The sequence below is a fragment of the Poecilia reticulata genome, linkage group LG19 (assembly GCF_000633615.1).
Source record: "Poecilia reticulata strain Guanapo linkage group LG19, Guppy_female_1.0+MT, whole genome shotgun sequence".
NCBI classification, from domain to species: Eukaryota; Metazoa; Chordata; class Actinopteri; order Cyprinodontiformes; family Poeciliidae; genus Poecilia; species Poecilia reticulata.
In genome coordinates this window covers 16655189-16725522 of record NC_024349.1, presented here as the reverse complement: position 1 = coordinate 16725522, position 70334 = coordinate 16655189, and the positions used below count along the sequence as shown (strand labels likewise).

At 39.3% G+C, this 70334-nt stretch overlaps 6 protein-coding genes across 11 annotated transcripts in view; 2 read left to right on the top strand and 4 right to left on the bottom strand.

Annotated features, from left to right (window-relative positions):
• Positions 1–21741: 21741 nt before the first annotated feature.
• arl4d (ADP-ribosylation factor-like 4D) lies at positions 21742–25341 on the bottom strand. Its single transcript, XM_008437388.2, has 2 exons — positions 25161–25341; positions 21742–23671 (listed from the first exon to the last, which is right to left on the bottom strand). The coding sequence occupies exon 2, from the start codon at positions 23558–23560 to the stop codon at positions 22955–22957; it is 606 nt and encodes a 201-aa protein (XP_008435610.1). The 5' UTR covers positions 23561–23671; positions 25161–25341; the 3' UTR covers positions 21742–22954.
• Positions 25342–26638: 1297 nt separating this feature from the next.
• tmem106a (transmembrane protein 106A) lies at positions 26639–32791 on the bottom strand. 2 transcript variants are annotated; one of them, XM_008437387.2, is made up of 8 exons: positions 32588–32791; positions 30739–30958; positions 30455–30518; positions 30214–30367; positions 29175–29315; positions 28735–28778; positions 28551–28604; positions 26639–27030 (listed from the first exon to the last, which is right to left on the bottom strand). In XM_008437387.2, the coding sequence occupies exons 2-8, from the start codon at positions 30902–30904 to the stop codon at positions 26919–26921; spliced, it is 735 nt and encodes a 244-aa protein (XP_008435609.1). In that variant the 5' UTR covers positions 30905–30958; positions 32588–32791; the 3' UTR covers positions 26639–26918. The 2 variants fall into 2 exon arrangements, with proteins under 2 accessions (XP_008435609.1, XP_008435608.1); XM_008437386.2 differs by having other exon boundaries at positions 30739–30913; positions 32588–32790.
• Positions 32792–33804: 1013 nt separating this feature from the next.
• On the bottom strand, positions 33805–54079 carry nbr1a (NBR1 autophagy cargo receptor a). Of its 5 annotated transcripts, XM_008437380.2 has the most exons (22): positions 53867–53968; positions 53472–53534; positions 49815–49833; positions 49708–49730; positions 48148–48330; positions 47905–47982; positions 47584–47807; positions 47021–47140; positions 46501–46800; positions 45961–46120; positions 43785–44033; positions 41509–41628; positions 40883–40958; positions 40684–40794; positions 40170–40346; positions 39900–40070; positions 39627–39772; positions 38896–39326; positions 38703–38788; positions 38259–38346; positions 37998–38097; positions 33805–35415 (listed from the first exon to the last, which is right to left on the bottom strand). In XM_008437380.2, exons 1-22 carry the CDS (start codon positions 53966–53968, stop codon positions 35230–35232), a joined length of 3213 nt encoding a protein of 1070 aa, XP_008435602.1. In that variant the 3' UTR covers positions 33805–35229. The 5 variants fall into 5 exon arrangements, with proteins under 5 accessions (XP_008435602.1, XP_008435604.1, XP_008435605.1 ...); XM_008437382.2 differs by lacking the exon at positions 43785–44033 and having other exon boundaries at positions 53867–54079; XM_008437383.2 differs by lacking the exon at positions 46501–46800 and having other exon boundaries at positions 53867–54079.
• Positions 54080–54821: 742 nt separating this feature from the next.
• On the top strand, positions 54822–60090 carry psme3 (proteasome activator subunit 3). The gene is made up of 10 exons (XM_008437379.2): positions 54822–54998; positions 55900–55932; positions 56004–56066; positions 57317–57421; positions 57507–57555; positions 57637–57755; positions 58762–58898; positions 58986–59040; positions 59209–59295; positions 59401–60090. The coding sequence occupies exons 1-10, from the start codon at positions 54957–54959 to the stop codon at positions 59479–59481; spliced, it is 771 nt and encodes a 256-aa protein (XP_008435601.1). The 5' UTR covers positions 54822–54956; the 3' UTR covers positions 59482–60090.
• A 3853-nt stretch (positions 60091–63943) lies between these two features.
• LOC103481694 (glucose-6-phosphatase-like) lies at positions 63944–67860 on the bottom strand. Its single transcript, XM_008437378.2, has 5 exons — positions 67372–67860; positions 67154–67263; positions 66364–66469; positions 66154–66269; positions 63944–66012 (listed from the first exon to the last, which is right to left on the bottom strand). Exons 1-5 carry the CDS (start codon positions 67722–67724, stop codon positions 65507–65509), a joined length of 1191 nt encoding a protein of 396 aa, XP_008435600.2. The 5' UTR covers positions 67725–67860; the 3' UTR covers positions 63944–65506.
• A 1190-nt stretch (positions 67861–69050) lies between these two features.
• g6pc1a.2 (glucose-6-phosphatase catalytic subunit 1a, tandem duplicate 2) overlaps positions 69051–70334 on the top strand; it is a 2879-nt gene continuing 1595 nt past the window's right edge. Inside the window, exons 1-3 of the mRNA XM_008437377.2 lie at positions 69051–69369; positions 69466–69575; positions 70305–70334. The exon at positions 70305–70334 is cut by the window's right edge and continues 73 nt beyond it. Of these exons, the coding sequence (XP_008435599.1) occupies positions 69137–69369; positions 69466–69575; positions 70305–70334 (373 nt within the window). The 5' untranslated portion in view covers positions 69051–69136. The remainder of the gene's footprint in view (positions 69370–69465; positions 69576–70304) is intronic.

Genomic DNA, 70334 nt, shown 5'->3' with positions numbered 1-70334 from the left:
ATGTTCAAAGTAACCTTATGATGTCGTTCTCAGTATAAATTCAACCATTTACAGTGGTTGAACTTTTTTTTTAAAATTTCATATTAATAAATTGCAAGTCTTTTTTAAAAACTTGAATGCCCTTCTCCATGGCCCTCCATCAGAACCAGGAAAGATCACCCTTTGTGGGCTGTTTGCTTTGTAACCTTTGCTATGGTAAGTTATTCCTTTGTCTTAGCAAAGCAAGACACTGTTTCTGTTTTTCATGCTATTAGTTTTTGATAACTTCAATTACTTTTCATGATTATTAGCACTGGAGTAATGAACAGTCTGTAGATTAGTTTTGTTTTATTTTCACGTTTTAACTTTATATTACTATGTAGTCAATAGATTTTTTTTTTTTTATTATTAGCTTGTTTTTTCCCCTCTGTAGTCTTTACTAGTTATGACTCTCATATGAATGGTGCCTCTGCACAAATCTTTATTCTGCCAGGCTGCCCTCCTTCGAAACCAGATCCACGTATTAAATTGATACATGTTGGTTTAAACTGCTGCGCGCTAAAATTAACCTTGACCATGCTTTTTATATGCTGCATAAGTATTACATGTCATTATAATTCTAGCTCACCAGTATCTCTGCCTCATGCTCTTGAATCTGCAGGTACCGCCCCAACCAGCTTGCAAAGTTTTTTTTGTTTTTTTTTTCAGCACAGCTGTTCCTTACCCAGACCAGTTTCAGCAGCTTGATGCCATTATTAAGATTCCCTTTGACGTACGTATCTGTCAAAAAGGGGAGTGTTTTCTTGAGGTTAATTGCTTGTTGCGCAATGAAAATACCAGCGCTGTAATTGTTTGCCACCCTGAACTCCGGCAAGATACTTTCACCTCATTGCATTACGGAAATAAAATGTCTCCTTGTATGCTGCTGCTGAATGAAATATGGGAAATGAAATTTGGGGAAAAACCTTTTTTTTTCTTCTTTCTTTTCCCTTTTGCAGATGATACTCAGACATGCATACTTATTTATTATGCCTGTCGAAATTAGCGAAGTAGTTGCAATTTAAGCATGTTAAATACTTAAAAGTTTCTCAGGTTTTAACAAAACGGAGGTTTTACATTTGGACACGAATACCTGGGAAAACGTTTATTTACTGCCTTGGATTTCATCATAGCTTTGGCTGATCGATGCACATAGAGCAAGCTTCTGGAATCTCTTCTTTTTCAGTTGTGTAACATCGCCACTAAGGGAACACTATGCCTCAGAGTAATGTAGAAAAACTAGTTTGTGGTTTTGTTAAGTCTGGGTTAAACCATTGTAAGGATTATTCCCACGTCTTAATGTTGTCTTTGCGCTTATACCAATCTCTTAGCACTTAACTGTAAGATATAGAACATCATTGTTGAAACATTCGTCACTGAACATAGATGCTCCCTGAAGAAGAATGTACATTAATTAATAGTAAATTCCTAATAGGTGAAGTGTTGAGTCAGCATGCCCCAGATGTGTGCTGTAACTAATTACTAAACTTACAACTAGTAGCACTTATTGTTCTGGAAGTGGAATAGATCAAATGACACATTACAGCATTTTTTTTTTTTTTTAGTTATGTTGTCGTGACAGTTAAATATTTGCCTAATAAATCACAATGACGTTTTCTTGTTTGCCCAGTTTTTTTTTTTTTTTTTGTTTTGTTAGAAAACATTGCAAATGCAATGATGTGCACACTATGTAAATCTAAAAGTTGCCACTGAGAATCGGCTGTTTTCCCACAATGTTTTATGTTTTACTAGAATATTTACCGGTTATACCAAACGGAATATTTTAGAAAACCAACTACTAGACTTTAGATCATTTTTGGACCAACAGAAATATTTTTAATGGATAAAATGCCTACACTTTTGAATGTATATGTAAAGGCAGCTCATAGCCACTCTTAAGGATACTCAAAATGCAACAGAGCAAACTTCATATTTTTGCAGAGTTCTAATCCCAGATATTTCTAGGACTGCAAACCAAACCAAAAACTTAAATGAGCACAGACAAGTTTCCTCTGAACTTTAGAAAAATCTTAGCAGGAGACTTACTCAAAATCTGAAAAGAAATGGGGGTAAATGGTAAATCTTTTCAGCAGGGGTTTCATAATAGAATGTGTAAAACCTTAGAGCAGCCAACAAAACTATCAACATTAGCAAGAACAGAAGGATCTAAGGTAGCAAAGACCTTATTCAGACACCTGATCCTGAGGACTTGGTATTGGAAACTGCTTCAAAAAAAAAATATGGCGAGATTCAAAATAAAAGACAGCTAAACAGCAGATTTCACTTTCCGTTGAATCTTACAGATTCTACGCTTTCCAATTTTCAAACGTTTTTCTACAGTTTCTAAAAACAGAATGAGAGGCACCGGGTTTGTTCGTTTATTCTTCGTTTTGTTTTTGTTTTCTGTTTTTTCTACAGTAGATATTTCTGTCCTGCTGCCTTTTGTTTGTTTGCATCCCCTTCCTATCCTCCCGACCTCGGGCAGACAGCCGCCCTTCCTGAGTCTGGTTCTACTGGAGGTCTCATCTTTGTAGCAGGAAATTGTTCTTTTGGTTGTCTCCTGAGGCTTGGGATGGGGGAAAATTAGATTGTTGTTAAATTTTATCTATTTAATTATATAAAAAGGGATTGAAAAGAAATGCATTGAAAAGTACACATTTTAAGTTATTTGATGTACTATATATATATATATATATATATATATATATATATATATATATATATAGAACAAATATAGACAATAAAAGATGATTTCTAGTACATCTTAAAAAAAAAATCAAGCTACAAAACTCGGTTGCCATAAGTATACATAGTGTTCAACTGATAGGTTATTGATCATTGTTGTTGATCATTTTTTATTTAGTTGTATCTCTGGTAGAAGTCTACAAGTATGCAACGTCTTGACTTGGCGATAGTGGCCCACTTTAACTTGCATGTGTTCTCTGATGCTCTTAAAGGGGCAGTATCATCTATTTTCCAGCCACATAGTGCCATTTTATAGCACAATCAAGTAACGTTACCTTCAGTTGTTATAAAAAATTATGTATGTATCAAATAACACTTAAAAGGAATTTAACATAGCAATTTAACACCTTAGAATTGTAAATTTAATTAAAAAAAAATACTACAACTAATTAACTCTAACGGTGGGGAATATTCATCCAACCAAGTTAATGAAGGTTTTTTATTTTTTAAATATTGTCTTTGAGTAGATGTATTTGTTATTGAATGAATTCCACAGTAAGGGTGGAAAAAGTTTCTAATTGATTTATCTTCCTCTCGTCCTTTTACACCACAAAAGACTTTTTCATATTTTATCAAATACAATGTTTAAAAACCAGCTCCCATATACTAATGAGACCTTTCAACATGGATGCATTAGACTTTTTATGCACATATTTGACTTGATAGTGAAATAAATTTTGAATTCAGTCATTTTGTCTGTGTTGCTTTAATCCGGAATGAGGTGGACCGCATTTTGATTAGCTTGATATTTTTACATAATGTGACCTAAATGACTCAGTCCAGGGAGTATAGTAATGGACGAGAAGCCACAAATTTCATGTCCGTTAAATGAATGTCTCCCTTTATGTTCTTGTACAATTTGACGAAAGTCAATTTGTCCTAAACACAGACTGTAAAGATTTCTTCAAAAAAAAAAAGAAAGTATTTTTATTTAAACCTCACAATCGACCCTAGTGAAACAATACCAGTTAAAGAGCTTGATAAAGGCTTTGAATAAATAAATAACTGGCATCATGATCAAGATTTGCAGTCTCACATACTGTGATTATTCTTCCAGATCTATCTTTACCCCTATCTAGTGTTGAGGCTACATGTTGACCTGATTTTAACATGAGTCAATGGTACATTTGACTTGTATGTTTGGTCTACGTTTTGACCACAGTTTGAACAAGCGATTTTGTCTTTGTGGTTGTCTTTGAACAGTTATAGTTTGCAAGAACCACAAGCAGTCTCTAGAACAATCAAAACTAAAGAAATCACAAATCAGCTTGGTTTTATTCCAACGCTTGTTCTCCCTTCTCAATTTTGCCGTTGCAATTCTTACATGCAGTTGCACTTATAAAATCATTTAACTCTCACTGCAAAATTGACAAACTAGTAGCTGTTTACAACAAATAAATCAAAGTAGAATGATCTGCTCAAATCAACTTTTCCAAATTGAACAGAAAATGTTATTTACTGGAGTCTCAAAATTATTCAACCCCTTTATAAGGAGCATGTTTTGTTCTTAGAGCAGCCTTTTGCTGTTGTGACCCGATGCAAAAGCGATCTGAGGGATTTTAGCTCACTCCCCCAGGGAAAATGACATCCAGTTCAATAATATTTCTAGATTTTGTGCAAATCTAGCAGCCCATCTTAAATCCCACCAGGGATTTTTAAGAGTTCGAGTCAGGTAACTGGGGTGGTCACTTCAGTATCCGTTTCCCTGGCTTTACTGATATTTGATTGAATGCATCTTGCACTCAATACACTGCAAATTTCCAGTGTATTGGAAGCAAGGCTTTCCCTGAGGATTACTGAGCCACTGCCATGCTTCCCCTGTCAGATACTCTGTTCCAAAGTACAAAAACCCAAGACCTCATTGGCTCATTTCTTTAGTTTCCAACTAAATGCGTTCAAGCATGGAGCTCCTCAGGACTCAGTAAGATGTGGTACTACTAGAACTGAAATCTTAAAGACTACTGCTACCAAGTCTTCCTGCGGACAGTTTTCGGCTAACTGTCCTCTCAGGACTCTGGTTGCAGTGGTTCAAAGCTTCCTCTTTCCTTGGTGCCGTCCTACTTCAACCATTCCTGAGATCAGGGTCCCAAAGACCCGTGTTGAGGTAACGTCTCACTGATGTTACCTCAACAAAATAGGGTAACACTAGCTTCAAGAAGTCGCTTTCTACTTTTTTTCTCAAGTAGAAACATTCACGTTTTACTGACGGGAAGCAGATCAGTCACTTCTTCCGGGTGATGATGTGGTTTTTCATTTAAAAGGTAGGCGTTGAAGATGCTTCCAGAAAACAAAATGGTTTTTTTTTAGAAATGACAACAGCTTCTGGCAGGGCACCACTTTATCTCCTGATGTAAGCACGCCATTCCCCGCAGTGACTTACTGTTTGCCAAAAACAAAAAAATCATTTAAATGCTTCTCCTTCGTCCAGGCAAGCATGTAATGGAACAAATGTAGCGTCGTCTGTCTGTGAAACCAGTCTTTGAAGGCTGGCAGCATGACGAGTCTGGCCCCAAGCAGAGGGGAGGAACAAACTGTTTTCAATGTGAGCCTGGAGACATTTACACTGTTGTTTCCCAAGGAATCCCCAATTGGAATGTAATTAGGACCATGGATGGAATCCATGAAAGGATTTAACCTAAACCTAACCACAAAGCAGCTGAAAAAAAAATAAAAATCATAGAAACTGAATGAAAATAAAAACAACATGGTGGAGAAGAGAAGTTGAAAGGACACAGAATATTGGTTGGTGATTCAGGTTTGAAGTCTTTGTGCTCAACATGGGAAAATCCTGTTGTGCAATTGTCACGTCCCGTAAAAAAAATGTTTATTCTCCCACTTCTTCAGTACTCTGGGAGCTCCTTCGTGTCAACATGCAGTTTCCACAGCGAATGTGTCACCGCTCAATGCGTGTCGAAATTTGTTCGTTTTTGTGTGGGCAAACTTTTATAGGGTTAGGCTGTCATGTCCAAGATGAATCAGTTTGGAAACATTTTCAGTCTCTTTTTGGTTTCTTTTCTGCTGGAAAAACTGGCTAAAATTAATTACTTGACGTGATACTTTCAGGCTTTTCCTTTTTCAAAATTCTCTTACAATCTTAAAACAGTGAGGGCGTAACGCGTCAAGATTTCTCTAGGTTTTAGTTCTGTTTATGCTCTTGCATTTTTGTTTTAAGTTTTGTTGAAATGTGCCCGTTTTGATAGCCTCATCGTTGGATTTCTGCTTTTTGAAGATAATGTGGTGAAGATGTGGCTGTGTTCACTTCATCAGACCACAAGCTCCAGGGTTCAATGGGGCAGTTCTGAGCTGTTTACATAAAGTTCACTTATATACAGATTAATTACACACAAACTGATATTTCCTAAGCCGTTATTTCCACTAATTAGGCTGATTTCCCACAGCTGATGAAAACATTAAAATTTAGATAAAAATATTACATCAGACCACAAAACATATTTGTACACAGAAATGTGGGCCTGATGAGAAGTGGATTTAAAACCTTTTTTAAGGTTATTTTCAAAAACAGAAGTTTTAATATGACAAGCAAGCCTCTTCGACATTTCATAATACGACTGTGAACTGAAATCAGAATCTTTTGTTTGTTCCTCTTTTCCAAACAGTTCAACCTTCATCAAACTGGATGGAGAACATCAGTTGATACGAATACATTAAAGTTTGAGGCTCTAACAGGACAAAACATCCAGAAAACCAGTGGGTTTGTGGAAAAGGACATTTCTGAAGACAGGATTAGTTTCTTGTTACTTTTGCAGACTAAATGGGGGAAAAAATAAATAAATAAAAAAATTAAGAACATTTGCCTTTTACGGGACGTGACAATTGCACTTTTTTTTTTTTTTTTTGCAAACATAAAGTCACTGCGGGGAATGGCGTGCTTACATCAGGAGATAAAGTGGTGCCCTGCCAGAAGCTGTTGTCATTTCTACAAAAAACATTTTTGTTTTCTGGAAGCATCTTCAACGCCTACCTTTTAAATGAAAAATCACATCATCACCCGGAAGAAGTGACTGATCTGCTTCCCGTCAGTAAAACGTGAATGTTTCTACCTGAGAAAAAAAGTAGAAAGCGACTTCTTGAAGCTAGTGTTACCCTATTTTGTTGAGGTAACATCAGTGAGACGTTACCTCAACACGGGTCTTTGGGACCCTGATCTCAGGAAAGGTTGAAGTAGGACGGCACCAAGGAAAGAGGAAGCTTTGAACCACTGCAACCAGAGTCCTGAGAGGACAGTTAGCCGAAAACTGTCTGCGGGAAGACTTGGTAGCAGTAGTCTTTAAGATTTCTGTTCTAGTAGTACCACATCTTACTGAGTCCTGTGGAGCTTCGTGCCTGAACGTATTCAGTTGGAAAAGTACCAATAAAAGTTCACGGCTCTCCTCTGGGAGGGTGCCATATTACTACATTTTGTGTGTAGTAGGTTTTCCTCCTCTCTATTGTATCTGAGTGTGTGGCTCCAAATCTCCTGTCGGATGAGGTTAAACAGGTCATCTTTATTCTGATAATTTACATTTATTTATTTATGTAGAATTTTATTTTAAAAAATGGAATCTAAGCAAATACTTTATTGTTTTAGCTCCTTAAATGAAATACTGGGACTTCAAAAACATCATAGCTAGGGTCCCACTAATATATTTTGCCCCATAAAAATCAGCAACATCAGGATTTTTTATAATACAGCAGTCAGTAGTGTTAGTTTAATATTTCCAGTAGATCCACTCTGTGCATTTCTGCAATTCAAAGTAGATAAGGGCACTCATTATGATTCTCCTGTAGTGTTTTTCTGTTGCACAGGAGCTTCTGGAATAGTCTGAAGCCCCGGTGCTGCTGTCCTCCTGCATGTGTATGTGCGTGTGAATAACCTTGACAGAGCAATGCTAGGCTTCACTGAGTGCCTGCAAGCACTGTGCTATCTTTAGATTTTGTTGTAGCTTTTACCACTGGCCTCCTCCTACTCCTCCTCCTCCTCCTGTTTCTCCTCCACAGCCTACTCACTGTTGGCTGCACATGTAAACATGCACTCTTATGCACGCTTGCACACGACCATCAAACTTGTGCACACTCAACTCACAAAATTTGCACGGAGCCCGTGGCTGTTACCGGGCAGATTAGAGGAAAGCAACCTAGTTCTGGGATTAAAAAAAAAAAAAACATGAAAGTGATGTTTATTTTTGAGCGTGGAAGGAAAGAGCGACTCCTGCTCTCTGAGCTGCCCTGATTTCTGCCCGGAGGCAAGTTATGAGCATCGAGATTCACAAGATTCTCCCTCTAACTCCTGCTGGCCTGGAAAGTGCAAAACCCAGGCAGCAGAGAGATCTAAAATCAAATCTGAATAAATGAATTATAATTACTACTCACCAGAGTGTAACACTTTAGCAAATCATTTTTCTGACAGTCTATTTTTATTGCTCATTATGCATATGGGCTATTCTCTCTTATGATGTGAAGTGGAAATAATGCGGCATGACTCTTGATGTTCATATCAGCTAGTGGCTTGAATTCTGAGGGTTCATCAATAGTTTATAAGCACTCTGCACAGCTTCTCTGATTGGTCAGCTAAATATCTGACAATGCCGCCTTCCGTTTTTATTTTTTTATTTTTTTCACAGTGTAAACGTGAAGATGTTAACTTTGGGTATGTTGAGACCAATAGCACGTATCATCTTCAGGTGAATCGATCAAAAAGAATCCAATCCGATGAGTTTGTCCTGATGAACCAGTTTCCCACGAAGCTTTAGTGCCTGTAAACAAGTAAACATGGTGGTTTATTTTCGTGACAGAGAATGAACTCAGAAACCCCAAATATTTCTTTCTCGAGTGTTTTTTCTTCTTCTTCTTCTTTTAATCAGGCCTCCAGGTAAACCATCCATGTTGTTCTGCAGACTCAAGCTAACACGAAATAAAACTTCATTTTCAGGCTCATTAAGGCACGGTTACGGAAAACAACTGAAACGCAGGGAAAGCCATGCAATACCGTGTAATAGCCCTGAAACATCCCCGCAGAGAGCGCAAACTCTTTGATTCTCGCGTTGGATTTTCTTGAGAGCAGGTAGTTCAAACAGATTCATGATCAGGGTTACAATGTGAGCAAAAGAAAAAAAACTGGAATGCAGTAAAATGAAGTTATAACTCATGGTTTCATCCAAAAGTGTAATGTCACATGAACAAAAAAATATGTACAGTTCTCTAGCAAAGTATTTACCTCTTGACAGATTTGTGTTTTTTTTGCTTTGTTTTCTTTTGTTATTTGGTCATGATTAAAAGTTTTAATATAAGACAAGAAAACTTGAGCAAATAGAAAAAAAAGTTATTATTATTTTTTTTTATCATAATTTTATCTATTAGGGGAAAAAATCTGTCCAAATCATTCTGGATGTTTTGTGGAAAAACTAATTGTTCACTAAAATTTAGTGGTTGTGCAAAAACGTCCACCAATCACTGTGAAGACATTTTGTCTGATTCTTCTTTGCAGAATAGTTTTATTGGCCAACTTGAGGGGCTTTCAAACATGAACGGCTTGTCGACGTCAAGTCATTCTGATTTAAGTTTAGGTTTTGACTAGGTCATTTGAAAATATTTTCTTCACAGATGTACATGTTTACAAAATCAGCTTGCTCTTAAGTCAGTTAGGCAGTGAAAATAAAGGTTTCCATCAGGGACTTAAAATTAAACATACCATTAAGGGAGCATGGTGCATGGTTTGYGAATGCCGAGTTGCCTGAAGGACAGTTTAACTGTCTCTCAGAGGTTAAAGCTATGTTCAGCAATATTTCAACAATTGTGTGTGGAAGCTGTAAAAAAAAAAGGGGGGGGGCAACAGCCCTCAGATTACAGGAGAATAGCTTAAAAAGAAGAAGCAAAAGCATAAAACAAAAGTCTAAATTTAATATTGGATTGAAAGATTTAAAACAGGCAGTAATAAGTTTTGCGCATTTCATTTCTGTATGTGAAACAGCTGGATGACTAAATATTTTTGATAGGAAAAACTGGAAGGTACAGACTTTAACATTTGAATTGTTCACAGCTCTTCCTTGTGCAAATCATCACACCGAACATGTACTTGTAATCAGGTGAACAAGTACATCCTTCCTCCCAGAATCTGAAAATTACCTTTTCATGCATTTGAATCCCTATTCAATCATGTCAGTGTGAGATTGTCTGATAATAGTCATTTTACACCGCAGCGTGGGAGCTATTGGTGTCTATGTGCAGCTGCCTCTGTGCCTCCTTCCTCTTTTTGTTTTCTCTTTCCTGCACACAGCAGAGCCTGAAACTGTCAGGTGTGCTTATACGGCTCAACACTTTAGGTTACAATATTTTCTTGGTCGTTCAGCTTCTGGGCCATTCTGCACTTCAGCTGACACAGATCTGAAAATATTGCTTTTGCTCTGCATTTCTCCCCCCCACCCCTTCTGCCTTCCAGCAAAAGAACAGATTTTTGTATTTTTTTATTTTACTTTACCACATGCGAATGCCTGAGAAATAATTCTGTTTATTCCACATCTTAGATATCCAGTTTATTTTCCTGCCAAGCTCCCAGTGGCTTTTCTTGCAGCTGTTATGTTTTGAAACCCAGCATGTGTGCTGGGGCTGCACAGCTGGTGAATAATGAATGGAATTGCTAAATGTGGTCCCTTCTTGCCTTAAATTCATCAGAGTAAAAACAAGAGACGCGCTGCAGTTTCAGAACCTCTGAATTCCCCTCAAATTGCACCGCACCCCTGACGGAATGAGAGGCTGCTCAGCTACTTGGAGGCTTTTCTTTTCTCTAATCCCGTTTGATAAGTTCCTAATGAAAGACATCCACTGGAAGCCCTTTAGGTCAGCCTCTTCAGCATAGTTACAGACCATCAGTTGCAACATGCAGGGCGATTTAAATGTGCACCCCAGGAGATACCGCAAAATGCACTCATGCACTGGTTTTCCATTTTCTTTTCCTCTTCCTTGCCTCCTATTACAGTAATGGAGACAAGGATTTTTTTTTTTTTTTCGGGCAATTGACAAAGGAGGTTGCATCTCTTTCTTCTCTAAATCAAAACGGTTTCATTGTTAAAACAAAGAAGCAGGAAGATAAATTGAGAAAGGAAGAAATGGTAACTGTTTATTTCAGTGTCTAGGAAAAATAAAAGCTGGAAGGAACTAGAAAAACGACGCAATATTCCTCCTAAAATGACCAGGTGTGTTTGGTGCTGACGAGCTTTCAGGATTTTCAGGATAACATTTTTGGCCTTACTTACATGGGCATCTAAATAAACTGGACTGATCAAAATGTTCAGTAATTCAGTTAAAAAGGTCAGACTTTCAGTTTATATAGGTTAATTGCACTCAGAGCAAAATGCTTTAACATTTCTATATGTTAATTTTGATGACTAAAGTTTACAGCAAATGAAAACCCAAAATCAGGCTTCTCAGAAAACTGGAGAATACTACGCAAGACCAATTAGATTTTAGACTTTGTGTGTACTGACCTTTGTAATGTATAAATTTCACTTATTGAATCAGATTACAGGAATACATTTTGCATAAACATTCAGACAGTCCAGTTTAGTGAAATAACTTTGTATGTGTGCTTCTCATCTGCTGCTTGCAGAAATGGTTGGTTCCCATGAATACAAAAAGCTCCGTGCTCTTTAGTGGTTTGAGAAGCACAACCCATAATCACAATGTTCTTGGTTTCATTCCAGTAGAGCTCTGCACCTTATTCTTTTATCCTCTTTCATCTGCTGCAAAATTCAAGCAATGTGACTGAAAATAAAATCACTGGTGCTTCTCTCAGTTTAACTGAGACACAGACAGCAAATCAAATCTGTTTGCATAGGATAATTGATACATAAGGCAGTTTGAACACAGGTAGACAATGTTATAAGAATCGGATTAAAAGGTATCACATATAAAAAAAGTAAAGGCAAAAGGCAAATAATAGAGGGTAGTTTACATGACAAATGACACTGGAAAAAGCATAAGTGCTTTGTACAAACAGCCTGAAAATGCAGAAATTTGTTTTTATGTATGTTTGGAAGTCTTTTTGTAGTCTAGTTGTAACCTGTACACATATGAACATTTATGCCAAAGGTTGTCTGAAATTTAAGTGTGGAGGCTTGTGCAAAAGGGTGGAAGTCAATTCCCACCACATCTTGGAGCAGCTCAATAGTCTGCAAATGCAGTTTGGGAAAATACAACAATGGAGACGGGCCAAGACACAATGCAGACCTAGAGAAACGTGGACAAGCACCACAGTCCAGCGGGTCCCTGGGTGGGCCTCACAGTAGTCATGTAAACCAACAGTCCTCCCACAAACTGTACCAAAGAAAGCATCTATCCTCTATCCCAGAAATCCCCGTGAGATCAAGGAGTAACCTCACCCCAAAACCAACACTGTCCACCAACAATACCATATCAGGCCTCACCACATGTAAGGAACTGGTGGCCTCCACAGATGTCCAAATGCAGCCCAGAACACCTGTCTAAAGCATTAGACAACACGTTCCCACATTCCCAAATGGTCTACCCTTGACTGTTGCATCCCAATCAACTAAAACCCCTCAAAAGCCAGTGCAAGGATAGAGCAAACTACTAACATAGCCTCATTGGACTCGATCAATATACTGAACCTGAGCCACCTGAGCCAGGCTCCCAAAAATTAATCTATGAAACACCCAGGGCAAACCACCACAAGAGAACACCCACAAGATGACCACCGCACCATCACATAGACTGAGTCTCCAAACAAGGAGCATCACAGTCCAGGACCAAGACCAACCTCTCCAACCACCATGCATCTGTCCCTTAAGGAGAATCAGACCATGCCCAAGTATGTCGGGCATGTTCCAACATACATGTTGATTTCTGGGCAACAAGAAGCCTAAAAATCTCAACAATCCAGACTGAAAAACAAAACCTGTTAATACCAGCAAACACAAACAGCTGCAGGCCACCAGCTGGCTAAAAACAAACACAGGACATGTAATGTACACAGCACAGGTCATTCTGGGTTGGAAAAGAAAATCAGCAAGACACTTCAATGATTTAAGGACTGCTGTGATATGATCTACTTTCTGGATGTTGCTCAGGGTTGATATGTTTTTTTTTCCCTGACACCAGTTGGAGCATCATTTATATTCTTATAAACATTATATTCTCATAATCTTTGTACCTATTTTTTGTTCTTTATTATTTTCTCTATTTGAGCACAAAGACTACCTCCATTTACTTCCAGGTTTTACATTGTGTTATTTGAATGATTCATAGCAGACAAGAGTTTACAAAGAGATTTGTGGTAGTAAGCTCGTGCTACTGCTTTCTAAAACAAAGGAGGTTGTAATCCTCCTTGTTGATCATTTCATTCATCTTTTCTTTTCTTTTTTAGCTGAGCAGCACATGTGGGTCTGCACATGCCGGGTATTACCATCCATGGGCTTTCCTGTCTAGACAGGATTTAAAGCTCTCTGTGACCTGGTAGTCTCATTCCACCAGTGATTCCTGGCAACGTTCCCAGTTTAAGGCTACTGTAACAGGATTAAATTTGCACTGCAGGAGTTTGTCTACGTCACTTTTAATTGCCGGCTGACTTTACACTGCTCCAACATACTTCACACACAGAACCAATGTGCCGAAGAAGTCTTTGATGTTGTCATGCAGTGCCTTGCAAAAATATTCACGTCCCGTCACGTTTGTGCCACAAAACATCAATGTATTTGCCTGCGATTTTTTTTTTTTGACAGGCAAATTTACAGTGTGAACATGTCTATGTACAGACAGAGTATGTAAATGTTTGGTTTTAACTATATGTACTTATCAGAGCACTGTACTTCTTTATTATTCTTAAATATTTATTTGTCTACATTTAGTGGGAATTATTTCTTATATAAAGTGCTGTCCCTCATGTATAATCATGTTTGCTGCTGTACTATTTATCACCGTGTAGTGTTTGTTTTGAGTCAGCTAAATGTCAGGCCATATTTATTGTGTAAAGAATTTGACTTGACTTGACTTGAGTAAAAAAAAAATACTAATAATAATATTGCACAACCTGTCATCAACTTGTTTTAGGAGTTCATTGTCACAGTTCTTCACAAATCTGTGAACTCTCTTGTGCCAAAGTGAAATTTCGACACAGTATGTGTCACCTTTCTGCATGTCTTGATGTGTCAGTCTTAGTTCTGTTAGACCAACAGAAAATGGTCCATAAGTGTGAGATGGAAGTAAAATAATACAAGGTTCTTAAATATCTTTAAAAACAAATAAAAATCAAAAAAAGTGTAGCATGTATTTGTATTCCGCTCCCTCTTGTTTTTAATATGACCTTGACTAACTAGCGGGTGCAGGGTGTTTTAGGCTTTATGCAAAGATTCAAGACAAGAAGTGTTCCTTCAATATTTTACTTTGGAATGTAATTTAAACCAACAATACAGCGTCCGTCCGTCCGTCCGTCCGTCCGTCCGTCCATCCATCCATCCATCCATCCATCCATCCACTGGTATATTTGTAGCTGTATTTGAAACATAATCAATTACAAACTTAACGATGGCACTTGACTTAATGTCATGTTTTGATTGTTGATTCTGTGTTGTATGACTTTGTGTTTTTGTGTTTGTTATGATGTAAAGCACTTTGAAATACCCTGTTGCTGAAATGTGCTATACAAAAAAAAAAAGATTAATTGATTGATTGATACACACTTATTATTTGTCATGGTAATTGAGTGGGAGTGCTGATGCCTATCTGTAGTAGCTAAACACCAGGAGTCAGCATACAACATGACCAGGTAAAGACACTGGACAAGCACTCATACACACACAAACACACACAAAGACAATGGCCAATTTAGAATCACCAGTGAGGCTAACGTGTGTGTTTTTGGACCATCAGTAAAGCTGGGTAAGTTGAGTAAAAACCTTGTAAGACCAGCTTCAAGGTAAAGGTAAGGAAGGTCATTTCATTTATATAACTCATTTTCAGCAACAAGGCAATTCAAAGTGCTTTGTATTAAAGAGCAATCAGATTCAAGTTGAAGCTTGATCTGAGTCAATGAACATGTCTTCTGTTATGATATAAGCAACACTTTATGGGTCGTTGTTTACAGTCATGGCCACTGAAGAACTGAAATTTTCCTCAGCTTTGCCTTTTTGTCATCCACTTGGGGGGGAGAACACTCAACAGTAAAATCTTTACTGGATTAACATGAAACAGAAACAAAAGGAGCCCCATGATGGCTTGTTAAAGACTGCAGCATGACTGGAATTAACAAAAGGCCCACTACGGGTGGCTCGTTTGGAAGACCCAAATACCAGATCTCATTCGCATGGGTTCCTCCCCTTGCAATGTTTCCACACTACAATTTCAGGTCATTTTGCAAACCAAATCCAACCTGTGTGCTCTTCTCCTGAGCAGCCCTATTTAGCAATAGTTTCCCCTTCTTCTTCTTCTTCCCTATTGTATTTTAGCTTTTAGTTTACAATATTTATTTATTTCTGTGTCTGAAATTGAGCAATATGTCAGAAAAAAAAGAAAGGCTGAGCAGATGTTGAATATCAAAGTCACTGCATAATGGCCACTTAACAGTGAGATCAAAGTCTCTAATTCAGACTTGAGTTCATAAAGTGAATGTTTGTACTGTGGTTTATCCTGAGAGAAGAAGCCAGTCAGTATGAACTCTTGTGCTCTGCGGTGAGCCCATGCAGTCTCAAAGTACTTCACCACACTGAATTACAGTTTTTGTGGAGAAAAAAAGCAATCTCCCAAACAACTCGGTGATGGTGCCTTTACAAAAAACATCTTGCCTCTTGTATTTGGTGTTGTTCCTGTTTTAATAGGTGTGTCTCAGATAGGTGAATTTGGAAAATACCTGTACTTCTTCAAAAAATTTATGTTAGACAGCTTTATTTGCAAATCTAAACACGGCAAAAAAGTAAATAAAAAAATAAATTAGACTGAAAGCTTGGAGAAAATGCAATATAGTTATTCTGTCTGTGATCCTACCAGTGTTGTGGTCAAGACTAACCCTAGACCAAGACCAAGACCAGAGCGTATCGAGACCGAGACAAGACCAAGACTTTTAGGGTCCGAGACTAAGTCAAAACCAAGACCGAGGGAAGTCGAGACCGAGTCAAGACCCAGACCAGCGCCCCGCCCCGTGCTACAGGACACAATAAAATGGTGAAATCTGATCAAAATTGCTTCTCAAATTGATCTCAAAGATCCATATTCCCATAAGAACACCTAGATATTAAATACTTAATAAATTTTACCAATATTAAGTTCTGCTTTGCTTCCATCTTTGTGCTACAATCCGCGGTGGTCTCGTGCCATCCCTAAAAAGATAACGCCCTGGGTGTTTGCCCATATTGCTTATATGTCAGAAACCATCACTATCTGCACCATTAAACATAGCAATTGAGGCAAAGCCCTGACGGTAAATAACGCTCAACTATGAACACTGACCAAGGAGCAATAAGCAAGAAGTAACCAAGCACAAGGCGCTCACCGTGACTGTTTTCACCCTCTCTCTGGCTACATGAAGCCAGGTAGCCTGACACCATGGCACACATTACAGCTGCCACTTTGAACGAAAACAATCATAGAGCAATGTGCATGCTCTGCGTGCTCTTTTGTTCTTGTGCTTTATTTATTTGTTAATTAAAAAAATATCAATGTACATAATTACATAAAATAATGATATGTAATGCTCTGCAGTGTACGCAGAGCATTACAAGAACAAAGAACGGCTCTCAGTGACACTCCAGTCCTATTTTCTAAGTAAAGAGTGGTTCAGAAGAATCGGACTGTTCCTGAATGCCACATCACTATATTGCGGACTTTTGGACACATCGTTGTCCCATATAGTCAGTCAACACCACAGTGAGTGAGAACTTTTTTTCATCACAAATGCTTATATGTCTCTGTACAGCTAGCTTTGCTAACGTCACGTCAACGGAGCTTACCTTTCTTTAAGCTTCTTTTCTAAGTGACGAAAAAAGTTAGACGTAGTCCCCACCGTCTGTGAAAGCGAAGCGCTGCTGAGTTAGGTGTGGCCATCGGATTTTTGACGATTTATGCAGCGCTATTCCATTACTGACGATTAGACAGGCACTTCTGCCGCTCAGAGGAAACCACTGCGCATGTCTCAGAGTGCCGCGCGCGAGTGAAAGGTGGGGAGAGGAGAAGGGAGTAACAGAAACATGATTATTGCTTGGATTTTAATCTGTGCGTTTTGCATCCACTGAAAACAACGATGTTAACAAATAAACTGGACAGTATGCTGTACGTTTAGTGATATTTTCACAGTTGCGGTCTTGACTGGTCTTGAAATAAAATGCAGAGTCCTCAGCGCCCGRRACCGAGACAAGRCCGAGACCAAATGCGGTAGAGTCCGAGACCATCAAAAAAATGGTCTCGAGACCAAGACCGATCTCGAGTACTACAACGCTGGATCCTACAAGGGGAATAATGACCTTGAGCAGACATATTAAATCTGCTTTTCAACATCAAAAAGATCCTTACGTGAGACTGAATTCTGCAAATATTWAAAAATCTTAAAGCACATTGATTAAAAAACAAACAAAACTCCCCCCCTTCTTTCCCAGAGGCGCCTAGACCTAATAGAAACTGAAACACATATCAAGTAGAACGCTGCAATCACAAGCAGGGAAAAGCAAACTCCTTCAGCACAAATAGTGAATGCTTTGCCACGAGCTCTGCAGCTCACGTGCGCAGCGCTTCCAGTCCCATGTGCTCCTTCGCTCTCTACATTCAAGATTTAACAACTTGCTGCTGCTGCTGCTGCTGGTGCTGCTACATTCACAGGAGAGCCACGGAGCAGGGGTCCTCCATCAGACGGAGGTCTGATTTTGATTTTCCAAGCAGGGGGGTATCAACAAAAGCCTGGTGGAGTAAAAGTTCTGATCTTCCTAAAAGACGTTTGGGAGCTAGAAAAAAAAAATGAAAGGGAGAAAATCAAGCCGTGTATGAATGGGAGGAACAGAATGAACAATGAACGTTTCTAAATATGGCTCATTGTTGACTCTTTAGAAGGTTCTGAGATTTGTGAACCAAAACATTTGGGGTTTTGGGTCGGATTGCTTAAGTCAAAACACAATTGTACTGACTGCTTACAGCCTAACAGCTGTTACTGCTCATCGTTTCTYCCGGCCCAGGTCGCAGTTATGAACAGACACAAGTAAATCTGAAACAGTAACATGCTAGATCATTTTGACGCGTCAAATCAAGTCACATACTTTCAGCGTCAGCACTTTCGCAGATGCGCCCGCTGTCACAAGTCAACAGCTCCGATCACCTCTCGGCGTGTTTGCTCCCAGTCGGCTCGGGGTGCGGCTTACCGGGGCCTGCCTGCTTCTAAGCAGCAACAGGATTACGGAGCGCTGGTGGCCGACAGGTACAGCTTCTATCGGCTGACCTGCTCCATATGGGTTTTTCCTCATCTGTTGTTGAATTAAGTGTGGGATAAGGGGGGGTTGGGGGGTGGGGAGGGGGAGTATCACCTGTCTCCCCAGAGTGGGAGACAGGAACGGAGGCCTTTGACTTTTACAGAAAAAACAAGTGTGTGCTTAATCGTCTTAAGGTTAAACCAGGAGTGGGATGACACAGTTTCTGTCTCTATTTTATACTGAGGTTAAACCAGACACGTGGTGGAGTTGATGCACCGRGGTGACAACTGAAGGCAAATGGCTGTGCTAAATTTAATTTAGAGGCRTCAGAATTAAGGGAGCTAATTACCGATGCGTGCCATACATTTCAGACTTTTCAGTTATTCACAAACAAAAACTGAAAAGTGTCTATTTTTTCCTCCCATTTTGTTAGTTTATCCCATAAAATCTCACTGATGAGACAAAATGTGTACTCCATGTGCTGTTGAAATGCTAAACATAGCTTTAATTGAAACACTACTAAGACCATGAAGTGCGGGTCTAATWAAAAGGTTTGGTTATGTAATGCCATAAAATTTTGAGTCAGATTGTTTGCTCATCTCGTCAATGAGCAATAAATTGTTCCTCAGCTCTAAATCTAAAATTGAAATAGACGCTCGAAGGCCAAACATAATTTAAAAAATTWGYTATTTGCACTGAAAATTAAACCGACTGAARTGCATAGAAAATGACGATAAAGAGAAAACCTTACACACAAGGTTTACCTCTCAAATTCACAACAAAAGCAGAAGCCCACCCCACTGTCAAGCTGAGAAATACAGCCTTGATGTTATTTCTCTCCTTGTTTATAGCTCCAAGCGTAAGAGAATTGAAGCCTCGGCTTCCTCTGCAATCTATTCAATCCTGCAGGCTCAAGTCTGAAATAAGGCCAAGTGACAGCTTTAAAACCTTTCAATAAAAGAGTGAAGCAACTAATCTAGCCCCCCTACAAGCGCCGTTCCTTGYGAACCCTCAGAAGACCTTCGCTTTCTCCTACAAACGACCAAATCTTCCCTGCACCTAATAACCTCCCCTAAACGCACAGCAGTTCCTGGGTTTGGAGGCCGAGAAAATCGGCGTGTTTAAATTGTAGATGTATTTTACGATTGTTGACATCAATAACGCTAAAAACAGAACAGCGGTGGAGCAAACCAAACCAGAAAAAAATTAACTTTCACAAAGCTGAAAGAGGCCAACCACTTGCAGATAGATCCAGATATAAGAGAAAAAAAAAAGAAAGAAAGAAGAAAAGGAGCAGAGTAGACAATAYGAGAGGGTAATCTCGGGTTTTCAGTATTGATTCGAGCTGCTTTTCCCTTATCTCCCTGCCCCCTCAGTAACCTCAGCTGGATTGGACACCCAGCCACAAAAAAAGCAATATGACCCCCCACTGATGCCCTCTTAGGTCACCGTTTAGTGACTGCTGACTTCTGGTTGCCTTGGAGACAGAAAATTACATGTGAGACCTGGGTGGTCGTGTGGATGAGCGTTGGATCTGTGCTGAGTTCCCAGGTTGCAGTTTCATTATAAGGACAATAAATAAAATGCTGTTAAACATTGTTGCTCCGCTTAATAATGTTGTGACCAGTTGGGATTTGAGCTGCACGACGACTGCTGGGTTGGAATCTGCTGTAAAGTTTGGGTGTTTCTATTTGGTATTGCCACCATGATACCGTGTTAAAAAGTAATTGCCCCGAACACTAATAACTAGTTTTATTGCTTATCTCATGCACAGACAAACATTTTATTCTATTTTTTTTCAAAACAGTTGCCATCCCGTTTATGTGTATTATCTGGGTTGGGTCAAACCTTTGAATCTCAGTAGCGTTTCTCAACTTCTGTCTTAAGCATTTGCACGTCTGCGACGTCTACAAGCTAGAAAAAGCAGAGAGTCTGCACAGCATTTGTCTGAAACATTCAAAGAATGTAAAGTAGGAATGAGCCGTGTGGCTCTTCTGGTTGGTGCCAGTGCTTGCTGAGATACTGCAAAAACACAAAACAACACCTTGATTCTGGACAGATACAACTGTCGAATATGTGGGTGTTTAGCTTCATCTGACTGATGCCTCCGAATGTCCACAGCGCGTTTCGGCTGTTGGAAGAGGCATATCTTAATGCAAATTTATTCCGGCACCAGCTGCTGTGTCAAGATGATTCTGCAAAAGACACCCTTGAAACTTCTAATAAGCTCACCGCTGTGAATAAAGAACACAAGGAGGTCACAGAAGTTAAAATATGTGCGTGCTTTTCTGGGCCTCTCTAAGTGTTGTGCCTCGCTGCAGTCACGTGTGAGCAAGTGGCTCGACTTCCTGGACGCCTAGCTGGAGGCATGCTACTGGATAACAAGCTGTTATCGCATCATCGTCAGGTGAAAATAAGCCGCAGCACCCACATATACACACGTACACAAACACACACACACACACATTTTGGTCTAAAATGTCTAGCCTTTTATTTTCTACAACTAGACATCCCATCTCTGAATGCGGTTCCAGACCTGCTACAGGTACCGGTGTTTTTGTGTGACATCAAATGAGAAATGTGGCATTTAGAAACCCATTATTGCACAGGAGAGCCAAGCAAGCAGTAAGGGTTTCTGTACTGTCTTTTTCCCTCCTAGAAAGTGGGTCTCATAGCGCTCACGTCCCCTTTAAAAGTGAAACTCTGTGAATGTCTGAAGCCGCTGGTGATACCTTTTGCTCCTGGTATTCTGAACCAGTGTGTTAATCTGGACGGACCATCAAGCAGAGATGACGGTTCCAGGTGGCAGCTACCAGCATGCGGTCCTTTCATCTTCCTTCATCTGGTTTCACCCCCGTTCACACCTTGATTCATGTTATTCCAACATTTCTCAAGTTGACAACAACTTACTGGATGGGTCATTTTGGTCTCTGTACAACACACAGTCTCTAAATTCCTAATATGCATTTTACCTTGACTGGTTTATAAACCTCTGCAGCTCTAATCAGGGACTTCACCGTCATTTTCCCCAAAGAAACTCTGCTTTAAATCCTCTGAAACCCTAAGCTTGAATTTCTTTCCACATTTTGTGACATAACAACCAGGGACATCAATGCATTTGACTGGAATTTTTTGAGATAGGCAAACACAGTATAGAGTGTAATTGTGAAGTGGAAGGAAGGTGATAGCATCGTGCAAGTGCCAACCAAAATCCAATTGATTTGGTTGGCACTGCTGAGCCAAGGCTGGAAAACTGAGGGTCACAGATGCTCCACATGCAATCTAACTTTTTGACAGAGAAGGCCTGTAGGTTGGCTCAAAACAAAAGCATGTCGCACTTTTCAGATATTTATTTGTACATTTTTTTTAAACTTACTATAGTAAGACATTGGGTCTGGCAGCAGAAAAGGGGGTCCTAGTTTTGTTTTTAGGAAAAGTGTTTTCATTTACATCTTTTACAGGTTCGAGTAACACTACTTTGAAATAGCTAGTCTGATACTTTAACGCCCAGTACTTTTTAACCATAAACCCCAGTCAGTTGGAGCCAAGAGAAAAAACAACAACATCTTTAACAACCAAAAAGTTAACTGCTGTTAATTTATTCACTCAGAATAACCTAATTTCTTTAAATGCTAAAAACAGCCCTGGGTGGTGCACATTAACACAATAATAAAAGCAACAAAAAAAAAAACGGCAACAGATTTGGACCACTAATTGTTGCAGTTTCACTGTCAGCAGTTGGCAGACAACAGAAGGTGGGACTCAAACTAAACGGATTGTTTCGTCTCCAGTGGGGGAAGGGAAGGGCACAGTTCTCCCTGTGACGGCCTCGTTTACTGCACCACAAATAGTAAAAACGGCCATAACTCAGGGCTTTTAAAGGCTAAATGGTCATTGGGCGCACATTTTGTGAATATGGTGAAAGAACAGCATGTATTTCTTGTTAGCTGCAGTTTCGCAGAGACTCCTTCAGATCAAGTTAATCCCAGAGGGAAATATCCGTTTCATTAGTTTCTTTATGCTCTGCTGCAACCACAGTAACCTTACACGCACCCTCTATAGCAGAGGAATTGACTTACTTGAGGAGTTTTTGAAAAATAATCTCGCTTGTGCGACTCTTTTGCTTTTAAATAAATCATTCACGGTCGCCTAAAAACGAAATGGTGACAATGCATTTTTCATACGGTTCTTAAGATTTATTCAGTCTCCAAATTTACAAAAATGTACAATTTCTTTTATAAACACTTGAATAAAAGCAACTGAAACTTAACATCTGCATGTGCTGATGACAGAAATGTGCTTTCTTTAGGTGAATTATTAATACTCTGAAACCACAAAACACCGCTTCACGTCGCATTATTAGGGAACATCTGCCTTCTGTCCAGCACGCACACTGAAGCACTGGATAAATATTTCAGAGAGGATAAAAACAGCCTTCCAGTGAAAGCCGGTGATGGATTTCTTCACCAGAATCCTGCTATATAAATGTGTTGGTTCTTGTTGGAAATTGTCTTTAAATCCGGCCTAAACAAGCACTTAGTGATGACTAACTGCTGCCAATGTCAAATCGTTAAGCTCGGCTTTCAGCGACTGCACCACCAAGAAAGTCAATACTGCTTTGGTGTTATGAGCAAGTCCATTTCTGCTGACCCCTGAAAGGCAGTTTGTAAATGGTCTTATTCTGTTGGCACAAATCATTATTTTTTCCGAGGCTCATTAAGCCTGGAAGTGTCCCAATGCTGAGAGCATCTCCTCGGGGGGGAGGGGGTTATGTCGGCAATCCCTGAGCAGAGAGTTCATCTCTTCCTGTTTCGACTGTGTTTCACCGTCTTCTTCCTCTTCAGGATCATCTCGTAGAGTTTCTCCAGGCCCGTCTGCAGCCCCTGTCCGTCCACAGCGCTGCAGCCCTGCACTTGATACAGCGTGTAGATGCCTAGTTCGTGCACGGCCAGCAGCTTCTCCACCTCGCCGACGGACAAGGCCGAGTCCATGTCCTGTTTGTTGGCCAGGACCAGCACCGGTACCCCCTGGTTCTCGGAGGTGCGGGTGATCTTATGGAGTTCCACCTTGGCCTCCTCCAGACGCTCCAGCTCGGTGGAGTCCACAACAAACACTATCCCGTCCGTTCGACGGGTGTAGGACTTCCAGAGGGGCCGGAGTTTCTCCTGGCCGCCCACGTCCCACACCTGGAAGTTTGTGGCCCGGGACGCCCCCACTGCCACCTTGATCTTCTCTGTGTTGAAGCCCTTGGTGGGAATGGTTTTCACAAACTCCTTCAGTTTGAGCCTGTAGAGCAGGGAGGTCTTCCCAGCCGAATCCAGACCGATCACCACCACGTGCAGACACTGGAAGCTTGGCAGGAACGACGTGTTGGGGGCAATATCAGTCAGCTGGTTCCCCATGATTCGGACCGAGAATTCACACCCACTGTGAAGAGGTGGCAGATTCCTGACTTAATCCCTTCTCACTTGCAGCTCCTCACAGGCAAACAGGGCTGGTTGATGACCAGAGACCTTATCAAAGCAAAGAGAGAGAGAGAGACAGAGCTTGGTTAACATTTAATGAGAAGATAAGTTMTTTTTGTTTGAAATGCGAGAAGTATTTCAATGTCAAACACAGACGACAAAAGCGGAAAACTTAGGAATTCAAGATCTGATGTAGCTTTATCACATCAGTCTGTGTCATTGAACTAGAAAACGAAGGTCTCAAGGTTTACTGTGATTTTTAAAATCTTCCTTGTCTATCTGTGTTACATTGCAATGACAAATTATTAAGTGAGAAATAAAGGAAAAAAAGATACAAATTTGTATTTACAAACAAAATCTGAAAAGTGCAGTGTGGATTTGGTACATTTTCACTTGGACACCGCTAAGTGAAACCCAGAGGAACCACTGAGTCCCAGTAACTACGCAATTAATAAACCATGTCTATAAGTGAAAATGGCATATTCTCACATATGGAATTACAAAATGTATGCTCATAGATTCCCTTCATTCAGTCCAGGTGGGCTTTTGAACTATTTCGCAAAGAGGATAGAGCAAATATTTCACTTCGTAAAAGCACATACCTGAGAGGACTAAGCTAAGATTGCAGCAAGATAGCATACATGTATTTTTTTATATGGATACGAAAATATTCAATAGTTTTCCTTCAATGTCTGAAATTTTCATTCCTTTTCACACGCAGTATTCTCTGTTTCTGTCTCACGACAAATCCCAACAAGGTCACTGTTCTAACGTGACATGAGCGCAACAGTTGGAAGTAGTATGAATACTTTCAAGGCAGTGCTCAGCTCAAACTGGCTTCACCCATAATGCCATTGAGATTGAGCTATATGAAATAATACCCATTTGAGTATTCCGTCCCACATTACAGAGCCAAACAACTGTTAATTGGGCGTCTGTGGTTGTGTTAGAGTCTTATTTGCCCTGCCTAATCCTCTTAAGGCGGTTAAAGCAGAAAGGCTTTTTCTCCAGGCTGATTGATTTCAATCCAGGGGAAGCAATATGTATCCACAGCTTCCCTTTGCTCACTGAAGCCGCGGCAGCGGCAGCAGAAGCAGCAGCTCTAATCCGGTTGTTGTTGACATCCTGATACCCATCACACAGCTGCTTCTGGACAGCCTACAGCCATTACAAGTGGACAATAAGGCAGTGCTGTGCTTCCAGACCCTACATTGATCGGTCTAGGGTTAGTTTCTAAGAGGGTGATGGAGAAGACGCGGAGAAGCAGAGAAAATGCACTGTCATGTTTCTGATCTGATGATTTTGACCCCTGACTGAAATTAATTGTGAAGGTTGGAGAGCAGTCTTCTTCATCTCTTCTGATAAAACATCCTTATCCAGATAGGTGCCTGTTTATTCTTATTATAACACGAAAATATCAGCGAGACAACTTCAGCGGTTTATCATGTATTTTCTATACGCTAAAGCCGCAAACACGACTTCCAGCTTTAAAATAAGAGCTCGCGCTGAAACCAAAAATAATTACGAACGTCCATACCTGATAAAATGCTGGGAGGAATGTTCATCCACAGGCGATAAACATAGCCATAGCTGAAAAACAAAACAAAAATAAATGTTTTTTTTTTTCTCCCAGTGTATGTTGCAGCTGTCCGGTCGGCTCTCCCTCTGCTGCTCCTCTCTGACTGAGGAATCCTGGAGACTCTCAAGCGATCACCACCTTCTGCCCGAGTGACGTCACGGACACCTGGAGGGTTGTTCCGCGCCCCCTGCAGGCCAGAACTATGAACTGCAGGGCAAGCAGAGGTGCCCACATGGCCTGGTTTATATTTCAATTAGTTGGTTTGATGAAGATAAAAAAATAACAAGAAATTAAAATACAGAAAGAAAAAAAACATTGATGTAATGCTTCCATCACGTTGTTTTGCAGTGGAGATGAGTGTAGATTGATATGCTACTTTTACGAAACAAAGAGCTATACATGTACCAAAAAGAGAAACCAAAAATTCAGTTTGTGTCTCATCGCTAATAGTCATAGAATATTCAGGTTAATACATAGATTAAATTTCACACTCTATAGGAGACTTCTGAAAGCTTCCTCAGAGCAAAAAGGACACAAAAGCAGTATATGTTTTTAAAATGTTCAGAAACAAAGCCATTTTACTTAAATTTCAGTTACTCTCGTTTTTGTGTTAAGTCTGTCACCGAAGATTCCAACAACATACATATAAGCTTGTGTTGTAATAAGTTCAAGGGTTAGAAATACTTTTGTAAATCATTCTAATTTTAGAATGATTTACAATTATTTACCGTTTTAGAAACGGATCATAAATATGATCCGTTTTAGATTTTCCTCAATCAGAACAAARAAATCTTTATATAAAACCTCCATGTTTTATATATGTTTTAATGTACATGGAAGAACGGGATTTACAGCACTTTTTTCATAATGAAAATGAAAATCTAATTAATTTACATGCATTAAAAAGTTATTTTAGAGGATAAGCATGAGGTTTTTTCTGTACAAAAGAAATTAATTATCAACGGAAAAAAATACAGGGAACAAAGATTCTGTAGAGAAAAAAAAAACGTTATACTTATATAAGAAATAAAGTGGTATTAATGTAACTCTGTGAGACTCCACATCTTATATTGGCACAAATGAAACCATTGTGACACTTGTCTAAAACAGCAAACAGTTCTGGATTTCTAATACTCATCAGCAGAATAAAAACAAAAACATTTTGATTTCTGCATTTTAAAAAAACAAAAAAATACAGGTATATTTTGCCAAAGTGATCACCATGTACACCTTTAACGGCGCAATTTAGTAAAGAATATTGTACACATGAGCTATCTGTAGCTTTGGCTCCACCTTGTGGCAAGTGCACTTAAGTAACAGAACCAAATTGCAGCCGAATTTGGCTGCAATTCCTAATATTTTTTGATTATCTTCATAAAAAATTAAACACCAATGTTCTTGCATTGCATCACAGTAAAGAAAGAAGGAAGGAAACGTTGGATAAACGTCAGAGTTTAATAAAGTGCAAATGAAATCAGGATTAACAGAGGTCAACTCTGTAATACAAAACATAATTAAAAAAACAACAGAAAACAGGAGTTTACGCAATCTGTGATCAAATATACAGTTATTATAAGCAACAACGTGCTTAATTTCTAACATGGTAGTGACTGATTAAACAGGACAGCTAAAAATAATATAATAATATCATTTTAACAGTAGTAAATCACATATTGCAAGGATAAAAGTACAGGTCCTGTGTTTATAATGAGGATTTCATGATCTCACAGGATGTGGGATGGTTGAATTATTCCCGCAGTCAATGTACTCGAAAACGTCCTGTGAAAGCTGCTCCGTGTGAGACAGATAGGCTATATTCATGGTTATTCTGGGTGGAAAAGGGAGAAAAAAAATAAACAAAAACGTGAACATCAACAATCAATGAATAATTTTAATCATATCAAACTGATCACAGCGGAGCATAGACAGTCTTGAAAAAGTATGCCACCTTAACTATCCTTTTTCTGCTTTTTCTTTTTTGGTCATAATTAAAAGTTTTAAATCATCAGAAATGCTTATGACAGACAAAAATAACCTGACTAAATCCAGGTTTTTTTTATTTTAACTGAGCCACAATGGAGCCTTCTTTAATCATTAACAGAATGTTTAAGATCTTCCCACGTGTATTAATTGGACTGAAGTCCAGACTTGGACTAGGTCACTGCAAAGCATCCAACCTATTTGTTGCTTGAGTAATTCAGTGGTGAACCTGCTGGTGGCATTTGATATCCTGGGTCAGTTTTTGATGGACTCTTGCAGTAATTTTGGCAGACTGACCACTTCTGGGATGGTTCACCTCTGCTCCATTGTTTCCCCGTAGAGGACAATGGCTCTGATTATGGCAGGATGGAGTCCGAAAGTCTTACAAATGGCTTTGTGACCATTCCTGACTGCATACACATAAATTACTTTGTCTCTCATTTGTTCTTGAATTTCTTTACATTAGGGAATGATGTCTTTTTTTTTTATTTGAGAAATTGTGGTCCACTTCATGTTGTCCGACAGGTACTACAAAGGTTATTTCTTAAATCTACAAAACAGGCAGCAATTGGGTCTAAGTGTACATAGTAAAAGGAGAAATCAAAAGAATATAGCTCGTCATAGTTAATTCCTGAATTGATTAATATGTTGCACAGGGCCAGTTAAGTTTGGATAAAACACATTGCATGTGTTCAGATATAAATCAACACTATGTATTTGATAATTTGCTTTGATATTTCTGGTACGAATGTGTACAGTTACACCCCTACTCAGCAATTCAAGTCAAAAAGAAAAAGTACACCTTCTTAATTTCTTCGGTTTTCACTTTTCTCCAATGAAAATGTTTGAGAACGTGAAAACATAGGCCAGTTATATACAAAATGCAGTTTTCATATGATTATTATATTTATTAAGATAAAAGAAAAATATTTTCTCATTCTCCACTGCTCATTTACATTTGATGTAAGTGTTTGCTTCTGAAACTCGCACGAAAGGTGACTTGTGGTAAAATGCTTCTGCTAAATAGAAAAGCAGAAGTGGTCTTTTTTTTTCCCCTCCAGGGCAAAACAGAAGAGAAATGTAAAAATGCCAACCATGATTTTGTGGCTCAGATATTTTTTCACCCTTCCCTGATTTCTGAAAAAAACAAAAAAAAAAACAAAAGCAACACCGAGTCACACTGTCCTTGCATGCTTTCTGAAGACAACATTTCAGATTTAAGGATTCGAAGATAGGAACTTCATCTACACTGGCCCCTTTTTTGTGGCTGCGGTTTGTCACACAGCTGCAGAGAAGCGTTGCGGTTTTTGAGATAAGCTGACTAGGCTGCCTCTTTGGGTTGATTTTGACATTGAGATTGAGACTTACTGCAGCTTCAGGAACAGCGTGTGGATCTTGATGGTAGTTGACTTGCAGTAATTGCTGAAAGAGACAAACGTAAAGCGGTGACATCTGCTGAATCCACACATTCAGACAAGAAAAAGTGGGCGCAGATTGAGACTTTTCTTCAAATGTTTCTGCAATGTGGTGATAATCAATGTTTTGTTCTTACTTGAAGCCCTGGTCTGTAAGCGGCAGGTTGATTTGAACGGTGTACTGCAAAAAAACCAACAAGCAGGTAAGAAACTTGTGAGACAAATACAGGACCTTGCAAAAAGTATTCGTCGTCCTCTGAATTGACACAATCGTCAGCGAAGCTTATTGGGATTTTCCCCAATATCTTGTTTTTGTGTTTAAACCCTTTAAATTAGATTTTCAGTGCAACCAACTTAAATATATTTTATTTATTTATTTTTTTCTTTAACTCTCCCACAGTCTTAAAAGACAGGGTCCACTGGACTGACCCCGCCGCATGTGCTTTTGCAAGGTCATGTTTTGTATGGTTTCAATAAAATACACTCAGGTTTGTTGTATTTAACGTGAGCAAAAGGGAATGAATGCTTTTGTATGCCACTGTGTATCACTAGCACTTTTAGCCTGGGTGAGACTCACCGGTTTCCTCGATCGAGACTCTATGGCCGTCATGTTGGCTATTTTGGTATGACCCACCACAATTTCATTAACCACACCCTGCATGGAGAACTCAGCGATCTGAACCGGGACAAAGTTCTCGTTGGTCATGTTGAAGAGATTCTAGAGCAGAAAACCATGCAAGTCAGTGAGGGGAAACTGGGACAAGTTTTGCACAGCCATAAAAGTGTCAGGACTTTGCCCACCATATAACACCTGCTGTCTGTCATGTGAATGCCTTCCACGCCGTCTATCTGACATAAACCTTAAAAATGTAAGAACTTGAGAAGTATGCGTGGCGCATGTTTAGATAATGGATTGGAAATTTAGCTACAGTAAGCTTTGGTGTAGGAAAACACCATTCAGACTTATTTATAGAAAAGAAAATGAAGCGCAGTGTATGCTTTGGAAACCATTGTCTAAAGGAAGGCTAAGTGTGGGGAACCTGCAGCTGCTGGTCAACCATGTTTTATCAAATCTAAAGTTAGAGCAGCTGTTCATAAACAAATGTTTAAGCACTTCACATTTCCCTGTTCCCCGTTTTGTCAAACTTAACCTATTCTCAACAGCAGGCAGGTGCTGAGGAAGGCGACCTCTGTTATGTCATGTTCACACCATGCTCTTCTTGGAGATTTTCAGCTGCTTCTCTGAGGTCACAAAGCTAAAAGTGCCTGCAGAGAAGACCAAGAGACTGCAAGTCTCTTTTACACCTGCTGCTGTGGTTAACAACATAAAACCATAAGTAATGTTGCTAATAATATTGCCCTTGATGCTGGCTGATACAGTTAGTGTTTTTTTTTCTTTTTTTCCTGTAATTCCTGTGTATTTGTTGTTTGATGAGCGGACACGCAGAAAATCAACTTCCTATCAGAAATAAATACTTGAATCATAACCCTCTGTGTGTATAATAAATCTCGAGTTTCTTATATGCGAGTTTCAGTATTTAAAAAAAAAGAAAAACATCTGCCTTTCTCTTGTTAATGTGGGTGGGTGGAGTTTTATTGTCGTCACCATCACTTACTGTGACCTCCATTTCGACAGAGTCCGGGGTGAAGTAGACCATGACTGACAGCACGGACACCGGCGTGAGCGTGACGCTCCGCGGGAAGAAGAAAAAGAGGATCAGGCAGCAGAGCAAAATACTCAAACCCATGGAGATGCACACATACAGCTTCCTGAAATCCAAAAACGGGCTTCATTAACATCCCTGAATAAGCGTCCCTGAACCCAACGCCGAAACATTTAAACTGTGTTTTACATACGTGCGTCTGGGTTGCAGCCGCACATCGTTGCATGGTATTACAGCCAGGAGCTGATCTTGCTGGCCTGTCGGTACAACAATAAGGAAAAAGAAAAAAAAAAAAGTTTTGTTTTTACTGGACACAATGGAGAAATGAAAGCACCAAAACAGTTATGGTTTCCTTTGTTGAGGAAAGGGAAATGAAAGCCATGTGTAGATCAGTATTTCAAATGCAGAGAGCTACAGCAAGAAACATAAAATAACAGAACAAAGACAGTTTTTTTTTTTCAGAAGAGCAAGACCAACCTCGGGGAATTCGTCCGGTGCCTTTGCACGTTGGGCAGCTGTCGCTAGAGGAGCTTCCATTAATGCTGCCGTACTGAGGAACCTGCTTGACGTTTTTTGAGTTCTCCATTTTTTTTGTTATTTCAGGATCCACTCCTCTCCCACTACTGTGCCCCGGTGGCGCCATGACCCTTTACTGACAGACAAAGTCCAGCTTAAGCACGACAAACAACAAACGTAACTGAAAAAAAAAACAGCTGCATCAGGTCCTACTCTGGTTACCTATTCAAAGTGATTTCCCCACAAAACTTTTAAACGTCAATAAAAGCTCATTCCTTCAGCACATGTCAGACCTTATGACACAGAAGGGGCCCAGGGATCTTATCGACAAAGCCACGTGTTTAAATCTTCAATTATCTGATAAAATTTTTTTTCTCCTCCAATTTAAATGCATTCGCTTTCAGCCCCTTATACTTTAATGTCTCTGATCACACAAAATCAGACTTTATAGTCTATATGCAAAACACGGCATATAGACGAAAACAATGTACGTCACCCACTGTGAAACATGGCGGTGACACCAAGATGCTGCGAGGAAGCTGTTCCTTAGTACAGAGAGAGAAGCTGGGTCTGACCTGAAGGGGGATGGAGCTAACTACAGACCAAATCAGCAAAAGACTTCAGAGTGGGACAAAGGTTCGCCTTCCAACACGGCAATGAGCTGAACATACAGTTAGAGATACGACGGAACGATTTAAGTCAAATGACCCAGTCGAAGGCCCTACCCAAAATCCTATTGAGAAACTGTGCAGATCTTGCAAACAGATGCTCATTGATGGTTTCCATTCAATCTGACCAAGCTTGAGCTATTTTGCAAAGAAACAAAGAAGGTCAAAACTTTTGGCCTCTATGCACAAAGCTGGTAAAGACATACTCTAAAAGACCTGCAACTGTTATTGCAACTAATGCTAGTTCCATCTTGTCTCAGGTGGACTGCAGTTGATAGCAGTGTTGCTGGTTGGGTTTTTTTGGGGGGGCGGGGGTTAGCAATTAGGTCAAATCCCAGCATGCGGTCTATCTGCATTGAATTCAAACCTTCTCCCACCCTGTGCATTCACAGGTTCGCTCTAGGAATTCCAGTGCATGTAGGGTTAACTAAGCTCCAAAATAACACTTAGAGATAGGAAGTCTATCGTATGGAGTGACTGGACATGCATAAAAGCAATTAAAAAAATGTGGCATGTACAACTTTAAGTTATATTTTTTCGTCTTACATGTGTGCACCGCCCCATTTTAATATCACCCTGAGCAACAGCCCATCTCAAAAATAACCAATGCATAGATTAAATAAATCTGTGTTAATCTAGGATGGACTGACAACCCCAACTCTCGTCCAATACCCACTGGAGATGGGCTCCATTCCCCCTCTATTGATAATTAGTTTCTCTTCTATCTGTATTATATCTTCATAAACGTATATAAATTAGTCAATTTTACTGACAAGTAAATAAAACAGACAAGTTGACTGAAACAAAGCTTTTTACTTGTACTGTACCAGAGTTCAAATAGTTCTCGTGTATTTTATCTGCAGTTATTCTGTTGAGGAGTATACATGACACAAAATGATAGGAACTTCAGGAATGTTAGCTAGCCTAAAAACAGCAAGAGTAATGGTCCTTTCATATTCCATGTTATAAAGACATGTTTGATTCGAAGAAACCGCACCACCCATTAAAAATGTCTGGACACCTGTCCCAATCAGGCTCATATGCTGATTAGATGAGCATATTGAGCATATGATCTCCCACCAGCTGCATACAAACATGACTTTCTTTTAACAAGACGGACTCTTATTCACCATCGCCCTTACCTTCGCAACTTGGCTGCTGCTTCTAATTCCAGCTGGTATCCAGAGTGAATTTATAAAATGTCTGCTGTGTTAATTCTCCTTTAAAACGCCGCATTGAAAGTGCTTTATTTTCTTCTTTGCTGCGTCAACACACAACAAAAACAGCAAAGGAGAAATAACTTCCTACTTCTCAGTTCCTGTATGTGAAGAGCAGAATCACATGGGGGTTGAGTTGTCGACTTTTTCTTCCTTGTGTACTTAACAGTGTTACGCCACTAAGTATGGGAGATTGCGCGATATCCCCCCCAATCCCCTTTGGATAGAAAAGAAAAGAAAAGCAAAAAATAAAATATTTTTAATTCTTTTGGTTCAGTTCTTTGTGTTTTTAAGCCACTTTCTAAAACATATTTGTACTCGCTGCTGGCTTTTAATACAGTGCGGCAGATTCGTTTGTTGAGCTTTTTGTGTTTCTATTTCTACTGTGATTGTATTTTCTTTTATGTTGTAACTACTGTCATTTGTTTTTCTGCGTGCAGGACTGTGGAAAACTTAAAAGCACATTTAAGTCGTGCTTAAATGTGCTATATAACTAACCAAAGCCAAGCTGTGTTGACTAAATTTGACTAAGCTAACTTTGTTAAATTAAGCTACGTTAAAGTAAGCTGAAATAGACTATGGTAAGCTAATTTGAAAAGTTGAACTAAGACAGGCATGTTTAACTTAAGCTAAAATAATCAACTAAATTATACTAAAATACTTTAATCCAAGCCTTGTTGAACTAAGTTAACCTAATATGTGTGAGACTAAATTTATGTAAAATAGCTAAGGCTGTGTTAAAACGTGACAAGATAAATGATTAAAAAACGTGTTACACTAAGCATTTTGAAATCTAGGTCAATGTCAGCTATAAGACTTAACTAATTAATGCAAGCTAAGCTAAAATAGACTTAAAATTAGTTTCTAGGTTAACATAACTTAACTAAAGCAAACTATAATAAACCCATCCTATTAAACAAAGGTATTTTAGCATGACATAGAGGGTCAAATGAGTGACAATTTATGGTGAAATCCTCTGAATTTGTTTTTTTTTACCTATGCTGTATTTAACATCACCCTAAAAATTCAGCATCATAATAAGTACTGAGATTTGCTAAATTGACAAAAAAGTAATAATGGCAACTTCCATCCAGCCGTTCACACCGCCGTGTTTGAATTATTTACAACTCAATAACTCAAAATGAATCTTAAAGGATTTATTTTCTGTACCAACTTTCAGACCAACATCTCTAGATTTTCAGTGTTAAGGTGGAAAGAAACAGATGGGCAAAGAGTTTATTGGCAGATTGGGAGAAGAGTATTTAAAGTGTACACTCTGTTGCAGAAGAATAATTTGACAAGCAAGGTAGATATATTCAGAGTTACTCTTAAGAGCATGTTTTCTTTTTTTTGTTTTTTTACTTGAACAATTGTAAACATAACAAAAACAATGGTTCCTAAAAAGCTCAACCACACACACACACACACACACACGCAAAGTTAAGTCCAGACACACAACACAATGTCAGCTTACATGACAAGCATGTTTCGGTAAACTAATCATCATCGCACACAAGAGGCAACGCAGTCAAAATCAAATATACTTGGGTCCATAAGCTTTGAGGAATGTGTTTTAAGAGACATCTCAGTTTAAGTAGTGCTAACTGAAAATTGCTGGGTTTCGCTTTGAGTTTTTGACCAAGACATGTGAAAATGCAGGCAAGGGTGTGTGGGATGATAAAAGATGTCACAAAGCTGTGTTTTTGTTTCACTGTGACTGTGCTAAGACCACAAGAACATGACTTGTCTCTAATAGCCTCTATTCATCATGCAGGTGTCAAAAAAACATCCAAATCTGAACAGTGATCCGTTCTGAGAGTTTGGTATACATTCCACATGTCAACGTCTAAAATAACAGTACTCTGATACAGAAGAAGATTGCATTGTTAGGCAAATTTCACTACAATAATTAAAGAAAAAAAACAAAAAACTTAAATATCTAATCTTATTACTGCCCTCTGACTCTTAACCCATGCAGCATCAGTAGCATTAGTTTGACTCCAGAGCTAGCTTTCCTGACCCAGTTCACCTCACACAAAGTTTCATTTTCATCTCTATGTATAATTAACCCGACCTTAAGAGAGCACAATTATTTTACAGCGCTGAATAAGCAGCTACATCAGCCATACAAACACAGGGATGAGGAAATTATGGGGGGAAAAAAACACTTAACTCATCGATATTTCAGTTTTCGCTCATTTTCGACCAACACGTACAACAACTCAACGGCCCCAGGTAAACCAAGCTACCAACGAGAATCATTTACAAGAAGGTGTACAGTAAATGGCTAATGTTTGAAGAAAGCGGTAAAGCTAAATCAAAACGGGAAAGAGAAGCCATTATATATATATATCTTCAATTTTTCTTCCATATATTTGGAGACGAAAGTGTAGTGTAATGTTGAAAAAGCAATCAAAAAAAAAAAAAATTACAAATCCAAACACAAGAAGATGAGACATTTAAAAGCCCAACTCTATAATTACTCTTTTTTTAAATTAAGCTCAAAAGCTGAAATAACTCTTTTCCTATGAGTCTAGGAGGCGCCTTCGCAAAAGCTCGGCTTCGGCTCATTGCGGAGGGTCAGCAGCTTCGTTCTGGCTTTCCTCGGCCATCTGGACCAGCTCGTTGACGGTGTGCAGCAGGTTGTAGCCGTGCTTCCTCAGCAGCTGCTGGTTGAGCCGCTGGTCCTTAAAGCCCATCTCCAGCAGCACGGCCATCATGGAAGGGTCCTGTCTGGCAGGGTCGATCCCTCGCTGGAAAAGAGGGGAGAAAGAGAAGAAAAAAAAAAAGGCAAGGAGGAAGGGAAAAAGAGAAGAACATAAAGAAGGTAAATCTACACTCAACGAATCATGTTCACAGGGACAAAGGTTTTATATTTGTTGTGCGGGCACCACTTTGAAATGAGTGCAACTTGTGATTATTTTGAGGAATTTTCCTTCCAAAGTGCAAAAAAAACATGTAACATCTTCCAGTTGAAGATTTCTTGTCTTCAGTATTGGATTTACTCATCTTTATAAAAATGTGTGCCGTCTCTAAAATCAGTTTTTTTTTTTGCTCTCAGATGTAATGTGTTTAGAGCATTTATACTCTCTTCCTGTTTGCAGCCAGCCTTCTCCTCTCGCTTGAACGTCCTCCCTCCTCAAGTAAAAGCTGTGTTGTCTGGAGAGAGTTAAAGTCCCTGTGACGGGAGGGATGAAAAACTAAAAAACAAAAAAAACAAAAAAACAACAACAAAACAAAGTGCTTCTGCTGTAGTCTGTTAACCTGAGATGTAATTAGTGCATATGCATGTTTTTAAACAGATGTTTTACTTATATGGTTTTTTTTTATAAGTCAGTGGTAGCTCACCATCACCTGGAGTAAATTGTGAATTGCTAATAACACCCTAAATAAAGTTAATCATGACAACTGTGTCACTCTACAGTCCTTTATCAGCTCGTTGTTGAAAACAGAATTTTGTTCTTAACAACTCACCTTGTTAAATACAATTTAAATATAAAAATAAAATAAAATAAAATAAAATCTGCAACCACAGTGATCAGACTTATAGGTACAACTCAAGGAGGGAGGGAATTTGAACAAGAGGAAAAAGACGCAACCTTATTTTTATTTATTTATTTACTTATTTTTTTGGGTTGAAAGCAGATTTTGAGTGGAAGCAATACATCATCCGAGACTGAAATAATCGTCCTCTTCAACTGAAAATGTAGTATTGGATGGGAAATTCTTCAATAGGAATACAAATGTACAGAAGACGATTAGGGTCACTGGAAAAAAACAAAAACAAAAGAATTCAGACTTTTTTTCTTAGAATTCTGAGATTAAAGTCAGAATTCCTTTTTTATTTTAAGTGGCCCTAATCCTCTTCCGTGCAAACGTGCTTGGAAACAAAACAGGTATTTTCTGCCCTGAAAAAACTGGCACAAAAACTACTATGATGCCTAATTTGAAGTATTCAGATGTGTCATTGAGTATTATTGTTGCCTGTTCTCCACAAGCATGAACAAAAATCAATGTCTGCTGCTGGCTCAATAATTGTTTACATGACATATATCAACATCATGAGTTAAAGACTATTTAAAGAAGAATAACATTTATTTGTAGCATATTTTTACCATATTAGAGGTAAGAGATAAAAGGAAAGTCATATATATATAAATATATATATATATATATATATTTTTTTATAATGGCTACAACCCCTAAAGTACTGCCAACAATTCTGGTTAGGCATGAGCTGGTTCAGGATATCATGGTATACCTAGATTAAAAAAAAAAAAAAAAGAAAAAAGAAAAATGATGTAAAGATGCCATCATTTCAAGTCCTTGTGTATCATAGCAATGTCAGAAGGAAATGCTGGAATCACCAGATTTGCCAGCTCTGTTTGGAGTAAACTAATGTAAACTGACAAATCTTTAGGACAAACCTGCTTCTTTGTGCAGAAAAAAATGTTGCAACATGTGCCCTTCAAAGTAAGAGCTTGATGACCGTTCTGTGTGTAAATGCATGCGGCTATGCAGTCATATTCTCCTCTGTGCGGGCCTGACAAAGTCTTTGGCTTTAAAGCCTTCGTCTTTTCACTAACCATAAACCAGATAAACAGAGATGGAGTTAAAGCTTTGTGCATTCTGACACTTCCGGCGTCGCTGTCAAACCGTCAGACAGGTGAGAATGGATAAAATAACAGTTCAGATGTCTTTGAACTTCAAGAGTGAAGATTTTATTAGCTGATATGTCTAAACAGAACCAGTATATTATTAAAGAGGGACTTTAATCTTAGCATTTTCAAATAATTTTCAGTATAAATTTAACTCTTGTTTTTTGTTTCTGATAATAAAACGTTGCAAAAAAAAAAATAAAAAATCTAATACGTAGAATGTTTGGTTAAATTACAAATAAATGTAACTTGTGTTTATGAAACATTTTTGCTCAAGTCAATGAATCACAATTACGTTTCTTCAACAAATATCACAACTTTAATAAATATGTTTGTAATTTTATTCAACCATCAGTAAACTACGCTTCTGTTTTTCAGCAAAAGCAGTTCCGATTTGTTTGTTGTCGCTTTTGCGTAAATACTGCGGTGCTGTGCAGTTTCCTGTGGAAGCTCATCATACTGCTCACGCCTCACACCAGCCCATGCCTAACGTTGGGACGCTTGCAACTCAGCTATTCATTTCCAAATTCTTGAGTTTTTCTTGACTTGAATAAAACCGTTTTCATCTGCTTGTGCAAATAGTCAAACAAGCAAATTAATAATGTCTGGTAATGAAAAGCTCTCATGTTGGAAGTTCTGTATTTTAGGTTTATAGAGCAGACTTCTGGGTCATGTACCTGTATGGAACAGTTTGGTCCAGTGAAGAGAGCCTTATAAGCAGATGCGGCCACAGAAAGGGCCCCTTTGACAAGTCCCTCTGTGATGCCTCCTTGGCCCCTGGTGCAGACACAGTCACACTTACTGATTACACTAATTACATCTCAGGTTAACAGACTAAATTCTGTTGCAGTGCAGCATGAAAGAAAGGAAAAAAAGAAAGAAAAGAGACTACAGCACAGAAATTGTAGCATAAGAAGTTTTACTCTGCTGTTTTGCACCTTGGCTGCAGCGCTTTGCCCGCTCTCGGATTGTACGCCTCAAAGGCACTGCATGCTGAGCCGGCTGATCTGGACAGACCGGATGATACTAGAAAAGGAAATGACAACCCACAAAAAAAAAAAAAAAAATCTGATTAGATGAGGAACTTGAGTTTTTTTTTTTTGTCTTCATTGAAGCAACAAATCCTGAAAACCTTCGTGCTGTGTTAGTTCCTCTGTTCCTGCAGTGGTTATAATGCGTTTCCTGAGTTGCCTTAGCTTCCTTCTAAAACTGCTAAGTCATGTAAACACAATGAGTCTAACCAGCAGACTGAGTGGCAACAGTAAAAGGTAAACTGTCTGGTTTTACAGTGATAAATATGCCGCCTCTTAGTTTTATGTGCCAGCAAATGTAGTATATCTGCAATGTGGTGAGATCCAGTCCCTGTGATGGTTTAAACTCACCATTTAGGTGAACCCGTGGTTGTTGCGGCTCGTACGGTTCGCAGGCCGGAGGACTGGGATCCCCGGCCAGATACAGCGCCTCCGATCTGAAACGTAGATGGAAACGTAACCACTCGAGGCGGTGCTGCGGTGTGGCAACCACCTTCCGTTTCAATAACAAGAGTTTAAAGACTCTTTCAAGCCCCGGTCTCACCTGGGCGAGTAGATGACCGGTGTGGGGTGCAGGGGCTGAGGCACGACAGGTGGCGGCACCACTTCAGGCGTGAGCGTCACGGCGTCGAGCGTTTGGGACGCGCACAGCATCTGGTTCACGCTGCTGTGGATGGGCGAGACGTGGAGGGGCCAGGTGTTGCCAAGCGACTCCTCCACGGCGATGGTCTCTTCCTCCTTCCTCTCCATCAGCGGTGCCTCCCTGCACGGCTCAAAGTTGCAGGGCTCGTCCTTTGCCTGCTCTTGGTCCGGGTCGGTCGAAGAGGCCGCTGTGGCGCTCGCGGCGGCGGTGTCGGGCTGCGACATGGCGGAGCTGTACATGGACTCGCCCAAGGGCCGGCTGGTGTCGAAGCAGTCCGGGAGGACGATGATGTAGTCGTCGCTGGAGGAGACGGAGGACGTCTGGCTGCTGACCTGAAGCAGGAGACCATAAAGGCTTTTAGGCTCCGAATAGGTGCTGAAAAATGACGGGTTGTGAAAGTGTCTGCTTTTTTCTGGTTGAGACTTGTATTAATGAAGTGCTTTCATGGGGAAATGCTACAAAAAATATATTTACTGACCCTAACAGTTCATTGTTCGCATTGGATTTTGTTTGCGGACATTTCTTGGTTACTACTTTGTGTTGCCGATTACTCACATAAAATTCTAATAAAGTACAGCAAAGTATGTGTCTGATAAAATGTGTAAATATTGAAAGCATGTTTATAACATCACCTCATCCCAGTCTTCTCTGGTTCTGCCTTCTTCTTTCTCGCAATTCTTCTCCTTCATGTTTTGCATAGCGTGCAAAACCTCTTTGTCTTCATTATCTTGATGTGAACTGATATTAAGGTTTACATTGTCGGCTCCGAGCTCAGGATCTACCAAGTGGGGGGGAGGAAAAATGACCAAAATTAACATCCTGTCTCAAGATGGTCCAGCTTTAAAATAAAGAAATAAAGGAAGATTATAGGGGTTTTTTTTTGTTTGTTTGTGTTTTTCACTCACCTGGCCTTGAGTCGTCCTCTCCCTGGGACAGTTGGTTGAAGACGGTATTTACAGGCGGCGCTAAACTCTGGATTCTGTCGGCATTCATCTCCTCCTGCTTAACTTTCCCCTTCTGCTTCTCCTCCACCCCGACTCCCCTCTCAAAGCCAAAGCCGGGCCCCCGGGTAACAACTGCAAGGGTTGGAAACAATGTTCAACAGGGAGAGATTCAAACACAGAATCTCCCTCTCTGGCGTTAAACTCCGAGAGGAGCTGGTTGCAGCGGCTCACCCTGCGGTTTGAGGCTGCTGTGCTTGGCTCGGCGGAGGGGCCTGTGGTCCGGGGCCTCCTCCAGCGTGAGGGAGCGGATCACCGTCTCGCAGAGGAACTGAGCTCCGCTGATCTCCTCCTCCTTCTCCTCGTCTTGCGCTACGGGCTCCGACACGTCTTTGGGCCTCAGTTTGACTCCTTATGGAAAATACAGAAAAATGATAAAGGAGGAAACAGTTTTAGGACTGGTTCTGAGTTTTTGCTTGTTCTAGAATATTTTTTTATTCATTCTCAGGAGCGAGAAGAAGGGATACGGGTTGTTCTTTCTATTCCAGAGAAATATACACAGGGATTAGCAACTAAAGGTTCTAATTGCAGGCCTTGAAAGGAACTTTCTATTATTTGACTGAATAACCAAATTCATTTCCAGAATAACTTAAAAAATGTATTTGAACATAAACACCTGTTTGTGTTTAAAATGTTTAATTATCCCAATTAGGCAACTCTAAAGAGTCAGCAACAGAGAATGGCTCACCGAAGAGTTTACGGACTCCTGTGGTCTCCGACTCGTCCTTCGTCTGTGAAGTCATCGTCCTTTCCAACAAAGATGAATCATTGGGGAGGGGGGAGATGCAGGGAGTCAAAGCTGGAACAAAAACAGAGAGAAAAAGAAAAAAAAAACATTAAAATATGTATTCCAGTTCAGGGCTGAGTTTTTCAGCACTTTGACTCACCGACGGGAGTGTTGTTGGGGACTTTTTCCAACTCTTGCACAATATTTATGTCCAGCAACTCAAATGAAAGCAGATCCTAAAAAAAAGTAAACAGAGCAATGAAAATTCAAATTACTGTGGAGTAGTAACAGACGATGAACATTTGTGGGTTAGAACCCCTTTGCTTCTCAGGATTCATCTGATTTCGGAGTTTACTATGATGACGTTTAAGTCACTGTCCTAATTTAATCAGCTGCTTGATAAATTGGCCGACTTCTACTACGGCTGAGTAGAACAGGAAACAAAAATACTAGAAAACCTGTTTTAAGGAGACCAAAACGAGAAAATTTGCAGTGAAAAATCAACATAATGGTTTTAGTTTTACAACATGGGTGCTAAAGTAAGAGTATTAATGCATCATTGTCTCATTGTCATGAAAACACAGACCAAAGATTTGACCTTTAATATGAATATATTCACATGTTAGTGTAAAAGTTCACACAGGCAGTGGTAACAAAAAAAAAGAAAAGCAGAAACTTCTGATACTTTTCTGTACACTGAACTGCGGCTACCATTCTTATTTCCGTTTGATCAACGCACGACTTGAAAACGACGTGACAGAGAACGGCTTCGCGTTGAGCAAGCACCTGTGCGGTCAGCAGGTCGACCGATGGGAAGTAGAAGTCTTCTTGGGGGAGGTCTGCAGCAAAGGCAGGGCCGCTCTCCTTGGGTGTCGCCTCCTTCTCTGCCGGCTTCACCTCCTCCTTCTGAAGCACAAACGGTATACCAACCGTCACCATAACAACCAAACAAATACTTCATGGACATTTCCAATTATTTTTATAGTAATAAAAAAAATTTCTGTTCATTTTAACCCTAACAAATTATCCTTTTTCTTTTTTTGTTTTGTTTTGTTTTTGTGGGACACTAAAATTGTAACACAAAGATTAAAGGATACAACAACTTTGCTAAAGTGCTGAGTCGGTCCTAATTTTTTCTGCATATTCCTTCAAAGCAGCCAAGTTTTTTTTGTTTGTTTTTTTTTGTTTTTTTTTTTGTTTTTATGCAACACTTCTCCAAGCTTTCTGAAGGACTTGGATAATTTTACATCTGGACTTTGGCTGATTTTGTCTTACACATTTTCAGCTCAGTATGTGATTTTATTTTATTGGTTAAGCAACTTCAACTTAAATCTATGAATCATTCAAGCACAGAAATAACCAAAGACTCAGAGGAATAACCAGTGTTGAGTTTTTACTGGATAACGGCTAATTTAGGCCCCCATTTCACCAAATTGCAAATTCCTGCGTGAAGGCGATTGAGCGGCTACTGTATCTACTCACCAAATTGTTTCTTTTTTGTTTTTTTGCCACTGCTTCCAAGGCCATGTCGCAATGCTACTGCTAAAGGGACAACATTCCCTGCACTAGGATATTATCCTCACAATCTGTGGATATTCTGTATGTATAAAAGAGGTTTCTGCACCTCCACCATCAGTTTTAGCCATGCTGTGGGGGAGGAAACAGTCAGCTTATCAGCGGGGTATCAAAGGATGCAGGGGATTGGGCTAGTGCAGTAAGACGGGGGCATGCACACAAAAGTCTCACTGATCAATATGAGCTGATCACACCAAAGATCTGAATCCTTTGTTTGTTTTTCTGGCGTTCCATGGTCACCCAGAAGAAGTGTTTGCGGCCATTTTGATGGAGAGCTCATGGGCAGGAGGATGTCATCCATCCAACCATCCATCCATCCATTTATTTTTCACTTAATCCGGGAACATCTCACGGGAGAAACAGTCTTCATAGAGAAGCTGTCATCCTTCTCCCCGGCCACTTGGGCCAGCTCCGCCAGGAGACTGAGCTTCTCATCATATCTCTAACTAGACACTCTGCAGGGGGAAGCCTTTGTCACCTGCCTGTATCCGTGATCTCAATATTTTGTTCACTACCCAAAGCTTTTGACCATAGATGAGGGTGGAAACATAGATCAGCATGTAGATCTTTGGGCTCAGCTCTCTTTTCACCACACCAGACAAGTCCAGCCTCATGTATTCAGGTGCTGCTGCTTCCAGTCTTCTCCTTTTGTGCGAGTTCAACGCAGTCTCTGAACCCTGACACTCCATCAGACATAATGTGGAGCACACTGCCTGCCAAACTCCAGTCCTCAAGACCTAATGTCCAGTAACTTTTAGATGCATCAACTGCTCCAACACACCAGAATAACATGAATGGATCGTCACCAAGACTTTGCCAAACTTGATGCCATGTTGAAGGGGTAATTCAGTAATTTGACTTGGCTGTGTTGAAGCAAGGATGCATCTAAAAGTTGCAGGGCATTAGCTCCAAAGAACTGCATTTGGAAACTCCTGATCTAGACCTGCCAAAACTGTCGATGTTCTTGGTCAATTTTAACGTCACGGTGCAAACCAAGTCAGGTGTGAAGCAAAGAATCATCTTATAAATTAATAGTTGGGCATTTTGTTTCCATCAATGACTCGTCATTTTTTAGTAAAAATCTATTAAATAGTTTTCGGTATTAAAATGAGTATTGTAGGACCTACAGGGTGATTCCCAAAGCACAATTAGCTTAAAAGTATACAGCAGATGGTTAGCGAAAGGACTCTCTGTCAAGTCTTAGCTGGATTTCTCCATCCACTTGCTTAAAACAGGACTTTCAAATACAGTTAATCTGAGATAGAGAGCTGGTTGTTTTTTTTTTTGTTTGTTTGTTTTTTTGGTACAGGTGGAAGGCTGAGGCCCTTCAGAATGCTTGGAGAGTTGCCGTTTTAAATCAACCGAAAAGGTCATAGGACAGTCGGGCTCCTTGGTAAGAAAACATGAAGACATTATGCGTGATTTCATCTAAATATCCATGTAAACAGATGTTGCAAGTAGGCGATGTCGCTGCGTGTGAGACTTGCCAATCGCTTGCTTTGGTGCCCGAGCCCGTTGCGGCCGCTGCCAGAGTCGACCACAATGCTGCACCAGACCCGCGGGCCGAACTGACAGCCGCAGTGCGCCAGCCGCCAGTGGGAGGTGTACATCCCCTCCATGACGGGAGCCACAAAGGCCACACTGACCACGCCCACTTGTCCCGGAAGCAGCAGGGGCACTGGAACCTCCCTCCTCTCCTCCGACGCCAAGCCGAGGTTTCCCCACATGAACACTAGCTGCGTGCACGCACACACACATACACAGGACACAAAAAATAGGAATACACATGCGAAAAAGCACAAAGACAAAGAGCATGCAAACCAGAGTGAATACAACAGAAAATAAATAAATAAATAAATAGTCATGCGTTCATACTGAGGGGGCAACACTCATTGTACATCCAGACAAAGACTTAGAAATTGAACCCCAACATAAACTTAACTGGATTAAATAAGGAACAACACTGGATAAACACAGGCGCCTCTAAATAAATTTAAATATTTTTGAAAAGTTACATTTTTTTCAGTGTTTCCATTTAAGAAAAGAAACTCATATTAAACAGATCTATTCCACAGAGAATGGCATAGCTCTAAGTTTTATTTTAGTTTGGATAACCATGGCTCGCAGCTAATGAAAAGACAACGTTCATGTAGCTACTACTCACATAAACAGATTAGCTGGCTGTTCATGGATTGCTATATGAAAAGTCGGATGGATGGGAAAAGTGTGATGTTAAAAAAAAAAAAACAGTTGAGATGATTGGGAGAGAATCGCAAGTAGTGGACTCTGACTGGAGTCAGAGCATCAAGAGCCACCACACACTAATGTATTCAGAACATCGGTTACATCGCTCCCATTCCTTGCGTTAACCCACCCCTGAACCAGAGACGAGGTCAGAGGTGTCTCACCTGGGCTAAAGATAAAAGAGGCTCGGCCGTTGCACAGTGGTCCAAAATCATCTGTTCAGAAGAAAGCTGCATTTTATTTGGAAATCATGGTCCAAGAATCAGGAGTAAGATTAGACAGGGACAGAATCCAAGTTGCTTCTTCCAGTCGGTGATGATTTAGGAAGCCTCTGTCATCTGCTGCCGTTGGTCCTGTGGTCCACCGTCATCTACCGGGATATTTCATGCTTCCCTCTGCTGACAAGCTGTATTGAGATGCTAATTTTTTGTCCAGTAGGACTTGGTACCTGCCCACACAGCGAAACGTACCAGCACCTGCTTTAGTGATAATGGCGTTTATGTGTTTGGCCTAAACCTCAGAGAATCCATAGAGTATTGTTAAGCATAGGCTTGCATGAAATTAGAAAATCATGCAATGGTAACGGACTGCAATGACGGTATCCGTAGTGATAAATCCACACTTTTCCGCAATCTTCTCTTCTTCAACTTCCGGTGCGTCCATCCTAGGCGATGCAATCAGTGGATCTACACCGCATCTGCTGCGGCCAGGTTTCATCCAACAAGCTGAATATCTTATCATCCCAAACTATGAACTCATGATACTTGGAATATGTCGGAAAATAATTAGTCCATCCCCAGCATGTCGTTGCAGTGTTAGTACCGACGTTACGATGCTGATATGTTGTGCTGCTTTAGCCAAGAGGAAGATGAGAGACACCGAACCCAACAATGCAGATGAGCTGCAGCAAAGAAACCTGGGATTCCTTGAACACCTCAGCAGAGCCACAGGCTGAACGCCTCCATGCCATGCTGCATTGATGCACTGATTCATGCAACGGATGCTCCGCCGAGTATTGCGTGCATACACTCTACAGTACATGAACATACTTTGTAGAAGGCCCACATTTCTTTATTTAAAAATAAAAGATTTTCTAACTGAATTTTGAGCTTTCATTAGCTGTAAGCCATACTCATCTAATTTTACAGAAATAAACATTCAAAAAGTATCTCTCTGTGTGTAATAAATATATTTGATATACACTTTTTTTTCTCTCTCTAAAAACTGAATTACTGAAACAAATGCAATTTCGGAAGATATTAAAATTTACTGAGATGCACCTGTAAGCTTGGAAGATTTTAGTAAATCAAGAGAAGGAAACGAGTTAAGAGGAGAATAAAAGTAGTAAAGTGGGAGGTGTGGAGGGCATAGAGAGAGAGGGAGTGTGGAGCCTGGCCTCTCGATGAGTGGGAGGGGTACCTTGGTCTCTGAAGTCCAGCTGATTGTGCCCGAGTTCTTCATCTTCCAGTATTTGATGAACTTGGTACCAGGCTCCAGACGGGTGTTATCAGGCAGATTTTCATCCAGAAACAAGGCAGCCATAGTGGGCACCAAGGACGTGTGCGAGACCCCAGGACCCCTAGTTTCAAGTGTACAGAGCATTGTTGAAAAAAAGCCCTGGTTTCTCTATAATACGCATCTCTTTTTGTTTCTCTACGAATCAAAAAAAAGCAGGACCCCAGATTTTTTTTTTTTTTTTTGCAGCTCAAAAGCAAATTTTTCTTTCTTTTTTTTTTTTTTCTAGAAAATCTATGAAGCAGCAGCAACAGTTTTCACATTGAGGTAGTTCCAACATTTGCCACCACCCCAGAGCAGCCAGCGAAAACACTCATACAGACTAGATTACAAAGATGGCATATTTTTGATTTCTTTTTCTTGGAAAAAAAAAAAGACTTTTTGCATCCATGCTGGGCTAGAGGTACCCAGCACTGTCGGACGCCCTTCCAAGGTGGCGCTTACTCTGGACTGGAGGCCTGGGGGTCGGGGACCGGGGCTGGGATGTGACCTGGGTCTGTGGCGGGACCTGAGGCTGATTCTGAGGCAGCGGGAGGAGGCAGCGCCGGGAACTGGGTGGATGTGGACGCCATGTTTGCCAGGCTGGCTCTGTCTGAGGTAGAGGGTCCGCTCCACTGCATCCCCCTCTTCTCCAGCCTCAGTTTCTTCTTGATTTCCTTCACCTCTGCTTTCAGCTGCCTTCTTTCAGCTTTGAGGCGCTGTCTCTCGGCCTTGCGCACAGTCCTGTCTCCTCGCCTTGGGAACCTGGTTTAAAATGTCATCAGGAACACCTATTTGTTGACTATCAAAAGTTTACTTTCCAAAATAAAAAAAAACTAAAAAAAAAAAAAAAAAACAAAACACATTTTTTTTTGCCTTGTCTTCACCTTTAATAATGTAGATGCTACAGCAAGAACTAGCACTCTCTTTCAAATCTACGTCAAGAAAGTAGTAGCTGGACGAGCCTCAGTTTTTAAAGGTTTACCTAAACTCTCCCGACATTCCATGCTCGGGGATGGAGAGAGGCGTCTTGGTTCTCACCAGGCTGTGGCTCGGATCGTGGCTGTGTCTGCACATCTCACACAGGATGCAGGATGGGCACACACTGGCAAGGAAACAGCGCAAACAAAAACAACAAAAAAAATCACTATGGATGCTCAAAAAAGTGTGAAAGGAGTTYATGGATAGGGGTGAATTTTAACAATTACGTAAAGAAGAGAACACTAACGTGTGACGTCAGTTATTAGGTTTACATTGTAACATAGCACAGTGTTGGTTTGGAGAGATTTATTTCCTCTTATTCAAAAACTTTTTTTTTTTTTATTGATCAAGTTACTTTTTGACCGATTTTACTTTTTTTGATGATCTGAAACATTTAAGGATAACAACAAAGAAGAAACCTACAAAACCCCTTTCCAGCACTGGAACTACTTTCATCAATTACCTTGAAAATCCCCTTGCAGGRATCAAATTCCTCCTTCAGAACTTATTTTTGACAGCGTAGACATATCAATCCGCTACACCCGACCGCCCCGCCCTAATGCCTACCTGCATTTGTAAGCCCCCTCAGAGGTGAGCTTGTTGCAGGTGCTGCAGTTTGGGGTGTACCCTAGCGATCCGTTAGAGGTGGAGGGGCCCGGTCGGGGCCCTATAGGTCCTTCAATGRCCCCACAGTCCTCTTGGAGCCCGTCGGAGGACTTGTGAGTGCAACACTGGCCGGAGAAGTCGTTGCACATCCGTTCCACCACCTCCTTTACGACTTCGTCCTTAAACTAGAACCCAAGAAAATAAAGTTTTAATAGTCTGAGGGAAAGGTTTTGCACAATTTTTWTTTATTTTTYTWAATTTTCCCCCATCGGTGATGCTAACCTTCTCCATGTACGATCTGAACCACATAGGAGGAGGATCATCGTCAGGTTTATTCCCCTTGTTTTCTTTTACTGCTACCTGTAAGCAGAAACCAGAAACATAATCACATCTTAAACATWAGATAAGAGATAGTAAAAGGCAGAGATGAAGTCATTTTCACCGACTCATCCTTGTTGCATAAAGTCAGCAGATTATAACCAATAAAGAACAATGAGTAAGACGACGGAAGACGGGTTTTCTTACGCTTTCTCGCTCTGGAGTGATCTGAGTGCCTTTGTCCACGGATTTAACTCTTGACGGGTAAGGCGGAGCAGGACGGAGGTCTCCTTTAAGCTCCTTCACCTCCGCCTTCAGAGGGCCGCCGCATGCCTGGCCCTTCATCTTGTACACATTCATGTGCAGCTGGTTCCCYTGCTTCTCTGCACTCTGAGAGGGACAGCAACRAATAGCAAACAATAAATTGAAGGCAAGAATGACAACATATACAAAGAGAAGGTTTTWGCAGTAAAACACATCTGAGCTGCTTTTATTGTGCTGTTACAATAAAACAAGCGCACACTTAAATGTTCACACTCTTTGAACCTTTTACATTTGRTGACTTTACATCTAAAAAAATTCTACTGTGAAGAACTGTCAAGTTTAATAAAAAGGATAGCAAAGGATAGCAAGTTGTGCACTCCACAAATCTGACATTCATGGGAAAGAAAGCCACTAGTGGAGGGAGGGAGTCCATATGAAGGCCAGTCTGCAGTTTGCAGCAAGCCATGTGGTGGACAAGGCAAACATTTGGAAGAAAATCCTCTGATCGGTGGGAACTTTTGTTTGGCCTACATGCAAAAAAAAGTACAATCTTTCAGCAGATGGGAAAAAGAAATTGACAGTCTGAGAGCTACAAAACAAGGATTCAGATGAAAGCACATGCTTGGGTTGGAAAGTCCAGACCTAAATCCAATTAAGAGTCTGTGACAAAGACYCTTCATTAAATCTGGCTGAGTTTGAGCCATTTGGAAAAGAAGACTGTGAAAGGATTTCAATATGTAGAAATGAAAAAGCTCATAGGAGTGTACTTCAAAAGACTTGCAACTGTAACCTTAACCAAAGGCGATTCAACAAAACATCGACTCAGAACACAAATGCTTGCCTCAATTTCATTTTCAGATTTTTATAAGCAAACAATCTTGATGATGCTTTTTGTTCCTTTCACTTTCTAACTATGCACTGTTACGGAGTGAAGCTTCTTCAAACAAAACGGAGGCCCCTATGTCTTTTACTGAACCTTTCTGTTCAGTTCTTTATTGAAGAGAGAAAACGGCGACAGCTGATAACGGCAACAGCTGTTCGTAACCAAGACAACCAAAATATCAACAAAGCAAGATAGTGACAAAACAGAACCAGATACTTAAGCATTCTTCAAAATAAAAGACTTCTTCTATTCAAATAAATCATGTCTTGCACTTAAATATATTTCACTTCATCCTTGTAATTATATACAATCATGTTCAATTCAATTAATAATAAACATGTAATCTATGCTTAACATATAATTGTAAATCAGTCGCTTATCATACTGAACAACATATAAGTGTAAAAAAGTCACAACATGCACAGCTTACAGTTCTGTCGCTTGAAATCTAGATGAAATACGTTGAAACCCGAGAGACTGTTAAAAGGTTCAAAGGGGATGTGTCTTTGCAGCGTGCTGTATGTTATCAGCCTCTTTTATCACATAGTTACGAAATAAAGAAAACATTGTAGTGCTACTCAGCCAATAATTTCCAAGAATATCCAGCAGTGCAACAATACCTTGATTGCTTCTTCATATTCATCTGCAAAACAAAAACATGTCKGTGTATTATCCACATGTTACTCGAGTGCCATGACGGAAAACCATCAATGATTATTCTTCTTACCTTGACTGTTTATGCAGATCTGAAAGGAAACATGAATAGGGTCAGAATGAAATAAGTCGCTAACTTTCATTATTGTCAAAAACAAATGCTCCATTAACCACAGTTGGCAGTTCTTAGCCATATGYAAAGCAACCAGGCTGAGAGTCGGTTCCTCAAAGACCAAGGTCGTGGTCCTCAACTGGAAAACATTGGACTACTCTATCAGACTCCGGACTCACTGGAGAAACTATATATAACTTTTGGYCTGAGAACACATTGGGATTACCCAGAATAAGCTGGACAGTATTTAACTGGACCACCTACTATTGTGACCCAATCTCAGCTAAATTGAAACCAATGGATGAGTTGAACTGCCTTACATATTTTTGACAGTGTCTGAAACATTCCTTAGAGATTTTGGTGCTTATTAATTAACATAGCAAACAAACAGTTGGAAGCAGATTTTACATCTATGATGTAAATCTTCTGAATTTGGTGGAATATGTTGGATAKAGATATGGGGACTGGGGAGGCCATTGGGGTGCAGCGAGTTTATTGTCATGATGGACATGGCCCACAACGACATAGACCAAGTAGGTTGTACTATTTGAGCAAAGCTCAGTTGGTGATAACGGGTTCAAACTATGCCAAGAAAACGTCTCCCACACCACCAGCCAGCAGCAACAGCATCCTGAAACACCAACACAAGGCAGGACGGACTCAAGYTTTCATGTTGTTTATTCTAAATTCTGGGTCTATGATCTGAATGTTGCAGCTGAAATAAAAACTCATCGGATCAGGAAACATTCTTATCTTAGGACCCATTATTTTCCAGTCATGTGGTGAATCTGTGTGAACTGTGTACCTCCATTTTGAATCAACTAGATTTGGGCCAGTCTCAAAGTATAACTAGAGTTTAAAACGATGCTCCATTAAAATGGCAAATTTTGCTGTTCCCACAGTTTTAGAAGTCCTTTAAATCAGTGCTTTRTCAGAGCATAAAGCACTTTATATCCCAAATGTGACACAGATAGCATAATTATACCAATAATAAATRCCTTAGATTAAACAAGAGCAATGTGAACATTTCATACATTTTTACAATGATCCCCTAAAACTTTGTATATTTACTTAAAGACATATTGTGGGAATCGCAGCATATCTCATGCCCAGTACCCATATTTTAACATTTTGTCCTTTTATTTTGTTTTGCTTATTCTTTTATTTCACTTAGATGTTGATTTAGATTTATTAAAGGCATAAACATGCATGTAATTGTTTGAATTTCATACATTATTCAAGCTACAATATTATTTTCTGAAAACTTAATTTTAAATCCTATTTCCAATTACTGGGCTTCTGATCCCCATTGAAGATCAGTYGACTTCAATGAGACATTACTTTGACCCAACTCCAAATATGTATTGGATTCACCTAACCACTGTTCATGTCAGTAGACCACAAGCAGATTGCAGAAAATGTTCTTTTTCACCCCTTTAATTGGTTTTTGGCACTTGTACTTTTTATTCACAATTAAGACAGTAAGGGGGCAGAGAGAGAAGAGTAGGACACATCAGACCACCGCAGCAAAGGTCTCGAGGTCGGGAATCAAACCCAGGACGGCTGCGTCCAGAACTATAGCTTCTGTATATGAGGCCAGCACTTTAACATTACACATACACCTAAYGGTCATTTTCAAAATTTCCCCACAGACTATTTAAAGCGAGCTATTTGTTGCCACATGACTTTAGTTAGAAATCACTAAATGAAGCCACCGTTTGTCTTTNACATTTTGTCCTTTTATTTTGTTTTGCTTATTCTTTTATTTCACTTAGATGTTGATTTAGATTTATTAAAGGCATAAACATGCATGTAATTGTTTGAATTTCATACATTATTCAAGCTACAATATTATTTTCTGAAAACTTAATTTTAAATCCTATTTCCAATTACTGGGCTTCTGATCCCCATTGAAGATCAGTTGACTTCAATGAGACATTACTTTGACCCAACTCCAAATATGTATTGGATTCACCTAACCACTGTTCATGTCAGTAGACCACAAGCAGATTGCAGAAAATGTTCTTTTTCACCCCTTTAATTGGTTTTTGGCACTTGTACTTTTTATTCACAATTAAGACAGTAAGGGGGCAGAGAGAGAAGAGTAGGACACATCAGACCACCGCAGCAAAGGTCTCGAGGTCGGGAATCAAACCCAGGACGGCTGCGTCCAGAACTATAGCTTCTGTATATGAGGCCAGCACTTTAACATTACACATACACCTAAYGGTCATTTTCAAAATTTCCCCACAGACTATTTAAAGCGAGCTATTTGTTGCCACATGACTTTAGTTAGAAATCACTAAATGAAGCCACCGTTTGTCTTTYTCGAGAACTTATTTAATTAACATCAGTGGCTTGGCATTACATCCCAAATAGTTCAGATTTTTTTTTTTTTTTTTTGTCATTTTAAACAAGCTGGTCTAATGCTGGTGTGCTGCCATGGTTGTCAAAGACAAACAAAAWACAAACACACTGTTCCTGACTATGACGTAAGGAGGACATGGGTGGGGCAGAGTCACATGCTGCAGGCTGAACTATGTACCATCACTGGGTAGGAATGGGGTTTAATATTATTGTCTTGGCTTCATCTTTGCTCATTTCTTTTTCGTCTGGTGGTCTGATCAATCATTATTCACCYCTTTTCTCAATGTGACATCAGTTTGTTGAGTAATTAACTTGTAATTGTACCTGCTCTGAACTTGGTTTGGTTACTTTGGTGTCTGATCCACCCAGTCATTTGTAATTGCTACCATTGCTTTAACATTTGTTGGCAGAAATAAAACAACAAAAAACAACAACAAAAAAATCTGAAAACATCAAACCGCCAAAATGTTAATGTCTTAGACCAAGAACATGTTGTATGCAATTGTGGAACTGAATTAAAATAATACATAGTTATAATACATTTCCTAATTAAAATGCATTCTAACCATTTATCTTCTGAGCTCGTCTAATTAGTAAGTAGAGTCCACCTGTATATAAATGAATCTCATTATCAGCACAGCTTTGTGAAGACCTCAGGGGCTTATAAGTGAACAAACATGTAAAGATCAAAGAACACAGCAGACATGGTGACTCTGGAGGAGCTGCAGACATCCTCAACTCAGGTGAAGAATCCATTAACAGGACAGCTATTAGTAATGCACTTCACAAGCCATGTAGGGTAAACATAACATTTTGTGTAAATACATTATTGGCAGCAGCTTCTGTTATAGCCCATAAGACAAWAAATAAATAAATTCTTCATCCATTTTATAATTACATAATGCTTCTTTGTGTTGGCCTACTCCATAAAACCCAGTAAAATACACTGAATGTTGTATTTGTAAAACAACACCAAGAAAAAAATATTAAGGGGCTTCAATACGTTTGGCATAATTTACGTACGCGTCTCTGGTCAGCATGGGTATCAAATTCTCCAGTGAGTGTATTTAAAATTTCAAAATCAACAATTTACTCACGYCATAATGGCTTTAAATACGTAAAAATATATCATAAAATAGAAAAATATACATTATATATAATATTTTTTTCTTTATATGTTAATGTTTTTGTTATGATATCGAACGAATACTTCCTGGTAAGGGCGCCATGTTTACATATAGAKAATCTTACCTCTTCATTATCTTCATCAAAGTATTTAACTTGAAAGTGGTTGATCCCAAATGACGCTTTGATCTGAAATGTAATGTGAATGAGTTATTATTCAATCCACAGAAAACAATGTCTTAAAAAATTAGCTATTCACACACACGTCCAACAAACCCTCAATAATAGACATTTCAGGCTGAGAAATATTACACATCGACAGCTGGAAAATGGATGTAGGAACAAAAGCTTTATTCTCAAAACAAGCTAAGCACATTCTCATTTAAAATGACCAGCTCTGCACATATCTTGTTGACCGAATCGACCGTCCTTCAGGTGATCTGCTGTTTACGTGTCTGCTAGGCCATTTCTGGGCCTGCTCTTCCCCAAACTGCGCCAGCTTTTTTCCTCCAGCAGCTTACCCAGGCTTCCACGGACTCCCACTCCAATTTGTCCACATCCTGAGCCAGGAATCTCTTCACATTCCCGCGAAARTTGACTTTAATCGTGACCGGGAGCCCCATGACGGCCGTCTAAAGCGTATTTAACGACTTTCATTTGAGGTGACGTCGGCCTGCTTGATCCCTTCTGCCCTCGACTGTCTTCTCTTGTTTACATCGTCAACTGCGTCACGAATAGACGGTGACGACACTGCCGTCTCTTCTTCTGTAAATTAGTTTACATTTACCGCCGCCTGGTGGACTGGAGTATGTAAAAAACAAAAAATGAAATAAAATTAAATAAAATTAAATTAAATTAAATTAAATTAAATTAAATTAAATTAAATTAAATTAAATTAAATTAAATTAAATTAAGTTAATTAAATTAAACTAAATAAAGCTGTAGCAGAATACAACAGAATGTATTGTCATTTATACAAATATATTGTTGTACAAGCACATTGGGGTTATTTTGCGTTTCTCCAATTCAAGAATAGTAAAAGTTTAAAAAGAAAACCAACACCCATTAAGAAACAAATTAAAGTTTACATTTCAATCTAAAGGTTTTTCATATCAAGAACTTGTTTTGGTTACAAAAGGGCTGTAAAGTTTTTTTTTTTTATTTATTTATTTTATTATTATTACTTAAAAAAGAGAGAGATTGTTTTTGTCCAATTCTGAAATGAAAGTAAAACAATGAAAAATTATGATATAGCATCACTCACCAATAATTGTGATTGGTGATAATAGATTGTTTATCTAATAGATAATAGGTGATAATAGAATTGTTCAAAATTTCGGCCATGCAMGGGATTTTTATTTAACCTTAACTTAACCAGCCGAGTCATTAAGAACAAATAAAGACATGAGGGGCTAGGGAATTTTGACACCCTGTCGTTCATAGTTATCATGGTAGGGGGCGATATCCACACTGAGATGGGTTTGTAATGCGCCGATAAACCCAAAGAGAAAGAGACAAAGAGTGTGGCTGAAAAGTAAAAGAAGCCACACATTTAGCAAGAGAATTTGATGCCAGTGAGACAATCTTTACTCTCTTGCTTGATCACAGAAGATGTCTTCACTCCTCAAGGTGGACAGTGAAATTAAAACCAAGGTGAGATTCAAACCTCGTCGGAAGTCCCGTCAATAGCTCTCCGACGTGTTATCGGTGTTCAGTAGCGTCATGTTAGCCGCGCTGGGTTCATAATGTGTGCTAGGCTGATRGCAGATAACGGCGGCTAGCCGGCGTGTTTCAGTCCGGCTGTAATCCACTCGTGGAAGCGATTAAACRGGTTCTGGTTGACTTTGACGGTAATATTCCGGTAAAATGAGGCGTGGGTTCCTCTATAGCGCATTATGTACGAGTTAGACGCAGCAGGGAGAGCACATGCGCTTAAGGAGGCCTCGGTTGGGCTAAGTGAACGAGCCATGGTAATACCGGTGTTCACCGGCTTTGACTTCATTTAAGCAGATGTTTCCCTTTTGTTCAGGCCCCATAATAGAGAAAGCTGTGAATTTATTGTTTMTGAAGTTAATTAATATTTTCTACCAAACGGTGGTATTTCCACATAAAATAAGGAATAGGTTGCTTAGGAAAAACTCCCAAAATAAATTTTTGGTAAATCTTACCTTCTGTTAATTTATAAAATCTAAAATCTAATTGGTAAAATCAATTAAATTTTACCAATTGGATTGTATATTTTGCTGGCAATTTTTTTTGTTTGACAACCCATATTGTAAACCCCTTCACTTGACGTTTTCACTCTTATAAATTTCTACAAATTTACAAAAATTCTGCAGGAGATGGAACCAAAATAAAGAGAGAACTTGTTTCCCAAACCTCCCTTTAAAAAAACGGCAGTGATGAGACTCTTTTAAGTAACTAGTGACTGTCTGATCAGAACAGACGCTAACCTGGTCAAATATCTTTGCAGCCTATTACCATTTTTGCAAGGTTCAATAAAATTTTCAGTGATTTCAGTTTCAGTGTTAATCACCAATCTTGTTGTTTGCAGGTTGATGCTTTCAGGGAACGTATCACAGCAGAAGTAAGTGACAGTCCCGTATACGATGTCCAGTTTTAAAAGGATTTTCCTCTAAAAATGTTTCCTTCTTCCAGGCAGAGGACTTAGTTGCGAATTTTTTCCCCAAGAAGTTACTGGAACTTGATCACTTCCTCAAAGTGAGTCGGTGTTATTTTTTTTGTTTGTGTTTTTTTTTTTTTTTTTTTTTTGTAGAAGGATTTACACCATAATTTTACCTCATTAGCTTTAACGTTTAGCACCAACAAAAGCTATTTAAAACTGACAAGCTACAGTGGGACATTTTCATACAAAATAAAAGGTGATGTTGTTGGGGGAGAATTAGGGCTTTCCAGGAAGATGACGGTAAAAACATTTGCCGATTTCATACTTGATTACTGGTTATGATGAAAGGCTTTGCAAACTTAACGTTTTTGAGATCATCTCCATTTTTGTGCAAATTATCTCCAAAAATCCATATTCTAAATCGCATAAAATTAATTTAGGAATTTAATTTTTTTTTTTTTTTTTTTTTTTGGTAATGTGATAAACAAATGCCTCATCAGAGTGAAAATTGGTGAAAAAACACAAGTTTTGGGACTCGGAATGTTACTGTGCTTTTGATCACCCAGCTAGCAGAAACGAGCCCAGAACATAACMCTCCACTAAAGGAGGAGTTCCACTTATCAGCCTGGAGCAGGGTGAAGTGTTGGCAGTGTGCCATCTATTGATCTAGAGAAAAGGGAATTAACCTTCAATAAAAATTTTTTTTTTTTAAAAAAGCTAAGCGTTTCACCTMTTTAGAGACAAAACAATTGGAATACTTTGCTTTATTTGTAAAGAAGCTGCTTAAATGACTTGAGTGGAAATAGTAATATTACCTCAGTTTCCTTTGTGACTCCTATTAATTGTACATGAATTGTTGCATAGTGTTAAGAGTAATAAATAAATGGCCTCCTGGCTTGCAGAGTTTTCATGAACTTTGTGCCCACTGGGTGACCCACTGTGCTGGGTTGTAGAAAAATTATTTGAGATAAATGTGATATGATCCCTGATATCTTCTTTTTTATCTTTTAAAATAACCAACAAAGTACCTATATAAACACAAACTAAGAAATTAAATTAAGAGAACAATTCTTATAACTGATTATAATTCTGTTAGCATGACCAAAAAAAAAATTCTCACATTTTATTGCACTAAGCTTTTGTGAAATTCTGTTGTTTTTCTATTGAAGGTTTTTTTTATTTATTTATTATTATTATTATAGGTATATTCAATAAATTGACACATTTTGTATTTAGGACTCATATTTTTTCTGCTTAATTGCACATGGTTGCAAAACTATTCTTATGTTGCCGAGCTCTATCACTGTAACACCGTATTCATACAAACCTGCTTTAAACTTCTCAGGACCCCAGCATAAACATCAGTGAGCTGAAAGAGATTCACTCGGAGATCAACCTGACCGTGCCGGACCCCATCCTGATCTCGAACCTCCACGACGGGCTGGAAGGGGTGAGTCGCGGAGCTCCGCTTCCTCAGCAGGCGCCCCGGGGAACCGTAGCGTGAGCAGCTTTTAATCCGGCTCTGTCTGTTTCAGCAAAATGCCAAGAAACGAAAACTGGAAGACGGAGGCGAAGACGCCATGGGTGAGTTCTGCGTAAACGGCCTCTCGTACGTCCTGTCTGGCGTGCGTGTTGATCGTTTAATAATCACTTCTCGTCTTCCAGTGACCGGCACGAAGGTCTTCGTCATGCCGGGTGGGATGATGAAGTGCAATGGAAACCTTGTTGAGCTCATCGAAAAGGTCAAGCCAGAGATCAGGACACTCATAGAGAAATGCAACACAGTAAGTCTGCAACATCCTGGTTGTTTTCTTTAGGGAGAAATGTATCAATATTAAAGTTGCTTCAAGTATAAATTTGCAAAGATTTACTAAAACATTGAATAGCTTACCTAACCACACTGACTCGCACACTGCTTTAGAGAAAACGAGGCACAATGTTACAGATGTAGAAAAAAAAAAGGTGCACAGATTTGTTTCATGTGATGAAGAAATGATTTAATGTTGACTCAGATGTTTTTACAGTATCATCATTTGTTTATTAAAAATTCATTGGCCAAAACGTCCACTCTTCCATATCATAATATGAATAAAACTGGAAATGGATATAACATTTTGCGTGGATACTGGAGTGTTACTAAAAGTTGATATTCATGTCCACGTTCAAATGTTTAATTTTGCATTTATTTCACCATTTCATGAAGCAAATTATTCTGTTACTGTGTCTCACCAAATACACCCTGACAACTGTTAACCTGCACAGCAAATGGACTTCAGATCACCTTTAACTATAACCGTAGTAGACTGGCCTACTGAAGGCCCCTCCACACTTTTGAGGAAAAGGGGGGCATTTTTCAACATTAAATCATTACATTATTACTTAAATGTATTAATGCATTTTCAAAATTCAAAATAAATACATTTACAATGTATTGGATTTATAGTTATAATATTCCAGTAAGAAAACTATTTAGGAAATAAAACCATTTGAATTATTACAATTTGCTTGCATTACCTATGAAAGTCAGCAGAGGGTGCTAACATTGCTGTACTTGCAATGTTGCCTCTGAAGTTAACCTGCTGTGCTGTGCCTTCTTCTAAAATTGGATGTTAATGTCTGTTTGATAAACACACTAAAATCCCAGTTATTCCTACAAATAAAAAAAATAAAAATACTCATTTTACTTCACAGAAAATGTTAAGGATCGGTCTTTCTCCAAGTTCCTCCAAATATCCAGCTGACACTTTACCATTGGTAACATCCCACACTGTTGTTTTTCTCCCTCTGTAGGTGAAAATGTGGGTTCAGCTCCTCATCCCCAGGATAGAGGACGGAAACAACTTCGGCGTGTCAATCCAGGAGGAGACGGTAGCTGAACTCAGAACCGTTGAAGGGGAGGCGGCGTCTTATCTCGACCAGATATCAAGGTTTGCACGTCTTCCAAACATGCTGCCTTATAAATAGGATCCAGTGAGTATCTGATGTCATGACGCTTGTGATTTCTCTCTCTCCAGATACTACATCACAAGGGCAAAGCTGGTTTCTAAAATAGCTAAATATCCGCATGTGGTAAGTAAATGTCGTCGTGGAAAAAATCAATTCATTAAATGTGATTCCTCTTTGCTTAGATCGTATAAAATAATGTAAGGCTGCGGAGTTAAAGTAAAACTTTAGTTTATTTGAATGTCAATGGAAAAAGAAAAACAAATGTATTTTTTATTTCTGTCTATAAATCAGGAGGACTATCGGCGTACAGTTACGGAAATTGACGAGAAGGAGTACATCAGTCTGAAGATCATAGTTTCAGAACTCAGAAACCAATATGTACGTTTTGTTTCATCAGCATCCATTTATACCTCAATTATTCTCCTTTAACCTGGCGGAATATTTCTTTATTTCTAAATTTTTTTTGGTCTGCTTCCTCTAAAGGTGACGTTACACGACATGATCCTGAAGAACATTGAGAAGATCAAGAGGCCTCGAAGCAGCAACACCGACGCATTGTACTGATATTCATCCAGCCATCTCAGCCTCCACCTCTGGTCCTCATCTTGTACTGGTTTGTCTGCAGGACGACTAGACATTCATCAACTTCAACACAATCATCCAAGCCCTCTATTGAATTCATAGCATTGTAGATGGACACATGCTCTCACTTTTTTTTTTTTTTTTTTTTTTTTTTTCAATTGTAATTTTATTTTATTTTTTTCCCTTTGGTTCGTTTGTTTTAAACCCTTAAAATTCTCTCAGAAAATGAGGAAATTAATTGTAAAGCAATGTTTTTCAATTTTAATTAAACATGTTGTCTTCAGAACCTTGTGAAATTTCGTTTGTAGCTCTCAAATACTCAGCAGTGCTTTGTGGCTTTTTTTTTTGGTCCCCTGCAGGATCTAAAGATTGATCATATATAGTAAATGCAATACATAAGCTGTATTTTTGTTTTTGTTTTTTTGTTGCTCTGAATGTTATACATTATACCCTGTAGTTGTGATGGGAAAAATTAGAATAAGTTTTAGATCGATGGGCTTAATGGTTTTCAGTGAAAATGCTTAAGTCACCAAGGCCGTCTCTCATTATGGAGCATTGATGCTATTGAATAAAATGCGTTTTTATAAGATGTCTTGGAATCTATTTTAATTGTGTGGGGGCAGGAGGGCAGAGTAGCTTCTTGCATATATTGCATACATATATATTTAATAAAAGCTGAGAATTTATATGAAGTTCATCACTGATCTGTTAGAAAGCAGGCAGTGGTTCTATTTGACCTGTAGGGGCCACTGTAAATGCATTTAATGTTCATGAGATTTCTTTGTTTAAAAATGTTAATGTTTTAAACAGTTGCCAACATTCAGTGTACTTACCCTTAACAGAGTGTTCAACCCAAACATCCATAGTAGAAATGAAACAAGTTAGTATTCTTCGTGTTAAACGTATAAGATGGAATGGCTTGTGAAAATATTTGAACATAATTGAAATAACTTGAACTTCCTCCCGTGAGGTAAATGGCCATTTATCTCATTGTCTACTGTCCGTTGATCTGTCCATCCACACATTCATCCTTTTGTTTCCAGTCTCTGTTTTTTTTCAGACTATATCTTATCAAAATATTCATATTCACATACTCATTTTAAATTTATACAGGGTGCATCTGAATAAATTTGAATACCTACTATGCCAGAGGTTCCCAAACTGTGGGGGGCGTAAGGGGGCGTCGTGCCATTGCAGAGGGGACGCGGGAAGCCGTCTGGATAAAAAAAAAAAAAAAAAAAATGAACGCTGTATGCGCTGGGGTTTTTTTTTTTACCTTAGAATGGCCAACTCTCCTATGTCAATTTGATACAGTAGGGGCTTCCACATTTCGCATATCTATGTCCTCTGTCACTTTGATCAGCAGTTAAAACTGTTTAATCCGTTGTTAACATGTGGTAACCTGTTTTTCCGAGCCCCCTTTAAACGCAACATGAGCGCTACGACGCTCGCGCTCACCAACTGCTGCTGCTGTGTGGAGCTACGCAGGTGTGTTAGAATCATGGCAGCAAACCAGCAACACGCGAAGAACTTTTTATAGTTTTTCTCCCAAACTAACCGACTGAGTTGAGTAAAGCTGCTGGATGCAGGTAATGTTAGCTAAAAGATGACTAGCTAATATCAATACATCACCTTAAGCTTAACAAGTAGCCTGTAGGCTACCGATGTTGTTGTCTATGTCCAGCTATGTACATTCATTTTGCCCCCCCAAAAAGTCGCCCCGTTCCCCCCACACACACACATCGTTCAGCCAGACAGCTACTATTTGTAATCCATAGGGGGGCTCAGAAAATGTTTGGAAACCACTGGGGGGGCCCAGTAGAAAAAGTTTGGGAACCACTGTACTATGCTAATTAATTATTAGATTTGTTTTTCCACGAAGTGAAACATTTGTACTGATTTTGCTGCAGCTGGTGGAAACCCAGAAGTCAGTTTCTCAGAAAAGCTAAATATCACACAAGACCACTAAAATAATATTTTTATCTAAGAGTTTTTGGGCCAGCTGAGAAGTATGACTCCATGGACTGAATTCTTGGTTGGGGCTCTTTCTGCTCTGATTTCGGTGATGATTCACAAGTCGGTGAATCATCACCAACTGTGGGGAACCTTCACTCCACTCCTCTAACAGCCTGTTCTTTATGTGTTGGCTCTTGAAGCTTTGACTCAAACACCAGTCAACACCGCATGAAGCTCCTCCAAGTCCTTGAATGGAATTTGCTTCACAATCCTCAAAAGGCTGCGCTCTGTTGCTTGCTGCATCTTTTTTCTACCACATTTTTTTTCCCACTCATCTTTCCATACATTCCTAGACTTTCCATACAACCTTCCTTGGTTGTTTTTTTTACCCAACTGTGCTTCACCTTGAACAGGTCACCAGTCCATCCACACAAGGTAACTCAAAGACAAATAATCGTGTAAGCACACATCACCTAAGGTCAACTTGAAGAGACTATTTAACCTGACATGCATTGTTTTGGACTCCTGAAGTAAGCTGGGGTACATTGAAGAAACTCACATATGCATGGGGAAAATCCCAAAGCACGTATTCAAAGCCAGGAGCTTCTTACTGCAAACAACTGTGCCTCTGTGCACAGTCCTAAATCCGGCATCAGCCTGTCCAAATTTCACCGTGTGAGGCACACTGTGTTGTAAATTTGCTCTCCAGCTGGAGCTCATATTTGTTTAGTTTCTTTTTCTTTTTTTTTCTTCTTTTTTTTCTCTGAACTGACTGTAGAGATAAGATAGACCAGGACAGTGTAACAGAAAAACAGCTCAGTCGACCTGACTGATACAAATGTAAATCGATGCAAACAGTTGCTCAAATTCTCTGACGCAGTTGTGATGTCTGTCCCTGACGATTCCCCGCACCACCACCAAGCTCACATGAATGTAGAGTTGCACCATAAAGTTTCAAGATAAGTGCCGGAAATAACTGCAAGAGATTTTTTTTTTTTTTTTAATTAGATATGATGTTCCTACAGAAAATCTGGGATTTTATGTTTGTTCTTGGTTTCTCATCCTATTATTCACTGTGCTCAGGTGAGCACAACACCTACATGCAGAAACATTTAAAAACTGTGTTTTTTTACATTTACATTGACAAGTTTACATGGACTAATGATGATCATAATGCCGTAGTTCAAATAATCACCTAGAAATATGCAAGCATTTTACTCATACCTAACTTGCCACCAGATGAGTACATTTATCTGATCCTGTATGTAAAGTTTTGAGTCTGGCTGGGTTGGAGAAAATTCACATTAAATTCAAGCTTGTATCAGTTTCTCATATTTTAAATACATTTAAGTTGTGGATGGTTTAAACAATCCTTTTACATTACAATTTTTTATTTTTTTTCCCCCGTGTTGTGATTTTTAGTACCGTATAACATATAGATTATTTCACCTTAAAAAACCAAAACCTAATATAATAAATCAATGGGACTTGTGTAAATATTATTGAACAAAAAAATTATTTTTAACTATGGGCATCTTTTTAAACCATTTTTAAATGGCAGTTGCAAGTGTAAACTGTGCATTCAAACTGCTTGTCTTAAATTTAAGACTCAGTGGCGCAACAAGTTCAGCGTTATCAATACAATGTGTGGTTATCTTCATTCATATTTTCCTATTATGAATGAGGATTATTACATGTCTAATCAGTGCAACTTTGTCTTTAATGACCTGCAACTCAGCAGCAGATTAAAGAACATAGCAGGCAGCGACGTTGCAGAACAAAGGTGTCCTGCAGTGATAGTGACCCTTACAATCATGCTGATTTTAGAACCTTGAGTGTGTCACCTGAACAATGTCGGTTACTGAGTGCCAAGTATTAGGTGACACACGCGTTGTCTGCCTTGCTTTCCCCCAGGCAGACAACACTTTCTGCCCCTTGACCTGCCGCCTGTCTTGAGAGTGCGTGGCTGTGGTGAAAGGCAGAATCACTATGTGCGATTGCAGGGTGGAGGGAGCATGCTCTGGTTAATGGTTAATGGTTGTTCCGACCAGGGAATTACTCTGTGTTAGTCTGAAACATTTGGAGAAAACTGTCGGTGCAGCCATGGCCATTTTTAGACGGGGGAGAACTCTTTGTGCAAATGGATATTCTGAGGCACTGATTTATTTTTAAAGCTCTCCATCATTCATTGTTGTTGCCATCATTTCTATTTTGTATATGCTTCGGAGACATTTCAGGAGTTTTCAGTTACCCGACCTTTAAAACTAATCAATTAAAAACTCTGCTTTGTAAATGTATTAAAAATAGTGAAGTCTATTAATGTAACAGGTGAGTTTCGCAGCTAACGGCTTGACAAGGCTTTAGTAGACTTCTAAGCTAAGCTAATCAACCACTAATACTTAATTCCCCCTTTTAAAAGAATCTTCTTTCTAAATTCATACAAAGTTGTACAAATGTGGCTTATAAAAATGAATCCGAAGGTACAATCTGTTAAACAACGACAGACTTTTATTACATGTTGATGACAATGACATGCGACAAAATTGGAAAATGCACAAACTAGAATCAATGAGACTGCACATTATAAAAGTATAGTACATAAGATCTATAAAACATAATATCTCTCCAACATCTCTTCTAAGACCATCAATATATCTTACCTCTTGATGTCAGTATTAATGACCAAAGCAAAGAGTTCAAATCGTTACACGAAGCAATCTGTCTGTCATCCCCAAAAACATTTTAGTCATTGCTATTATTGTAGAAAAAGCACATAATTCATTAAATCGCAGATTGAAATCTGGACTTTTTGTGTGAGATATAAAAGGAATTCAGTTGTTGTAGAAAGTCAGCATAAAATGGGTAAGCATGCATTAAGATTCGCTCAGCAAATGGCTTGTGATAGGGAACTGCTTCTCTACACGTCACTTTCTGTGGCTAAAGATGTAACATAAATTGATCTGTTTATAGCCCTTTTCACATTCCAAGCTAATTAAGTTATAGCTCCTACTTTTGCTTGTTAGGGTATTTGTAAGCTCTCCTCCACTGAAATTTCAAAGTATTTTTTTCACGAACAAATGTGTACAATTGCTCACTACAAAAAGCTGCTGATTTGTTGTTTGTAACTTTTTGATGAACAAATAAACATACTTAAAGCAAACTGTTTTCCTTTCCCCGATACCAACAGAGTTGTCAAATTAAACCGTTAAACTTTGCTAATTCTGGCGACTTGTAAAATTGCCTGAAATACAAACTCGAATGAAAATGAAAACAAATAACAAATAAACTACCGCTGACTCTCTTTTAAGTGACGTATTGAGACATGACCTCGATTGACAAAACCCTTTTTCTAGCCATCGTCAGAAAGAAAAATTGACTCTAACTCTTAAATTATTAGTGTCCCTTAATTATGTTTAGCAAAAACAATTAGACCATCTTCCTTGGTAAACATTTACAAAAAAGTGTATATTATCAACTGTAAAAAGACTATTGATGTTTTAACTAACTCATTACAATAAAAGCTTATCTTCTGCAAATAATTTGCTATGTTTGTCATGTTAACGCTTTAGAACATCTTCACAATCTGTGAAGCAAATCTCGAGGTTGTTTTTGGACTGCTAAATAAACTGTTGAAGATATTACCTCAACAACACATTGACACAAACTAGGCTTGATAATTTACATTTTAGCTCAGCTTATCAGGGAAATTTTGTGAAATTTCTCCTAATGAGTGGAGAGCGAGGAGACAGGCACAGAGATGGTCAAATTTTGGTTGGGACATTTTAATCAATATGCTGAAAAGCTTATACCTCAAGTGCTATTCTTGTTTTGTCATGAAAGGACTAAGGAAAGTATTTCAAAGATAATTAAGCTCATGCCTCTATAAGGGCATCTTTTCAACTAGAATAAAACAAGCTGGCTCCTATTTTTTTTCACCAGCACAGTTTAAGTAACTCACCAATTAGTGACTGGTGCTAGTTTCCCCAGTTTTCTTTCGAATAAGGAACAACTAAAACCACTAGTTGAATTGAAACACATAATAAGATATAAATCACAAGTTCTTATCCAACTCCATTCCTTTGCAAATCCTACAAAGAGCCCAAGGAATTAAAGTGGTTGGGATTAAAAGTGCAAAAGCACTCTTACCAAAAGATAGGATATAGAAAGTCATGTGGTTGTCTGGGGAAAACGTCCATCCATCCAAGAGATGAAGCAAGAACAAGGCGATCATAATGCACCCCATCTTGAAACCAGCATTTGCGTTCTTCTTGATGCCATGGTAGAAGGGAGAGTGCAGTCCCAGTCCAAGACCAAACAGACTACCCATGTTACGTAGGAGGCTGGCGAAGGGCGTGGTGTCCAGATGGATCCACTCTGGCTTGATGCACCATTTCTGGGCTTTGTCCAGGGTCCAAAGCAGGTCCACGCCGACAATTTTAAGCAGCAGGTAGAAGCCAATAGCGAAGAAAGTCAAGAAGAGGGTGATGAGGAGGTATTTGCTCATGCTGGCTCTGTAAATCCACTTCTTCTTGGAAACCATACCAGCAACCACTATGCCTGCAGAATAAATAAGAGGCGGGGTCTTAGCATAAGGTTTCTATAAAACGTAGTGAATGTTCTTTTAAGACCAAAAGATTTACACCCGTTTTATCCTAGTAATACTGATGATGTCTTGAATTTTTCAGACTGTCATCGTACCTGTGAAGACCCCCTCAATAACTTGATGTGGGAAGTGAGCCGCCATGAAAACCCTGGACATGCAGACGATCAGCACCACCACAACCATTAAGGTCCATAAGCTGATCTGCAGCAAGCTAATGGGATAATAATACAGGATCAGGAACACCAGAACATTCTCAAGAGACAGAGCGTTGAAGAAATACACCAATGCATTACTCAGAGACTCACCTGTATAATACAGAGGGGCATTGCTTTTCTTTTGCAATTGAAAGCATAGCGGTGACCATCACATACCAGACACCAGCTACACCCATAGCATGACCCGAAGGGCTTCCTGGAATATGAAATAAAATATTGTTATATATATGTTGCTATATTTCATCTACTGTGTAGACATGAATACATTTCAAAGAAACCAAAAACTGTCATTTTAGAAGTATTCTTTTAAGTATTCACTTTTATTCCCAATGCATTCTTCTAAATGCACAAATTACTGTGAGATGCACCAGTTATGTCTGTGGTCTTTTGGTGATAATCCTACTATTGTAAGTGGAACGTTTTGACATATCTCTGCAAATGTTCGCTGCAACACTGTTCTCAATCGTCTTCTCTATTTTGCTGTTTATTTTTTATTTTTATGGAAATGGGGGGAAAAAGACACAAGTAGACACAACAAGTAGTCTTGTATAACAAGGTGGACTTCTGTTTTGCCATAATCATTCTTATATCATTCAAATTAATCTCAGTACTACACAAGATGTTACACTACCCTCTAGTAAAGATAAAAAAAACAGTACAAGTGGACAAAAAGGCATGGAAGTTGAGAATTCATTCATAAACCTTCCATATTATATCCATTGACTGGAAACCAGAAGATACAGTCACCTTCTGTCAATGATTTACATAGATATTAAACAGACTTGAAGTTCACTGTGCTAGACTAATGAAATCAATCACTTCTTGATTCTTGAGAACAAGACAGACATCCTGTGACCAGCAGGTCTGTCCTGAATCTTACCTGGTCCAGTTTCACATGTGATAGGAAACTGCTGCAGCGATGGGGCCTTTCCTGCCCCGTAAAACTGGGTCTCATGAACCCACCAGTAGGGCCTCTCTCCAGAAAGAACCCTGCATTAAAAAATCGTTTCAATCACTCAGTATGCTATTAATGTGCACTTACAGGACTCTTGTATTTTATTTAATTTATTTATTTTAAAAAAAAGGAAGTTTATTTACCATTTCAGGACTAAATTGAGCCAGTCTCCAATGACAGCCACCCAGATTAGCCTGACCCCTGTGTCCCTGCGCATGTAGAACCACACGGGAAACAGGCAGAAGAACGTGGTGTGCAGATCGGCCACGGCGGAGGCGAGGCTAAACAGACCCTCGTACTTGCTGTATCTGGTCTGCAGATGACTGGTCAGCTCAACCCCCCAGCTGTGAAGGATATCCATGATACCGCAACTCAGACCTCGGACCTCGAGCGGTAGCTGCAATCTGGTCTCCTTTTGTCTTACGTGCAAGGACCACTTTCTGCAAAGCTCCCTCTCAGAATGTCCTGTCTGCTCGTTCTCTGCGCGAACCCCCATTGGACTTTACTCAAGGCTAGCGGATTTGTTTACCTTTGGGACAGTACAGACAGGCAGTTCCTTAACCTTTACACCCCTCCTGGGGCCCTTTCTGTTAAAATCCATCAATAAAGAGACCAGTTGCTCCCAGTGGTCGAGTATCAAATGTATTTGTAAAGCTTATTATGAAATAAAGCCAATTCACCAAAGTTCTGTACAACTCATTGAATATTTTAAAATAATAAAATGACTTTTATACAAAAAAAAACATCTGTCCAGACAGATTTAATAGCAGGTGAATTAAAATTGGTACATATTTTTAAATGTCTAGCATTGAAGAGATCCCAATGTGTAGAGGTATTTAGTTTACCATAAAGTTCCTGAATAAACTATGTTTTAGACTTTACATAGAAACAAACAGCCTGTGAATTAGACATAAAATCAGTGAAAAAAAAGAAGAGGATTTTAAAGTCAGATGTGTGGTCCTTTTGAAAAATATGTCCAAGTAATAGTATAATATATGCACCCAATGCTTGAACGGTGCTCATGCATCCTCCAGTCAGATTCTAGAGGGTCTCAAAGCATTCAAATGCCAGATTTGATATAATGTCCCTACAACAAATTCTTGGTCTACTCTGAGGGACTTGCCCAAGTAAATATGTTTACCAGTGAAACAAGACCACTATAGTCTACCGTGACAAAATTAGCGCTGAGGTCAAAAGCTCTAAAGTCACTAATATGCCGAGTCAGTAGAAGATAGCAGATCATTTCCGGTTCATGTTTATCTTAGAAAGAAAACATGTAAAGTTTTTAATTTTAATGATGAACCCACTATATAGGTCATTTTATTAAATATCCCCATTTATCTGGACTCTCATGCATAACCTGATGTCATCTGTTCAGTTTGATCTTCAAGTGTTCCCTCCTCTTCTGCTCAGCTCAAAGCCAATCGCTTAATCTTTGATCTTCTTATGCAATCCACAAACGGGTTGCTCCATCTCAAAACCATTCACCCAAATCATCAAAAGAGCAATTACATAACTCAAGAATTATGAAAAGCAAAAGTTGGACTTGATTACACATAAAGACAGAAGTTCGGCAAAGTGCCATTATCAATCCTCCTAGAGGTCACAGGTTTTTGACCTCTTCTTTGAGCTGACGTACTGTGACTCAGTGGGAGATACTCCAATTGTCCCTTTGTTTTCCCTTTATCTCATCAAGTTGTTTGTGTGACGAACCTCCCAAACTCCCGGTGCTTTATTACACATGTGTAAGGTCCAAAGATCAGAGTGAGCATGCGTTTGGGCAGTGGGTCCCCGGGTATAAAACCAACCAGCTGTGTCACTGATAGCAACAGTCCTTTGCTCTTTTTGAACCAACTCACTCACGACTCAGCAGGCTGAAACCTTTCTGCTTCCCGCAGGCTGCTAAACATGCTCACTGATATCATGGATGCCGTGGAAGGTTTTGGGGTGAGCAGCACCCGGTACCTGCAGACCAACTACAAGGACGCCCAGGGCCTGTTTCTCTGGGTGTCCTGGGCGGCAGACCTCAGGAACACCTTCTTCATCTTCTTCCCGCTGTGGTTCCACCTGCGGCCCTCAGTCGGCATCAAGCTCATTTGGGTGGCTGTTATCGGAGACTGGCTGAACTTGGTGTTTAAATGGTGAGTTGAATGCTCATCTGAACTTAGCAAAACTATGTTTACATTTTTTCCCCCTATGGCTTCCAACACAGTTTGTGTTCCTTCTCCACTCAACAGGGTTCTGTTTGGAGAGAGGCCGTACTGGTGGGTCCACGAGACGGCTTATTATACAGACGCTGACCGTCCTCACATTGAACAGTATCCAATGACCTGTGAGACCGGACCAGGTGAGGGATGCTACTGAACACACATTTACGTTCTGATGTACAATTGATTATTATTATTATTATTATTATTATTATTATTATTATTATTATTATTAATTTATTTATTTATTTATTCAGGTGTTTTGCAGCAGTTTAATTGCATATTTCACACCTTTTTGTTGCCAATTCTTTAAAGTAGCTTTTTTGTGCTTATTCATGAACGTTTAATTTATCAGTAGTAATTTAGCAATAGTTATTTTGCAAAGTAAAAATTAATAGGCTGCGTTACTGATTACCATGCCACTGCTATGCCACCTTATTTTTAAAGCATTTAAAATACGACATAGCAACACTGACCAAAGTGCTGTGCAAGCATGTAAAACAAAGAACAAAAATAAAACAACTATAAGACAAATATAGTTTGTCTTATACATCTGTGATGTCTCTGTAAAACATCACAGAGAACAATATTAAGATCCGGCGTAGTTTACATTTCATTTTTCCCTCTTTCTTGACTTTTCTTTTTTTGTTGCGGAACGTATATTTTTATTCTGGTTTTTAGAAGAAAGATGAGACAGTAACGATGCATATCACAAATCAACAAAAGAGTGTGAACAAATACAGCGGAGTCAACACAACGACATTTCGTTTTTTTCAATAGCTCAATTATTAGCATTGAAAAATGGCAGCTTTCTGTGAGCTGGAGTGTTTTGTAGCTTTAATATTTGCTTTCTGTCTTTGCAAATCCAGGCAGTCCCTCCGGACACGCTATGGGAGCTG

What these genes read in the sequence shown, in the direction of transcription:
- LOC103481694 (XM_008437378.2), bottom strand. Translation starts at nt 67,724, where the DNA reads ATGGGGGTTCGCGCAGAGAACGAGCAGACAGGACATTCTGAGAGGGAG. An exon ending in CTCAATTTAGTCCTGAAATG is followed by an intron (nt 67,264 to 67,371) that starts GTAAATAAACTT and finishes TTTTTAATGCAG; the next exon opens with GGTTCTTTCTGGAGAGAGGC. An exon ending in TATTGAGGGGGTCTTCACAG is followed by an intron (nt 66,013 to 66,153) that starts GTACGATGACAG and finishes TTTATTCTGCAG; the next exon opens with GCATAGTGGTTGCTGGTATG.
- tmem106a (XM_008437387.2), bottom strand. Translation starts at nt 30,904, where the DNA reads ATGGCGCCACCGGGGCACAGTAGTGGGAGAGGAGTGGATCCTGAAATA. An exon ending in CGGCTGCAACCCAGACGCAC is followed by an intron (nt 30,368 to 30,454) that starts GTATGTAAAACA and finishes TTTGGATTTCAG; the next exon opens with GAAGCTGTATGTGTGCATCT. An exon ending in CTGTCGAAATGGAGGTCACA is followed by an intron (nt 29,316 to 30,213) that starts GTAAGTGATGGT and finishes TTTCTGCTCTAG; the next exon opens with AATCTCTTCAACATGACCAA.
- psme3 (XM_008437379.2), top strand. Translation starts at nt 54,957, where the DNA reads ATGTCTTCACTCCTCAAGGTGGACAGTGAAATTAAAACCAAG. An exon ending in TCCACGACGGGCTGGAAGGG is followed by an intron (nt 57,422 to 57,506) that starts GTGAGTCGCGGA and finishes TGTCTGTTTCAG; the next exon opens with CAAAATGCCAAGAAACGAAA. An exon ending in CAGAACTCAGAAACCAATAT is followed by an intron (nt 59,296 to 59,400) that starts GTACGTTTTGTT and finishes CTTCCTCTAAAG; the next exon opens with GTGACGTTACACGACATGAT.
- arl4d (XM_008437388.2), bottom strand. Translation starts at nt 23,560, where the DNA reads ATGGGGAACCAGCTGACTGATATTGCCCCCAACACGTCGTTCCTGCCA.